Here is a 62,014-nt window from a genome sequence, read left to right as displayed (position 1 = left end):
CCATGAGAGCTATCCAATCAGGGTGGACCCTGCCCCAGGTGTGAAAAGTCCCGGCATCCTGTCAACAAAGTACAAAAACAGCTGGTTGCTCTGGGAGGGGGTCCCTCTCTCAACCTGGTGAGACTGCTGTGTCAGTACTCCAGGCAGAGTTGGGCCCTAGCTTAAGCTAGCAATAAAGCCTTTTTGCTTTTGCATCTCTGGCTCCGTGTGGTCTTTGGGAACCCCGGACAGAGTTGAGGTGCCAACTCCTAACAATAGATTAGAAAGACCAGAGCACTCAAAGACTTGTCCTTCCCATACATCAATCATGTAATGTTTTAGCAACAGAAGTTACATGAAGGTTTGAGAACATCCTCCTGAAAGGTGATAGTCAGGAGAGAGCAAGAGATAGAGCAGATGAGCCTCAGCTGTTTAAACAGCACAGTCTGCCAAGAGCGAGCCCGCAGAGCAGGCCCTGGGGCCACAGGAGGTGGCAAGTCTTTCCAGACCCTTGGTTCAAAATAGGGCAACATTGTCCACTGGAACATGCACTAAGGTTGACAAGAACATCACCGGGAGGCCCTTGAATGCAGTACAGCAAGAGGTGATTGCTTAGGAGTGGAGACCTCAGAGGGGCTGGCTAAAGCAGGGAGAATGTGATGGCAAACAAGGGTTTCTTGTCTGTAGCGAACGGAGTTCTGGTAATGATATGGGGGTGAGATGCCAGCTGCTAAACTAGCCATGTAATTATCTCAAATAACCCCCCTCCCTGGTTTATGTTTGAGTACTTATTAATATTTTCTATGTTCCCACTTCTGATGCTTTGGGTGGTATAAAAAAAAAATCACCTCCACCCAATGTTTGCTACCTCTAGACCTGATTTAAGAGCCTCATCTTTGGTTTCCAACGCATGTGACATGCAGATAACCAATTCACACCTTTCCTAAAACAGAGAATAGCCCACCACAGCCATGCTAGAGCCCCCTCTCCGGGGTCTTCCACACCCACCTGTGCTGCTGTAAAAGGCCAACCTAGTGGTGGTGTGGAACTCTTGAATGAGGAACTGGGAGAGGGAGATCCGCCCGTCTGCCTTTAAGGAGTCGTTGCCTTTTTTCCAGTACAGCATGAGGTCGTCCTCGGTATAGGCATCTGAAAAGATGGGCCGCAGTGTTGTTAGGAGAGTGGATGCTCATGGGTCTGTGTGTGTGCGCTGGTTGAAGAATAACAGCCGCCACACCAAATGTGACAGCAAGCAAATGTGGATTTATTGAAGCAAGAGGAAGGAACTCGTGACAGCAGGGGGCCCTAGGGAGGACACCCGTTTACTCCAGCCTGTCTATGACTATATCCTGTCAGACTTCCTGTTGCCCAATGTGCCAGACTATTGATTAGGCACTAGGTGGCCAAGAAGTTTCGTGGTGGTTGTTTTTCTGTCCCCCAATTATCCTGTAACTGGATCATACTCTAGGTGGGGGCTAGCTCAGCAACATTTCAGTAAAACACTTCTATTTTCCTGGGAGCTGTTTTATTCCTTCTGTTCTATATTGTTTAAAATCACTGTCCCATGTCTCAGCCTTTCCCAGTCCCCAAGTTCTCCTGGTGTCAGTTCCTCTCAGCATCAGTCATCCCGGGTGGGAAGGCAGGCCTCTGGTGGGGGATCTGTGGGAGTTTGCCTGCTCTTCCACACAAGCCATGAGATTGCAATATGATCATCTGAATAAACAAACTGCAGTCTAAACAAAGCAAGGCAAAATCCAAAAAGATGAAGTCAGTTCTCCCCAGTCTTCCAGAAGTCTTCAGAGCAAACCTCTCAAACCTAACTGCTCATAATTCTGGTGGAAGGGTTCAACCCACAATTTAATTTGCCATTTTTAGGTTCAACTGTAGGAAGCACTATTTTTAAATATCAGAAATAAATACCCACCATTGCAAATGGATGGAAGGGTGAGTAATCTAGCCCTTTTCTTCCTTCTTTCAAGTATAATTATGCATTCACTAATGTTTACCTTTAAACAGCCTCAGGCAAGAAGGGCTGCATACTAGCAATGAAGGGTCCTTACAAAGACAGAGCAGAACAGAACCTTTCTCTGCAGTCCTCCAGTTGTTCCTCTGGAGCAAAATCCAAAATCCAAGTGATTCCCCTTGAGAATCAATCCTCTAGGCTACCATCACCCCGCCCACTTTAGGGGCTCACACTTATTACCCCAATCTGGACAAAACCTACCTGTAAGTCCCGGACTGAACTGAGGTAAAACACAACGGAGCTGCAGGTCTAGGCTGATCATGTGTAAACATTTCTTTCCAGTGCTCTCTGATGCTGTTTTATTTCTGTTTTCTAACCTTTGACCTGTGTGAGATCAGTTGCATGTGTCCCCGGGGTTTGGCTGTAAAACCCAGGTATCCAGTGACCTACCAACCTACTGTTGCTGTGAAGATGCTCTTTAGAGGTGACACCTACAACTGTAACAGGGTGGTCCCCAGGAAAGGGGGAGGTTCCCTGCCCCACCCAAGGGAGGGTGGAGCTGAGCAGGAAGAGGAGAAGCTGAAGAAGAGACGGAGGAAGGAGCAGGATGGAGCCAGAAGGAGACCTGGAGGAGGCTCATGGAGCCTAGAGACACGTAAAGAAACTGTGCTTGTCTTTTGGTCGTGGACTGGGTGACACAGATGTGGGTGAGACCCGTGGGGAGGTGACAATGGCAGCTTTTATCTTGATGTTGATTTTGCTCTTTTCCTTCCGGGCTTGTCCGGTTGTTTGTGACCCTTTTCTGTGGGTCCCCACTGGAAGATGCTTTAGACTTGGGGCAGGCTTTGGGGTCTTGTTCTGGGCCAATCCCATATGGATGGACTTTTACCCACGAGGGGACGGGTAACTTTGGGTGCTTCATTTAGAAACTAGACTCTTTGCCTTACCTGTATTGTTTCCTAGTTTTATTAAAGTTCCTTCCCATTAAAGTCTCATGTGTTTTGTGTTGATGCGGCGGATGGCAGAACCCATTTAGAATAGGCAGGTTTGCGGGGTTTGGGCTGCCCCTCTCCCTGTCCTATAACACAACCAGTGCACTTTATTCAGTATAATCTGGGTGGACCTGATCCAATTAACTGAAGGGCTTTAAGAGCAGATCTGAGTTTCCCTGAGGAAGAAGAAATCCTGCCTGTAGACAGCAGGGTCAGTGCCCCAGCATGTTTCCCCCGAGCCTGCTCTGCAGATGTCAGACTAGCCATGCCAGCCAACCCTCAGCCCACTGTGAGCCATTCCCTTGTACTAAGTCTCCTACTGTGGCTGGCTGCGCCTGAGTGTCTCAACCACCACTCATGCTCACAATGGCGGTTTCCCTGTGCAATTGTTGCCAAATTTATTTTTTCCAAGAAAGCCTTTCCTCAGTGGAAATCTTACTCAGAAAAGCAATAAAATAGATCAAAACTGTGGTTGGCTTGAAAGGAGACCTGCCTTTGCTGACCCCTCTTTTACTGCCACCCAACACATACACAAAAGAGCTGTTGCCTAAGGGAACTGTGAAACGTGCATATTCCACAGACCAAAGTTTCAAACTATTGCCACGGGCCATTGAAAGAATCAATTATGGGAATAGAAGGTCTTCGTCCCAAATTGGTTCCTAATTTTAAAAAGTACGCTGGATTTTAGCTTTGATCTAAAAGATTACTTTTAAAGCACAGCCATGAAGAAGGAACATACGCCAATTCTGCTGCTGAATTCCACAGAATGACTTATGAGCTGTGACCTGATGTCTGTACAAGTCTACTCACAGCTTTCAATCTCCAGCGAGCACGTTTGTGTGTCCAGGGGAAATCGGCTGAAGTCCATGTTGCACATGGCAGTCACTGTAACCCTAGAAAGAAAAAGACAAAATCCAGGTTTTCAGGGGCTGCGGAACAGAAGTGTAAGAAAGACCTCCATTTCCTTCCAGTTAACTGCCTCCTCCCTATAATTCATAGTCAGTGGGCTGGGAATTAGGTAAATCATGGACTTACTCTTCAGTGTTTATGTCTGACCTCAGGATCAGTGTGAAGCAAAGAGAATGTGTTCACTAACTCCTATCACATTCAAGCATTTTAAAGGTCTCAACGATTTAAGAATGTGAAATAAAAACTCAAATGATGTGGTTTAACAGAAATCATTGGCACATATATTCTTTTATTTTAGATAAATACAAGTTGTTCTGTTCTTTTGTGATTTTACTGATAGTCAATATTTGTGCACAATGTTACATAAATAATATTAGCATCTTTTTTTTTTTACAATGTTAGTATTTGTATATTGTTAGTACTACTAGTGGGCATAGGTGTTTTTAGTGGATAATTCCATGCAATAATGGAAAAACACACTGGAAGATCTTATTGTACCAATGAGCAAGCACTTGCTGACATCTAATGGTTTTGTTTCAGGCTACTGCATCAGAGAATAAACAAATACAGATCATTAGTCATAGATGAAAGATCTTCCAACCAGTGGAAAATTCATTGCAGGGCACGATTAATGGTCATGGACTAGTACTGAACATACTTTTTCCCTTTCATTCACATAAATTGGTTCTGGAAATTCTCTGGATAATTCATGGCCCAAAAGGGAAACAAACATTTTTAATGTAAATGAAAATTTTAAGGAAAGGAACTTTTTTAAAACTAAGTTATCCAAATATTTGCCTTATTCCCTCCCCCCACATTCTATTTCAGTGAGGAATGCTTGTGTTCTCAGAGGATTGCTAGCAAATGGGTAGTTTCACCTCCCCTAGAAATCCTGACAAAGAGGGTGTGTTGGGTGGTGGGTTCAGAGTGGCAAATGACTTGAACACCTAATGGGTGGGCTTCCCTTTCCATGGGTGCATCACCAGCAAGAAAGAAAACATGAACCAAGGTTGGGAACTCTTGGAGCTAACTCTGGGGACATGACATGTCAAATGCAGGAAGTATTTGCTGCAAAAAAGGACTGAATAGCTCCTCTCTTTGTATCAGGTACAAGAACAGATGTTTTTTGAATCACCAACTCATGAGACTGGTTCTTTGCACTCAACTTGATGCTTTTCCACTTGTAACTCACACGTTGAACTAGCAGTCTGTGGTGTAGTCTAACCCAGCTTAGGACAGTGACTTAATATCATTCATCTTTATGCCCCAGACCTTAAGGTAGGACCTGGCAGAGTTTTTATTTGCACGTCTCTGGAGTCACCCTCACACCCTGAGAAGTCTTAATAGAAATCTGTTGAGTGAATCAATGAGTAAATGAGGTTAAATAATGATATATTTGAATGTATTTTAGGAGTTAACGTGTTGCTGACAGTATTGACAATACCCAACCACTCCATGTTTCCCCCCAAATAAACCTAAAATTGGTAGTCTTCAGTAATGTAAGCCTTTTTATTTCATTTAAATCAAACAAACTTATGATAATATTTGAAATGAAAAATTCAACATCTGTTTTTCACTACTGGGTGGTTCACTGACTTGATCCTGAACATACAGGGGGGTTTTCATTCTCTTGCTTTCTCTGTTCTGCCCCCTGTGTGTACATCCCATGGTATGCTGGAGTAGATGTTATTGGCTCATGAGAGCTGATTGCTAGATTGTCAGGAAGTTTGCAAACATAGTCATTATTAAAAATTAAATTAATAAACTTAAAATTGAATATGTTACATTAAACATAAGAAACATAAGAAATTCTCAAAATGCATCACCTCCTAAGTATTTAACTACTTTTTACTATTGTCTGCACTGAAGTTGGTAATACCATTGTGTTCACATGGAAATGCATGGCAGGACACCATTATGTAGAATTTTCAGCTCTGCTTTGGTGACATCAGTTTGGTAACTTCATCAGTCAGAACAGGAAAATTTACACTATAGAAATAGGAAAATGCTGCAAATCAGGGCTTGCTTTGTTGTTCTATTGAATGTCTAGATTTAAGAAAGTGATTGTCTAGACTTAAGAAAGCAGATGAACCATAAAATTGCATCATGTCTATCACCATTACATGTGAATAATACTAAACATTGAGGAAATATTCTTCTGACATTTGACAGCTATTACCCAATTCAGCAAAGAAGTTAATATAACTTTGATGAATAAGTGAAGTACCTACATAATTTTTCTTTATTTCACTTTTGTCTTATTAACATAAATAAAAAACTCAACCAACATTTATCAGATCTGCCCTCACTTGTCAGGTAAAGGAGCAAATGCTTATAAACATTTATGTATAATCTGATTTTTTAAAAAAATATATATATTTTTTAAAGATTGATTTATTTATTTATTTATTTATTTATTTATTTATTTATTTATTTATTTATTTATTTATTTATTTATTTATTTATACAAGCACTGGATATAGTCAGAAGAGCGGGAGGGTGAGAGAATTCACCAGAGCCAGAGCAGGGAGCAGAACAGGCAGAAGAACCGAAGTACACTGCTGAGGGGAGCAGCCGGCGGCAGGAGAGGTCTGCACGCCATGTGGGACCCTCACCCGGTGGCCTGGGATCGAACCAGAGCTGCGGAGGCTGCGGGCAGCTTCGCAGCCCAGCACTCAACCGCTGTGCCACCAGGGGAGGCCCTATAATCTGATTTTTGTAGCACTATTATGGGCAATAGAATTACAAAAAACGATAGCAGGATTTTATAAATAGAAAATCATCTTCTTTGGTACTGGCTGCAAAAGCAAGATGACAAAGGGAAGTCATTATTTGAAAAGCATAGTAGGACACACACACTATTAAAAGCCAGAAAGCAAAATTGTAGTGGAACCAATGATTTTCTTGTTTTAGTCAAATGATTTGCCTCTCTCCCCATGTTCCAGGTGTAAAGGATGCTGCAGGGAAAAGGCTCAGAAGGAGGGCGGAGAAGGGCCCTACCTGAGGCTGTAGAGCACTGTCCCATCGGGCTGGACCCGTAGCATGACATTGTCTGTGGTGGTGTCATGGATGAAGGAGCGCTTGGAGTGCACGAAAAACATGTCGGGGACCCAGATCTTCTTCACCAGCCGCCCGTCAAACGTCATGCTGAGGTTGTTGGTGCTGGGGAAAGACAACCTCTCGTCCTTCCAGTAGTGCCGCAGATAGAGGGTCATGGTGAAGTCCTGCAGGCAGAAGGGCAAGAGGGGAATCAGCAGGACATTCTGCACCCCTGTGGTGCCCTCATCTGTCTGGAAAGGAAAGTGAGCTGTGTGAGGTCTTACCTTGCAGTTCCTGGGGTTTACCTCAGTAGGAGGAAGAGAACTTTGCAGAGGAGGAACTTAGCCAGGGTCCTCTATAGGGGGTGTCCCTGCACCCCACCCAGTCCCCTAGCATTGGCCTCTACACTCAGAAGGCAGCTGCTGCCAGCACTGTGACCTCTGCCTAAAGGCCCTGGGCCCACAGGCGGCAAGCAGGCAGTGTCAGTGCATCAATACCTCTGGAAGCAACCCCCAACAGAGTGGAGCTGAGTCAGGGAGGGGGTGCTACATAAGCACCCCAACACCCTGGGCTCTCAGTTGAGATAGCCCTGAAGTTGGTAGTTGTTTTGTGCTTCCTTAACTTCCCTGTGTCACCACCCCACTCTCTTCTGTTTCCTGGGATCATCTCCCAAGTAAAATACTTGAGCTAGATGCTTGTCTTAGTTTGGGAACCCAAACTAAGATAAGGTCCTAGAAAGTCCTCTAAGGCAAGCAGTTGTAGAATTGTTCATTTTTTGTCTAAGCCCACGAAAAAAAATTTTAAGACACACTTTTTCTTCTTCTGCATTTGCACAACCAGACACAGAATCCACACTAGCAGATGTGTCTGGTTACTTGGCAGCGGAAACCTCAGATTCACTGTTTATGTTTGAGAGTCTCTGCCCAAAGAATGCATCCCTGTGGCAAGAGCCTGGGCACTAGATGGGGGAAGATCAAGGCAATCAGCTGGCTCGGTTTCATACCAGTTGGGTAGTTTTGGGCAAGTATTTTAACCTTTCTGAGTCATCTGTAAAATGGGGGTGGATGTCCACACTGCCTGGAGAGTAGTGAGACCCAGTGAATTCAGGCATGCCAGCTCTTGGCCCACATAGGTCCTGTGTGGATGCCTCTGGCCATGATCTCAGTCAGAGAAACACTTACCATGTCAACCTCTGAGATGCTGTCCAAGCTCTCTACCTGCACATCCACACCAACAGGAATAGCCGGGCCTGAGGACAGAGCATGGCAAGAGCATTTATTGCTTTTAGTTTTACTTTTACTATTGGAATAGATCAGTATAAAAGTTCCTCTGGAGCCTTCTTATCTTGTCAGATTTGAAGGTTTGGTGGTCCCACATGCCAAGCTGAAATAAAATAAAAGATAAAATGATGCAATCATGGGCTGGATCCCTGGAATATTCCAGTAAAGGTCAAAATAAAATTTTTTTAGTCTGAATCATCCAGGTGATCCTGGATGATTAATAGATAACATTCCTCCTTGGCTACACATTCTGATCTAAAGGTACAGTGAAGACATAAGTGAAAGCTGGGTCTGACCTGAGGAGCTAATCCTTATATGAGGCTACCCACTTTATGCTTCATATTTACCTCCTGATTTTGTGCCTTATTTCATCATGGAAGCCAATCTCTGGCACAAAAAAGAAACTGCTTGGTAAACATGCATCCAGAATCAAAGTCATACTCAGATCATTGAACAAACCTACACATCTGCATCTTCACCGCATGATGGAACAGCTTCTGGAGGGGACATGATGGACCAGGGTAGCCTTGGAAATATTAGATTTTTTTTTTGCATTTCTAGGCTATTCAAATTTAATATTCATAAAGAGTAAGAAAGCACTATAAAGGGAGTAGATTCCTGCTCATTTCCCTCCCTGAGTTCTGGCAGAGTGTAATCATGGAATATACTTGGATCATCAAGGAGTGAAGGGTGGGTTTGGGTATAACACTAGAGTATGGACTAGATAGAGACCCCTTCCAGAACCTGCTTGTTCTTTAGGCAAAGGTAGCTGGAAGAAATAAAAGACATGAGAATGAGTTCTAAAGTAAATATTTTTCCAGGAAAAAGAAACCCATAGAGGAAAAAAAAAATCCTATCTGACACTTAGGGTTGAGATGTGGCAGCTGCACCCTAAGCTTGCAAGGGCTTTGGTATCCTTCTGCAGTAAATCATTATTTTCTCAAGCTATTTTTATTTAATTAAACCCAGCAGACCACACTCTGACCTCAGATATGTACCCAGAGCTCTCTTTGCTAGCTCCCAGAAAGTAAATTTAGTTCAAGGTTATTTCAGACCATTTTCTGCAGGCAGCTGCAAAGGGAGGAGATTACTGTCCCTTTTCCTCCCCTCGCCTGGTCTTCCCCTTGCCCTTCCACAGACAGCTGCTGGGCTCCTGATCCTAAGCCATCCTTGTCAGGAGTGGTGGTTCGAGGACAACTCAGCTGGGCTAACCTGCCCCCGCCGAAACTATGCTCAGCAGAGCCCAGGAGAGACTGGGCAGGGCAGGTGCAGATTTGAACATTTGGTGGTCCCACATGCCAAGCTGAAATAAAATAAAAGATAAAATGACGCAATCATGGGCTGGATCCCTGGAATATTCCATGGCCTGAGACATCCACACAGGACACAGGGCAGACGCTGTGCTTTATGCCTTGTGCTTTATGAGGCAGGCCTGGTCAGGGAAGAGTGAAGTTCTTGGCTTGGTTTCTGCCAATGGACAGTTAGACCCCAAGAAAGAAGATGATGCCCAGAGGGCACAGCTCCTACCTCCAAAGCCAGGCCTCATGCTGAAGTCATGGTCATCTATCCTCAGAAGCTGCTCTGACTTTGTCAGTGGAGATTTGGTGATGTCAGGACTTCGTTTCAGAATTGGGCTGCCAAGGGAGAAAAATACAGATTGATCATGTATTACAAACAAGTCAGATTAAAAACAAAGAAACAAAAAGCCGTGTGCATTCAGACTCAATCCTGATAGGTTTGCTGGAATGTGTTATTTCCCTTTTTGAGTTATTGCATGTCCCTTTTTCCTTTTTCTGGGTTACTTGAGAAATGAACTGTCCCAGAAGGTCCAAGATAGTAGTTTAGGAGTGGTGAAGAGTTTTAAAAATACCAATGCCCAAGTCCCACATCCAAGATTCATATTTCAGCAGCCAAAGAATGAGGCCTAGAAATTGGTATTTTTAAAAAAGCTTCCCAGATAATTTTCATGTGTAACCAAGGCTGAGAAGTGCTGGTCCCACAAAGTGCCTTTGCCATTTGGGGAGGACTTGAATGGCAGGGCAGATGGGAAACCCATGAAAGCCTTTTGATGAGCATTTTCCTAGGTGAAGATGTTGGGATGAGCTAAGTCTGGAGAGAAGGCTGCTACCTGGGCGACAGGCCATCACAGTTAGTGGTCAGCAGGGCGGAATGAGGCCAGAGGCCACCAGGGGCAGCATCTTCTTCCTCTCCAGCACCTCACCCTGTGCTGACCCCCCAGGGACTCTCAAACATATCAGTTGACTGAAGGAAGAAATCAACCCCTTAGATGGGGACCTGAAAAAGGAGGTGGAGGGATCCAAATAGGACGCTGGAATGGAAATTGAGCCTGGCCCAGATTTACTTTGACTTTGGGTCAGCCTGAAACAGAACTAGTCCCACATAGCAGAAAGCTGGATTTCTTTTCAAATTAATAAACATTTCTAACTTCTCATCATTTTCACCAGGGATAAAGAAAACTGAAGTTCAGTTTAGACCTGTGGCTGATAAAGAACTAAGAGTGAAGCCCACTCTACTGCCTCTATTTCCTATCAGTAAAGAGAGAGTGCCGGATTAGCTTTTCTCCAAATGTCCTTTTTTATTGATGTGTGTCGGGCACACAGTGTGCAGGCATGCACTGACATTACCATGGGAGCTGCCTGGTGAGGCCAGTGGGGAAGAAACAGCCTGGTTCTATCTGAGCCCTCACTGGGCCCCCTGACTGATCCAGCCAGGGCAGCAGGGACTCCACCGGCAACCTGCAGGCTGCTGACATGCAGGCAGGTCCATCCCTGCACCCTCCGTATTTGCTAAAGGGGACAACCTAATGGTCTTCTAGCCAAACAGCTTGAAGAAAGATGCTTTGTTTTCTTTAAAAAGATTTTACAAGGGATCCACACATCTTGCAGAAATAATTAGAACAGAATCATTCTCACTAATTAGAGGTCCCATTGGTTATTTGAGAATTCACAATTTGTTCAACCTAGGATGCAGACATCAAATAATTGCCCTTTTTAAAATGTGCATACATTCTTTTTCAAAATCTGTCTTTCACCTAGGACAATTCATAAGAGATTTAAGAATGTGCATTGGTAGCACATTTTAAAAGAAAGCATAATTCCTATTTCCTAATAGGGGGAAACAAGAGAACAAAGGGAAAAGGAGAAAAAAAATCCACATAAAACACAGTATGATTCCAGAACAATACTACAAACTTACTTTGCACGCCCTCATCCCCTAAATCCTTTGTTCCTAAAAGTGCACTCACCTGCCTTTCTTTGACATCTCGTGTACTTCTCTTCCTGGCCAATGCACTCTGCTTCCAGTGGCCAAAACCCATCCCCACCACAAAAGGAAGATGCCAACTTTCATATTCTGGACAGCCAGTATGGGTTTCCAGACAGTTCTCTCAAGAAATAGCAAAAAGGAAAAGGGTGTTCTTTTTCTCTCTTATGACATTATTGGTGTGTTCATTATTAGAAGGATGTTTACTCATGCAAGGGGAAAAAAAAATCAATCCACAGTATGTAATCTGAAGAGCAGGAGAAAGCAATTTCCACTAAACCTATAAATCCTCCTACGTCAGATGTCAGGGATTTTCTGAACTGCGGTTAAAGTCCTGTGTCCCTGTCACACAATTATTTTGGCCAGTCTAAATTAGTTCATCGTTAGAAATAGTGAACCTGTTAGCGGAGGTCTATATTTTCTGGCCCGATAAATAGAAGGAAGTGAAAACAGATCAAAGAAATTTCCAAAGTGAGAAAGGCAGAGGGGCTGAAATGCTTATGTGCCAATGTTAATGAACTCCTCCCTGGATCTATTTTAAGCTTTCAGCCATTATTATTTGCTTCAGCTGAGGGCTGGATTTGGCCATCTCCTGCCCCCACTCCTTCCTGTGGCTGAATCCCTGGAATCTCAGGACACTACCTGGCAGGAATGTCCAGATGGCTGAAGTTGGAAAAGCAAGGGGACAAGAGGCTTCTTGTGTCTTTCTTTCGCACAAAAAGAACTCCATTTATCAGTTGTACTATTTGTATTATGAACTATATCGGAATTTTCACATTCTCAAAATACCAGTAATAAATTAGCAGTAACTATGAAGTCTGTGTTATGTATAAGCAGTTTCAGGGGGGTGTTTTATTTTGGTTTGGTGCAGTTCAAAGACTCTTTTATCAGCAAAGGCTAGAGTGTGTGTCTTCAACAAAGAAGAGCACTCTCAGGACCTTACAGGAGTATGCCGCAGGGTACTTCAAGCTTTGGACTCCTTAAAGCTCAGCTGACTGGGCTTGAATAACTTCCAGAGCATATTGGCGGACTGAGTCAGGATTTCCAGGACTCTCTATAGCCAAAAAAGCAGTCATTTGCATAAAACTGCTAACCCAAATTTCATCGGAAAAAGAATTAATTACAACGGCTATACAAATTGATGGGGGAATTTTTTCAAGGTTATTTGGACTCCTGTTGATTTGTTGTGATGTTCTATACCCTAGATATTAAGGAAGGTGTTATCCTATCTGCAATTCAAATACCTTTGTAAATTCTGCTATTGTAAGCTAAAATGAAGTATTATTAAAAATAGATCTTTATTTTATTTTTTAAAGATTTATTTATTTATGCATACAAGAGCTGGGGTACAGGCTAGTGGTGTGGGGGGGGTGAGAGGATTCACCAGAGACAGAGTGGGGAACAGAACAGGCAGATTCACTGAAGTACAGTGCGGAGGGGAGCAGCGGGCAAGTCAGGAGAGGTCTACTGTGCCATGTGGGTAGCTCCCTGGACGGCCAGGGGATCGAACTCATGGTACAGAGGCTGCAGACAGCTTCACAGGTTGCATCTTAACCCCTTGCGCCACCAGGGATGCCCCTAAAAATAGATATCTTTAAATATTAAAAGTAGATCTACCATATGATCCAGCAACTGCACTCCTGAGTTATCCATTTGAAAAATACAAAAGCACTAATGCGAGGGCATATATACATCTGAGGAAGTGTGAACTTGCAGCCCTAAATCACAGTGTTGTAAACCAGTACCTCAATAAAAAAATATATTATTTTATTTATTTTTTTAAGATTTATTTATTTATGCATACAAGAGCTGGAGTGTAGGCCAGAGGTGAGGGGTGGGGAGGAGGTGAGAGTATTCACCAGAGACAGAATGGGGAGCAGAACAAGCAGACCTACTGAAATATACCGCTGAGGGGAGCAGCAGGTGAGAGAAGAGAGGTCTGCTGTGCCATGTCGGTTAGCGGTTAGCGCCCTCGCCCAGGAAGGCTGCAGTGGCTGTTGATAGCTTGATAGCGCTGAGACTTTAACCCCTGAGCCACCAGGGAGGCCCCCCTTTTAAATAAAGTTTAGAATCAGTTGTTGATATCAGCAAAGTAATTTACTGGGATTTTGATTGGGACTGCATTGAAACTATATATCAAGTTGGGAAGAAGAACTGTATTGTAACAACTTTGAGTCCTCTTAGTCATGAATATGGAATCCCTCTCCATTTGTTATATCTTCTTGATTTCTTTCACTAGACCAATAAGTGAATTAAATAATACTGGGACTTCATGTTTGAAACTATTTCTAGAATGACAAGAACCTGAATCATACCATGGACATTTCTTGTTTTTAATATTTTCTTCACATGAATGATTAAAAAGGCAAATTAACATTTTTTGAGCAGCTACATCCAAGATAACTTGACTGAATACACTTCTCCAACTGCACTGCAACCACCTTAGTCCAGGTCTCAGCATCTCTTACCCAGACCAGGACAATAGCTTTCTGATCAGTCCCCAAGTCTATCTTTGCCTCTGTGCCAGTTATCAATTTATTGATCTCATCCTCAAGCTCACCTTTCTTTCCCCTACTTTGTGACATTTGAATTGATCTCTGCAACCCACATTTCTCCTTTGCCCTGTCATGATGCCAGGATCTGCCAGAAGAGGGTGCTAGATAGTCTACCAGGCTAAAGGAAGGAAAAGAAATTTTCTCCTGTTTTGTTTTTGAAGGTGGAGCAAGGAGCATCGTGTGCAACTGATCCCTGTAGTGTTTCTCAAAATGGGTAAAGTTCTCTTGGTTCCAATGAGCAACCCAAGCAAGCTTCTTCTTCCCTGAATGGCGGGCAGCCTGGCCCTGCAGCTGCCACACCTCCTTATTATAGTTTGAAACTCAGAACTTGCAGGACCACTTCCTAGTTTTCAGATTTCTTCTTGTTTACCTTCCCCCTCAGTCTGAGGGTCACTTGCTACAGTTGCTGCTTCTGTACACTCAGTCTTCTACCCTTCCATCTTGTGTCTGGTTAACAACTCCAGTTTACTGTTTGAATTACTGGTGTGGTTTTTGCCTCTTGACTGGATGCTGACTGAGACACTCCTCAACCAGTATGATGTTGTAGGGTAAGTGAAAAATTATCAGGCTTTTTCACCCTCCTGCCATTAGCATTAATGATGGATCCCTGTGGTTCTACATGTATGCCTGATGGCGGACACTTGGAGTAGGGTGCGGGCATGGATAGGTGGGCACACCTAGGCTGAAACTGGGCTTATAAGGGCGGTGTCCTGGGAACGCCAACAGAGAACGAAAAAGAACGAGAGAGAAAGAGAAGAAGAAGAGAGCAGAACCAATAGAGCAGCAAAGGAGAAGCAGATACCATGAGAGAACGCCAGAGAGCCCAGAAAAGAGTGAAGACTCGCCAGCCTCCTGGCCTCCTGCCCCCCCCCCCGCCTCACCCCCACCTTGTAAAAAGCTCAATAATAGCCTGAAAAAGCTACCGAGTGCTGCAGGACTCTCCTTTACACATCTGCCTGGTTCATTGAGAATCTGCTCTGTGCCTTCCTGCCACTTTAGATGTATTTTTAAAATTTGGATCCCACTGATTGTTGGTGGAAATAAAAATCGGAATAGAATACATTTAGGCCTGTAAGATAAATGGACCCTCCACCCCACTGATACCCTGCTGCAGTTTCCCACTGGACTTTAAGTAAAAGCTCAACTCCGTATTCTGTCCTAGAGACCCTGCCTAGGCCCCCAAGTTTATCTGGTTTCCTTGCTGCATCTCACTCCTCTCTGGACAGTGCATTAAAGATGATAGTTTCCTCCTGCGAGGGTCATTTTTATGTGTCATCTTGGCAAGGCCTGGGACATGGTTACTTAATCAAATACTAATATAGTCTTGCTGGGAAGATATTTAGTATAAGTAGTTCACATTATTAAGTAATGAAATTAGGCCCAAGACCCAGTAAGTCACTTAGGTTAGGCCAACTGGAACTAAGTCAGTTAAACTGGAAATTCCATGTAAGCAAACAGGAAATTAAGTTTCTATGTTTGGCTATCCCAGAAAAGGCGGGCCTGTCAACCAGTCAGCACTTGCTTGCTTAGCACAAGTTACCTGACCCAGTTCCAAGACTTTGTGCCACAGAAGGACATTAATTCTACTTTAACTAATCATCAAATACCCAGTGTAACTTTCTTGTTCCTACCCATTTTGGTCTGTTAAATATCTCACCATGTGTAGCTTTTTGGAGTCCTGTTCTATGTGCTAGGTCAGATGCCACCCATTCATGAATCATTAAATAAAAGCCAGTTAGATTAAAAATTTGTGTCTGTGAAATTTTCTTTTCACATATCTACATCAGGTAGTTTAAGTAAAGGAGATAATCTTTTTTTTCTTTTTTATTTTTTAAAGATTTATTTATTTATACATACAAGAACTGGTACAGGGCAGAGGTGTGGGGGTTGAAAGGATTCACCAGAGACAGAGTGGGGAACAGAACAGGCAGACTGACTGAAATATACTGCTGAGGGGAGCTGCAGGTGAGACAGGAGAGGTTTGCTGTGCCATTTGGGTAGCTCCCTGGCCGGCCAGGGATCGAACTCATGCTGCAAAGGCTATGGATAGATTCATAGTGCTGTGATTAATCCCTTGTGCCACCAGGGAGACCCTATTTAGTCTTTTTTAGTCAAGCTTAGAAAATTTTCAGAGAAGTAAATGCGAATATAATAATGGAAGAAATGATATATCCCCACAGATTTTCACAGTTCTTCCACAGAAGAAGCAAGGCTTGTGATATAGAAGTCTTTGGATATGCATGCACTTGGCCTTTACTTGGCTGGTTGTAGAATGTTTGTTAACATAACTTTGAACCATTGCCAAATCCTAACTCATAACATAACTTTGAACCATGGCTCTTGGGATAAATAAAATGCAAGCCCATTTTGGAACTATTTGGAAGCACGGTGGAATTCATAATGGCCATTAACCATGTATTTTCTCCACCAGGACATATTAAAATTATGACTACAATCATCTGATTGGAATGGTAAGAAGAAATACTTCTGTTGTAAACCTTTGAATTGCATTGCTGTTCCTGAGGGTGAGTCACGCAGCCCTGTCTCCCTCTGCTGGAATTACAGCAAAAGTGCTGAAGGCAGCATTTTATTCCTTTCCACGTTTGTTTTTAAATGAAACACAGGCTTCTGGGTTTAGGTATGATAACGTCACAAAAGATACCCTAGTTCTTTGTTAATGAAGTTCGATAATCTTTTCAGAGTTCAGGGGGAGTCACTGTGGTAGATAATGTGGGGAAGAGAGGAAATACTAGCTTAAAGCCAGTGACCACATGGGGCCCTTCATGGGGTCTGCTGGAATGGAAGTGGAGGTGGGGATGTGTGTCCCCTCAGCAGCATTAAGTGGTATGAGAGCTGAACACAACGCAGGATGAGGGCAACCTAACTGCTGCTGAATAATTGCAGGGCCCACTTGAGGGGTCCTTTGGCATTTACCAGCATTTTCACTCTCCGTGATCCCATTTGGCCCCAAGAACAAGTGCTGAAAAGGTTATACCTCCACTTCATCTACAAGGAAGCTGAGGCCCTGGATCATTTATTTGCTCCAGGGACATAAGGTTAATAAATAGGACAATTTGTGCTTTTGATCCCCAAGCCTGTACTTCTTCACTGGCTCTGTGTTCCTCCCCTTTACTGAAATGGCTGATGATAAAATGGTTTTGTCACGACATCTTCTTAGCATGTTACCCAAGGCATTTTGATGACAACACAGATCTTTTTGTTAATTAGTTCCAGATCAGTTCCTCCTTACTAATTGGAGGAACTGATTGATGTGAATAAAATAGAGGGTGTCTGGCAATGGTAAGAATGAATTCTTTGAATGAGAAGCCACATTTGGAATTGTTCAACTCTTCAAGAAGGGGAAGAGTGTAATTTAATTTTACCATAATATAAACAGGCTTGAACTGAACTCGTGAGTAAATGTATAAGAGACAAGGACATCGCAGTTGTGCAATTGAGTGTGTGACTAACTTTTTTCAGCTTGTGACTGTCTTTACTCAGATTAACTTTGGTAGCATGTAATTTCAAAACATCAGTTAACATAAATTCTACTCTTTTTGAATCTGCTCAAAAATAAAAACAAATAACAAACCTTAGTGGGTATTCATTTGTCTCCATTTTTTCCAGGTAAGTTGGTTCTTTACTTTAAAAAGAGAGACAAGGGCCTCCCCGGTGGCGCAGCGGTTGAGCGCTGGGTTGCGAAGCTGCCTGCAGCCTCTGTTGCGCTGGTTCGATCCCCGGCCACTGGGGAGGGTCCCACATGGCGCGCAGACCTCTCCTGCCGCCCGCTGCCCCCCTCAGCAGTGTCCTTCGATCCTTCTGCCTGTTCTGCTCCCTGCTCTGGCTCTGGTGAATTCTCTCACCCTCCCACGCTTCTGACTGTACCAGTGCTTGTATAAAAAATAAATAAATCTTTAAAAAAAAAAGAGAGAGCCAACACTGGGGGATTCACCAGGGGCAGAGTAGGGAGCAGAACAGGTAGATTTACTGAAATACACTAAGGTGAGCAGTGGGTGAGACAGGAGAGGTCTGCTGCACCAGGAGGCCTGAAACTGGAGATCTTTAAAAGTTAGTGAAACTAATGATTTTTGTAACTTCTAATAATTATAGAACATTCTGCCCTCTGAAGGTTAGCATTAAGTCTTTCCCCAAGACTTCTGTAATCACCCTGAATTTTTCTTCATTCCTACCACCCAACCAGGAGAACATCTAGGCAGTGAGATGAACATAAATCAGGTTCGTGGAATTGTTGCCTTGATTGTTGGTGGTTGAAGTTTGCCTTATACAACTTATAGAATCATGGCTATTCCTGCTGGAAGAGGTGTTGAGGTGCCCAGGTTAATCTACTTTGTTTGCTAACAGAAAATAGGTCCAGGTGGGTTATTTGGTTTGGATTGCCTTTTCCAACTGACTATAAAATGATCACAGGTTCTTTGTTTGCATTTTAGTACAACTGGTAATGTAACAGGGAACCTCCCCCTTTCCTGGGACCACCTTCCAAATGGGTTCTGCCATCCGCCGCATCAACATGAGACTTTAATGGGAAGGAACTTTAATAAAACTAGGAAACAATACAGGTAAGGCAAAGAGTCTAGTTTCTAAATGAAGCACCCAAAGTTACCCGTCCCCTCGTGGGTAAAAGTCCATCCATATGGGATTGGCCCAGAACAAGACCCCAAAGCCTGCCCCAAGTCTAAAGCATCTTCCAGTGGGGACCCACAGAAAAGGGTCACAAACAACCGGACAAGCCCGGAAGGAAAAGAGCAAAATCAACATCAAGATAAAAGCTGCCATTGTCACCTCCCCACGGGTCTCACCCACATCTGTGTCACCCAGTCCACGACCAAAAGACAAGCACAGTTTCTTTACGTGTCTCTAGGCTCCATGCGCCTCCTCCAGGTCTCCTTCTGGCTCCATCCTGCTCCTTCCTTCCTCAGTCTCCTCTTCAGCTTCTCCTCTTCCTGCTCAGCTCCACCCTCCCTTGGGTGGGGCAGGGAACCTCCCCCTTTCCTGGGACCACCCTGTTACAGTAATTTTCTACCTGTTTTAGTCAATGCTGGGAATAGACTAAATCTATATCGTCTAATCCCTGGTGATGTGGGTTTTGAGGCTATTTCCTGTAGAAAATGTTAAAGATAGAAGCACAGGTGGTTCTCACATTTGGTTTATGAATTGAATAGTCAATAGTTTCAGAAGTTGCTGAATAAGGTTTCACCTAGCTTTAGAATTTCCACAACTCACGCTCTGAAACCTCAGTGGTAGGGATATGTAATTTTTAGACATCGATGAATATTTTAGTTAAAAATTGTGCTCTAACTTCAGGTCAATGTACAGGTATTAACTAGCGGTCCATAGTAATCAATTTTCTATGAAAAGCAAAGGGAACGCTAAGCTATCCTTCTCTGCCTATCCCCACCCATTCTTGCAAGGTGCCTCTCCATCTCAGGACCAAAGCCTTTTAGACAGAAGGAGAGGGAGACCAAGGTGCCGGAACAGTCTGTAACAAACAAAGCCAAACTGTCCAGGTAGTGAGGACAAAGATATTTGCGTTAATGACCAAATGGCCCTGGCCCTAGAATGCTCCCTTCTCTGCATTCAGTGCCAGAGGGCGTTTCGCACCTCAGCAGGACATCAAGCTGTGTCCTGCCATGAAAGTCCCTGTGTGGGAGCTCACTGGATGTGACCTGTTCCATCAGGTTGATGATTCTATTGTCTCTTAAATACAAAGCTAGTACTAAAAATAAAGTAACCAGCAGACTCACTCTAAACCTCCAGAAAGACCAAAATGGAAAATCACTGAGGTTTTGGGCAAGCTTTCAACTTCTTGCTGTCACATCTAGTACATAACATGCCAAAGAATTTGAATATAGCAACTCTCCAGCAAAGTAATAGAGGCTGTGGGTGAAGACTGTAAATTGAGCTGTCAAGAGGAGATCTAATGATGGGTTCTTAGAAAAGCAGATGGCACAGTAGTAAGAGCTCAGACTCAAGCCAGATCTATCCAGGTTCAAATCCCACTTATGCTTTCACCTGCCCAGACCTGTAAAATGGGAATGACAGCAATCTTACTTATTTCATAGGTAGGTAGGTGAGTTGATAAACAAAAGTGTATGACATATGTAAAGTGTTTTACTAGTCTCCCAAGAGAAAATGGAGTGAATTTGTCTGGGACAACACCACCACCTGGCACTTACATGCAAGGGTCAGAGGTGCTTGTTATACGTTCTCTCCTTCACCACTCACAACCCTGTGAAGTAGGATTTAGTGCTTCCAATTCACACATAAGGAAACTAAGAGTCCACAAATTTCCCTTACTATAAATTGGAGCAATTAATAGACGATCAGGAGTGACGCATGGCTAAATTGTAAGCATGCGTTTTCAAAACAAATCTGTTTTCTTTATTTGATTTCTAGTGGAAGAAAACAACCTTTGAAAACTGCACCAATTGGTAATGTTTTGCTTCCACCTATCAACTTTTTTACAGATTCCTTGTTCACCCCTGCATCCATGCAAAGCAAGTTTCAGGTAGTCATTTTGCCACCTCTGAGCTTCAAAGAGTATCTGTCTTTGATGATAAAAAGTTTCCGTCCCCACACATTCTCTTCTTTCCTGTCCTCTGAGCTCCCACCTCCAGAAGAGATCCTGAAGCAGAACTACCAGAGAATTCCTTCAGTCTCGGGGAATACAGTTTTCAAATCATGCATACCATGTTGAGACAATACTCTCCCAGAGAAAGTTATTTCAGACTTTAGTACCAGCCTTTGAAAGAGAGTTATGTTATCAAATAGAAAAAGTCTGGAGCACAGTAAAATCAGAAACTTTGGGGCTGAGACTCAGACACCGAAATTTTTTTCAAAAACTCCTCAGGTGACTAACTTGTAGCCAGGACCAGGAACCACAGATTAAGAAGAATAATTACAATCTGAAGGCAAATACCTCAATATACAAATGCATAAAACACTAGAGGTAGTAAAAAATTCTGCTCTGGGAAAGGAGAAGATGTCAGGAAAAGTCACAAAGGGGAGATGACATGTAACTGTCACCTCAAATGTAATTGATGAGCAGGGGTCTGTAGGGATACTTGAATACTTGAATATGGTCTGTGGGGCAGTGGCAGTGATATTTGGGGCCGGGGTGGTTGGAGCATGCCTGTTAAGAATGTATTATCCTGGGAGCCAACCTAAACCTCCTGAATCAGAATCTGCATTTTAACAGGACCCTCTAGTTATCCTTAGTCACAGTAAAGTTTAAGATATCTGGGGCTAAATGGATGAGGTGGGAAGGGCTTTTACCTCCATAAACCTGACCAGTTTAGATTAACCAATGGTTATTACAAGTGAGGTTTATTTTTCAATTTCTCTTTTATAATAAATCCCAAACTTAATATTCTCAGTGACTGATCCAAATGTCATTTCATAATCCAAAGGTTTAAGGGTGAGGGTTGAGTGTTTTCTCCAATCTGCTAATGGGAAATGCTTTTATACTACAAGTGTGCACACACGCTAGTGGGGAATAGAAACCGCTGCCCTTCTCCACCCAACACGAGTTTCAGCTCTCTACGCTAATAGCCCCATGCGCCTGCCCTCAGACACATGTTGGGCACACAGCCTTCCTTGCGTCACATTTCCTAGTGATTTTGAGGAGGTTCAGAAGGCGTCAGCCATGTTAGTCCCCTTGGTCATGGCCCTTTGTTCTTTCTCAATGAAAGAGAAGACGTCTCCCATGGTGGTGCTGAATTCTGCTTGTGCATTCATTACATGAATAGTGCCGTTTAAAAGAGATAGAGAGGGCCTCCCCTGGTGGCGCAGCTGTTGAGCGCTGGGCTGCGAAGCTGCCCGCAGCCTTTGCAGTGCCGGGTTCAATCCCCGGCCACTGGCGAGGGGCCCACATGGCATGACAGACCTCTCCTGCCGCACCTGCCGCTCCCCTCAGCAGTGTATTTCGTCAGTCTGCCTGTTCTGTTCCCCACTCTGGCTCTGGTAAATTCTCTCACCCTCCCATGCTTCTGACTATACCCAGTGCTTGTATAAATAAATAAACAAACAAACAAATAAATAATTTTTAAAAAATAAAAGAGATAGTGAGGAGGCCTCCCTGGTGGCACAAGAGGTTAAGCACCGCACTATGAAGCAAGCCGCAGCCTCTGCAGCACAAGTTCGATCCCCCGCCGGCCAGGGAGCAACACACATGGCGCACCGGTCTCACCCACTGCTCCCCCCAGCAGAGTATTTCAGTCAGTCTGCCTGTTCTGTTCCCCACTCTCTCTCTGGTGAATCCCCTCACCCCCCCCCCATCCCTGGCCTGTACCCCAGCTCTTGTATGCATAAATAAATAAATATTTAAAAAAAATAAAAGAGATAGGAAGGTTTTGATTTTTACTTTATTATAATTAGTCTTTTTCCTGGTCCCTTATTTAGGCTTTCTAAATTCCTGCTATGAGTGACAGTCTGGTATTTTTCTTTTTCTTTCTGGCTTATTTCGCTGAGCATGATCCCTTCCAGCTTCATCATGTTGGTACAAATTGTATGAGTTTATCTTTTTTGTTTGCTGAGTAATATTCCATGGTGTATATGTGCCACATCTTCTTGATCCAGTCATCTAGGATCAAAACAATAAGGGGGGATTGTACGGGAACTACACCCAAGATGAAAATGCATACATTGTGCAAAAATGAAAAATGATGTAAAATATGTATAAAATTTAGAAAATAATAAGAAGAAAGAAAAAAAGAAAAAGATTAGTGTATAAACTGCTAAACTCTAAATAATATGTGGAAATTTTAAAAAAAGAGATTGGGAGGGAGGGAGGAGCACAGGGGACTGTGGTGATGGTGCATGGGTGAATTGGTAAAAGAAATTCTGTGGGGACTACCCTTGGGGGGGTAAAAAAAGCAAACATTGTTTTAAAATGAACAATGAGGGCCTCCCCGGTGGCACAGCGGTTGAGCGCTGGGTTTCGAAGCTGCCCACAGCCTCTGCAGCACCAGTTCCATCCCCGGCTGCTCCCCGGCCACCCCACAGCCACCCTACCGGAGGAGGGTCCCACATGGCGCGCAGACCTCTCCTGCCGCCCGCTGCTCCCCTCAGCAGTGTACTTCCGTCCTTCTGCCTGCTCTGCTCCCCGCTCTGGCTCTGGTGAATTCTCTCACCCTCCTGCGCTTCTGACTGTACCCAGTGCGTGCATAAATAAATAAATAAATAAATCTTAAAAAAAAAAAAGTACAATGATGTAAAATATATATAAATAAAAAATAAAAGAGATAGGATTCAGGACACACGATCCCAAAATATGAAAGATTGGCTTATTAAATATTTCATGCTGAAGGAATCTGCAAAAAAGGCTGGTAGAGGAAGGACTTTCTGACCTTTCCCTAAGCAGGTCATAAAACTGTCATGTGCAAGGTGCCCTCCCTAGACCAGGAAGGATGGAGCATGTTTATCTCTGAAGATAAAGAAACACAGGGAGAAACCAGCACAAACAGGACCTGCTAAGCGTCCCCCAGTTTACTACACTTACCTCCCAGCATTTTTATATCATATCTTTCCACTCTTCATCAAGCCAAGCATAAAGCACTGAGGTTTAATAGTGTCTTCATTTCTTTATGAAGTCTCCTATGTCACGTAAAACTTAGATTTAATAAGAGCATATGCTTTTTGACTATCAATCTGCCTTTGTCAGTTGCCTTTTCAGACCCAGGAAGGGCCCTAAGAAGACAGAGGAAAACATTTTCCTCTCCTGCAACAGCGTGGGTAATGAAAACCCATAAATCTTCTGCCCTGGCCTCCCCGTATAGCTGCACACCCCACAGACCAGCCTCCAGCCTCGGGGAACTAGTGACTTGTCCTAGTTCAGTTCCACGTTTCCGCCTGGATATAGAGATAATTCCATGCTGACGTGTTTCAGCACAACCCAGACCAGTTTGGGTTGTCTTTCCTCTCTTTCCAACTCCTTCTCTGCTCACTTTAAAGAATAAATCACCTTTTCCTTGAAAATACTATGAGACATGAATGATTTCTTGTAAAATCTACCTACTCTGCCATGCATAAAGTCATGGATGGCAGCACAGATGAAAGGGATGACAGGAAGTCCTTCCTTCCTCCTAGGGTTTAGTCAAGAACTGAACCGGGAGCCACACTTCCCACCATAATCAGGTGCTGTGCACAAAGAACACTCAGCGCTTGGCCTTTTATACCATGTGTTTGCTTTAATGTTTCTTCTCTTATTTTCTATGAAGGCTGTGGCAGTGGCCTCACTGTATCATGATGGTGTACATCCTGTGTGGGACGAGGATGGCACAAGTCCTCAAGATAGTTGCTTCCCAAGCTCTGTCCATGCTGGTGGTCAGGTTATAACATTATTCCTGCATCACACCCCCAAATTTCAACATTATAGTTTGGGAAACCAACCGTTGAAACCACAACCTTCCTCCAGGTTAGGTATGCCGTATTATTTTTAACTACCCCCCTCCAAAAAAAAAAAAAAACCAGAAAAAACAAGTCTGTAATAGCCTTTCCATAATAAATATTAATTTTCTGATAATGTTCCCTTCTACCTATTTAAATTACCTGTGGTGACTGAGGGCTCCAAGAGGAGTCATCAACCTGGGTAACATCTCCCACTTGTGTTGGGAGCCTGCTGCCCTGAAGGGAGCTGAAGTTTTTGGAGAACACCTGTTTACTCTGCATACTGAGTTCCAGGATGTTAGAAGTTTTGCAAACAGAACTTCTTCCCAGAATTGACTCCTGTATACTGAGGACTTGCTGTCTTGTGCGCATGTTCCCTACTAACTAGGAAAACTTGTTTTCAGCAGTAATTTATTAATCTGTATAAGCAAAAACACAATTCCATGCTATTTTCTTTTTCCTTTGGTCATAATCTTTACTAAAAGCTTGGGTTGGGAGAGTGAAAGGCAGAGCTGCTCTTGATGGCACTCTCCCCAGCCTCTCCCCATTGCAACTTCATTTAGACTCCGAGTCTTTGTTAATGGCAGAGAAATTCATTAGCTGTCCTGTCCACAGCACACCTGAACTCAGCCTCCATCTTGTCACTCTGTTGTCTATCTTCACCCTTCTCGATTTTTGAGATTATTTGCCCCTAGCCCCACCCTTCTCCTCTTGCCAGCCCCTCCTCCTGGTTTCTATGACACAACTGTCTTCTGTTTCTTATTTCTCTGACCAGCACTTCTTTTTCCACTTATATATACATCCCAACCTCTTGTCTGCAGACCTTCCTTCTCACTTTCATCCCCTTTGATTGCTTCATTGAGCACATCCAGAAGGGTAAACCCAAACCTTAAACATCTCTCTCCAGACTCAGGCCAGTGTTTATAACTTTTGTTAGACATCCACCTGCTTATAGAAGCCAGACTCCTTATCCTCCACATGTTCTAGCCCTTTCCCCTGGCTTCCCAGTGTCTGATGCTATACCATCAGTATACACTCTTATACAGAATGGAGCTTAACATGAAATTTCTCCTCTATAATTATGACTTTCCTGCCTTATCATTATCCTCAAACTAAGCAACTTTCATTTTTCAAATTCATGGTCTCCTTTCTGCAGATGTTTACAAGAAGACTTAACCAAATCAATGTTCTTAAAAGGTTTGCTAAAAAAACAAAATTCACAAATATAGAGACCTTATTGGCTTTATTAAGTGATTCATGAAGTGGGCAGCATCCCATCCAGATAATGCAAGGTGTTACACAAAATGGAGGGTATTTATAGATAGAAAGCAGATGGGACAAAGTAATTAGCAAAAGATTATTTCAGGTAAAGTCACTTTCCCTCAGGGCAAGGCAGGTGGCCTTATCATGAAAATTACTATTGCTGATTAAGAAATTCCAGATTGATTGATTTAGTTTTATACTTTTGGAAAAAGTTGAAACTACAATAGTTTTAAAATCTGGGTGGGAATCCTAAATGAAGGACTCCAATCTTGGACCTGTTTTTCTTTCTTCTATTTTTAACAGCTTCTGGCTTTCTAAACTTACCTACAGCTCAGAGCTTTGAGCTTTGACCTACATGGTTCAGATCAGATCAGTCAAATTCCTTTCCCAAGTTTACTGTAAGTAGATTCAACCTAGACATACCCTTGATCTAGAAGAGTGAGGGCCTGATACTGGCTTGGCTGTCCTCTACCCATATCCAGGTCAGCAGAAATAACTTTTCTGCAATAGGCGAGAATGTCACTCCCTCAGAGTGACAGAGGGAGGAATACTCCCGGAGAGAGGTATTGAGTCCTGATTTCAAACCCTAATTCCTCAAAGCTTCCTTGCTTTTTGTGAATTCTCTTTCATTCTATGAACATTTATAGGATCTTTCCAATCAATCCCCTTTTTCACCTGCACCACTTTTACTTGTATTTCTGTCACTGACAACCAAAAGGGTTTGAAGAAATAGCATCTTACATTCTGTTGGCAAGTGTAGGGTAAAGAAAATGTCAGGCTTTTCTGCCCTTCTGCCATCAGGATAGATGATGGATCCTTGTCCTGAATGCATGCCTGATGGCGGGCACCTGGAACAGGGTGTGGGCATAGGTAGATGGGATTCAACTGAGCTAAGACTGTGCTTTTTAAGGGCGGCGTCACGGGGGGGGGGGGGGGGGGACGCCAGCAGCACCAGTAGCAGCAGCCGCAGTAGCAGCAGTAGAAGCCGAAGCAGAAGCCGAGAAGCAGCAGAACGAACGCCAGAGAGTCCAGATAGAGTGAAGACTTGCTGGGGGCTGGGAGGCCTGCCAACCTCCCAGCCCCCCAGCCAGCACCCCTGCCTGCCATATGCCTGGTGAACCCCAAATAAAAAACCTGCAAAACTACTGAGGACTCTGACTCCTCCTTTACCCGGTCTGCATGGGATCAGAAAACCTGCACTGTGCCCAGTCCTGCCCTTACAGCAAGTAAATCAGTTTTCCAAAGATTATCACTTCCCTGTTCAGAATCCTTCTTGGTCCAACGCACTTTTCCAATCTCATCTCTTTTGTACATTTGGTGGGGTGCCTGTCCATGGTCCCCTAATATACCTTAGTTTTTCTCTTGCTATGTTCCTCTTCCCTCCTTTCCTACTAGTTGAATTATATCTATGCTTGAAATTTACCACAAACAACACTAACTCCTCACATTCTGTGATCTTCCCCTTCTTTGAGCCATGCCACTATGCTGAAAGCTAACTAATGAACTGAAAGGTGTTTCCCATTCTTTTCTTTATCAGCCACTACCCCACCCTCTACCTTTGCACAAGACCTTGATGACAAGTGGGTAATAAATGCAGTTTCCTTGGAATCAAAGAAGTATGGTTGATCACTAGTTTTTATATAATACCATTTTTTTGGTAACTTTTTCAAATTTTAATATTGATGAAATTAGTATTTATCCTATAATCATTGACATTGTAATTTACTAGCAGTTATTTTTCTTTCTTTATGGTACATAAACTACAGGTACAACTTACATTTGATGGTATCTTAAATTCAGTGAAATAAAGCATATTTGAGCATCCCTGATAATAATTGTTTACTCCTCTGTCTTCCTGCCTCTAGGGTGAATTGATCCATGTCCTCACATTTTCTTCATTCCTGTTTTCCATTTCTACAGTTATCTCCACTTTACCTCCTTTAATTTTCTATTTTTCTCAAGTAGAGTCAGACTGTTACACTGTGTAAGGCAGTGGGAAATGCAGTGGTGTCATTGTATCATGGTCTCACATGATAAAAGGCTGTTTATGATTCTAAACATGGTTGTTATAGAATTAACTCCAGTTAATATATAAGTTATATCTTTATTATAATTTTAAATGTGACCAGGCTACCATGTTTTTTGAGTCTCAATTTATGAAGATAATATCAGAAGCAGAGAAGTATTGGAATTAAATAAGACAATCAAAGCAATATGATATATTTAACAACAAAAATAAATTTCATTCTCTAAGCAGCATTGTCACCTAGGGGAGTCTCTAGAGAGTAAGGTTTTCTAAGCAAGTCCAGATGCCAATCATTCTTGTTTACACACTGTTTACACACATTGATTCATTCTTTATTTGTCTGTGAGGCCAGGAATCCAGTGGTCTTGGGCCAGGCAACTTCATGGAGGGGAAACTGTCCTCATTATATGGAATGGGGGGACCTGCCATGACCCCTAGTATGATCACCTTCTCTACTTACAGCCTAGGATCCAGCTTTACAGGTGACATATCCCATAAGCCCTATGCTTTGCAACGCCTAACTTTCTTGTCTTCCATGCCTTCACTCAGGATCACCCCCATCTCTACAGCAGCATTGTCTAGCAGGGCTTCCTGTGGTTATGAAAATGTTCTATAGATCTGCATTGCCCTATTCATTAGTTCCTAGTTACTGGCTATTGAGCAGAGCACTTGAAATATGGCTAGTACAACATGGCAGGAACTGAGTCTAGTCCTCAATATGGGCAATGTGTGGTGAAGCAAGTGTCTGGAGCCAGGATCATGCAAGGAGTGGTTAGGATAGTGAGAGGATCAGATAGCTACAGGCTCCTAGTTGAAAGTTCTCCTGAGTTGAAAGTTCTAGAGGATCCAGTTTCCAGAAGCGCCAGTATCCATGTGTTTTCTAATCTTCAGAAACTTAAGAATCCCTGCCCTAGGAGTCATGAGCTACAGAGCAGACTCCACAGGCCAGCGCTGACTTGTTTGGGGGTAGGGTAATTCTCTCTTTTGATGTATCATTTGTCTACTCTTGATCAAAGAACCAGATACTCAGCCCCTAAACAGCAAAGCAGTAGGGACATGGGGAAAGAACAGAACAACAGCCTCTAGTGAGCAAGAATCTGATATGCGCATTCCTTCCCTATTCCCCAGCAACAGCTTTCTGATTCCAAGTGATATAATTTAAAGACTCCTTTCACAAAGGCTTGTCCTCTATACCTCCAGAAATTCTACTAATCAGATTTACTTGAGTAAACTAGCAAACACCTGAAGCAAAGTTCTTAGACATAGTCTTTCACAACTTACTGTGGATTCAACAAATCAGACTGCTTTCCTAACTGACCTTAGCTGCATTAGAGGAAAGCATTCTCAGCTTGCAGAAGCAAGGAAGAAATCAGTCTAGAGTGTGGGGAACTTCTGGTTAGCATAGGTGGGGTCCTTGGGGATGGAGGCAGGGCATAGACACAGGGATTCTTGAGGGTACTGCCCGCTGGGGGAGTCTATAAAGGGAGGAAGGCTGTATCTGAAGCAGATTTCCACAAGCAGAATCATGCCTCCATCCCCCCCCAAGACTAAGTTCCACTATCACTAACTCAGTTATCTTTGTTTTTCACCCCAGCCCTAGGTTCATCCCTCATGGGGTCTCCAAGAATAGGTTTCATGAGGGCCTCATAGGACACTGGGAAAGCTTTTCTAGACAGACCTAGGAATAAAAGCACCAGCAAACAGAATGGTCTGTGTGGGAAGTGGAGGTTGAGGGAAGAAAAAGGACAGAAGTGCTTTCTGCCATATGTAGAATGAACACAGGCTAGAGAAATCCTCTAAGAAACTTCCACGCTATTTCCAAAGTACCTGGTACAGTGTGGGCACTCAATATTAGATGAATGGTTGAATGGATGGATGAGGTCCTCTAATATTGCAAAATCATGCCAGTTGCCAGACACACATAGGTCAAATTATTTCCTGTTTGGGGTCTGAGCTTTTTTCTTCGCAGATAGACACTTATCCCAGCTGCATGAGCTTACAGATATTTTACTTCTAATTTGGTTCATAATTTTGTGTCTTCTACTTAGAATGCCCCCAAGATTACCTTTCATTTCCTCTTCTCCTTTACAACTGGATTCTAGGCTTCATAAGTGTGTCAGAACATCTGAAAGGCATTGGAGTTTTTGTTTTGTTTACAGGAGGGAGGCTCTTGTGAGCCTGTTCACACACAAGAACAGAAGAAGACAATCCCAGCAAGGCATGATGTGGGACACAACACAGCATGAACCAAGAGAAATCCCACCAGGTCTGGGGAAGGGCAGCTGGAGGGCTCCCGGGCTCTTCAGAGAGGGGGCGCTGTTCATGGTGGCCTGGGATCTGTGTGGTGACTGTGGGTGGCTGGTCAGGCCCCATAGAGAGCTATGCCCTTTCCCGTACACAGCTTCAGAGCCCCTAGGAAAACACCAGCCAATAAATTAAGTTGAAAAATATGTAGGAGGCAGGGAATATCAACCTGGAGTATTTGTCAATGGCATGGGTGTTCTGGAAGATACGAAGACCCATCTGGCCTTTCAGAAGCCCCTTCTTTCTGGAGGAATTGGAATCGTTGCTCAGAGCCAGGTGGGCCACTATTTTCTCTTGCCGTTCTTCTTCCGTCAGAATATGGCTTCTTGGGTATCCGGCCAGGCTGTTGGCCTCCGACTCACTGCAGCTCCCATCCAACATCATGGTTCTTGAGTGAAGCATTCCACATAAGCATGGGAACTGCAGGCAGCAAACACAAGGGGAGGCATTAGGCATGTTTATGAGATGGGCGGGGGAGTAGTCTGGGCCGAAAGCAAGGCCCCCAGTGCTACTCAGAACCACCGAGGGATAGCTAGAAGGCTCTCCAGAGATCACTTAGTCCAGTGATTCTCCAGCCTGGCTGCATATTAGAATCACCTGGGAGGCTCTTTAAAATGGCCATGCCGGGCGCTCCATGCCAGACTAATTTAAAACTCTCAGGCGATTCTACTGTGCAGCCAGAGCTGGGAACCGTTGGTTTAGTACAAATGCCCTCGGTTGCAAAGCGAAAAACTAAGAGCCAGAGAGACTGTATATTTCTCCTGTGATCACACAGCATGTGAGAGTCAGGACTTTAAACCAACACATTCTGATTCCAGATGTAGGACTCCAGCTATTTGTGCATGAATCAAAAGATGATTAAGTAGGAGAGTGTCCTTTTTCTATAAAGAGTTGCTTTCAAGGATAAAGGTTCAGGGTGCCTGCCATGTATTGTTAAATGGCTTACTGTACCAATAAAAATCTGTTTATGTGGCGAAAGAGCTCACACAAAGGTGGCAAAAATGTGAACAATGTTGAATGTAGGTGTAGGTATATGGATGTACACTATCCTGTTTTTTCAACTGTGTCTGCAAGTATGAAAATGTCTATAAGGAATTGAGTTGGAGGGAAGGACATGGCTTCCCTTATCTTCACCCCACAATTTGAGTCAGCAATGACAGCTTCCAGCTGGCACCTAGCTAGTATTGGCCAGAGGCCTGGAGCCTGCTAGATACAGCCAGCTGGCCTTGGCTTCATTCTTCTAAACCTATTTGCTTTGAAATGCTTCTTTTCCTGCAGTGCCTCTTTTCCCATGTGAGAAAGTGAAATGACACTTCACAACCTGCCTGCTATTGTTAAGGAGCTTGAAATATTCAGATGGATACCATGAAACTTTAGAAAGCAAAAACAGATGAATGATTCTATGCAAAATCAGAACTACTCGAAGTATTCTCATACTTGAAATCTTTTGTGGTCTGGGTTTTTGTTGTTGTTTTTTAAAATCAGGCTTGGTTGTTTCATTATTATTCCTATTCTCTCCCCATCAGCAACAATTATTAAATAGCACATAAATACACTTCTAGAACACTGACTCTTAAATTTTAGCGATAGAAGGTTGGTGAGAGGTCATCATTCCTTTACAAATGATCGTGCTCAAACTTTGATAAAATTGTGAGATACTCTCACTGTGGACTTTTTCTGAAAGGCAGAGGAATCAATTTCTTTTTCTTTTTTAATGCTTCTTTAGCTACATGTTTCTTCTTTTTTTAAGATTCATTTATTTATGCATACAAGAACTGGAGTACAGGCCAGAGATGCAGGGGGTGAGAAGATTCACCACAGACAGAGTGGGGAGCAGAACAGTAGCATACTGAAATATGTTGCTGAGTTGAGCAGTGGGCAAGGCAGGTAAGGTCTGCTGCGCCATGTGGGCAGCTCCCTGGCAGGCCGGGAGATCGAACTCATGCTACAGAGGCTGACCAATAGCTTCATAGTGCTGTGCTTAACCCCCTGCACCAACAGAGAGGCCAATTTCTTTTTCTTACAATTCTTTCTGCTAAAATGAAGGCAGACTTTTCCCTAAGATTTTGAGTTAGAATCAGGATGCCAAAATTGATAATAAATCCTCATTTCCCATATCAGCTTGTTTCTAAAAAAGATTAAGTGGCTTCTGGAATGTTGGACAGGTCAAAGAATTTGAGCCCACCTTGGGGGAGGCAGACCCTGTGCTCTGACTCTGTCTGCTGGCTTCAACCCAAAGCAGCATGGATCCCCAATTTGAACTGGGGTGAACCTATCAAGCTTCAGTTAGCTTTGCCCTTTGTGTGGTTGAAGCCAAACTTCAGGGAGCATCGTAATCATGTGGGAGTTTGGTACCAATACTAATTTCAGAGTGCCATCCATCCCTGGAGAATCTGAATTCGTAGGTCCGTGGTGCAGCACCAGAATCTCCAGTTCTAACAGGCTCAGGTGACCCCAGGCCAGGTGCTCTTTGGATCCCACCTTGGGAACCTCAGCTCCAACAAAGACATTTTTAATGTTCGTGAATAATAGCTTCTTCATGTCAGCAGCAGGAGAGAGATATTGCATCTTGCCACCATCGTCCTCCAGCATCTATAGTTCTTCTCAGTCTTTAAACCAGACGTGTGATGACAGTGCTGGTCTCAGACAGGGAATTGGACTTGGCACCCAACGGCCTTTCCACATATGAAACCCTCGCTGCTCTTCAGACAGTGTTCTATCGTCACTGACAAAGACCAGACCCCATTATACGGTAATAGGGTCATGAACTGTCTCAACAAAGTCACTGGTTTCTGAGCCCATACTTGTCAGGTGAAACTTTGCTATTTTCTAAACAGCCTTACATAGGAAAGTCTAATGAATTGTAATTTCAAAATGTTGACATAAGATCCAAAGATATTTGATAATGATCAATATACAAATTATTGAAAATCTGAAAGAATTTCAAATACCAAAGTTTGCTGTATTCTTTGTCTTTTCTTTGTTGCATACTACTTGTATTAAAATTCCTTTCCATTAAAGACCTTATACGTTTTGTCTTGATGTGGTGGATGGCAGAATGGGCAGGTTTGGGGGTTTAGGAGTGACCCTCTCCCTGTCCTGTAACACTTTTACAGACATTACCTCATGTCACCCTTGCAATCACTCTCAGAGCAATTCGAGAGAATGGGTTCATTATGTCCTTTTTACAGATGAGGAAAAAGAGGCTGCGCATAGGTGGCAGAGTTGGGCCTAAAAATCCAAATCTTCCTATTCCTAACCTTTACCCAACGACTTTCTGCTGTTTGGGAATCCTTTGTGGTAGCAGTGAGCACCTATTCTAAAATGGATCCTCCTTCTTTTGCATAAACAGCCCCCGTTTTCACATACCTCCCTGCCCCCAATTCTCAACCAACCAGGAGTGTGGGCCTCTGCAAGGAAGCGAGCACATCCTCTCACCTTCTCCCGCAGCTTGCGTTCCTTCCGCTCCTGCGCAGTGGTCAGGTAGTTGACGGCTGCGTACTCCAGCACCGAGAGGAACACGAACACAAAGCTGACCCAGAGGTAGATGTCCACGGCCTTGACGTAGGAGACGCGGGGCATGGAGGCGTTCACGCCCGTGATGATGGTGGACATGGTCAGCACCGTGGTGATGCCTGCCACATCCAATCTTAGTTCAGAGGCAGACCAGGGTACAGAACGCACCCCACTCCCACCCGGTGTCACCAAAGCATCATTTTACATTCTGCTGCTGTGAAATCTATTGAGAAATCCCCCTCTCCGGGGCAAGTGTCGGCCCCACAAGTCTCTGGCCTTCTCCTCCCAGCCAGCTGGCCTCTTGCCCCTTTCACTTTAAGTACCTTGGGAGACTGGTTTCTGGTGCTTTGAAAAGAACCTATTCGGATGCGGAATTTAAACAGTGACTAAAGGGCATCTCTAAAGGAATCAAACCTTAAGGAAGGAACACATTGTTCCTTGTCTCAGTCACACTGATTACACCCATGAAGACTGGAAAATCCTGGATGCCTGCCATGCTATGCCTTGCTGGTTAAAGCCTCACGTTTCTCAGGACCCAACCTGATTCTGTCCAAATTGACAACAGCGAGTTTATTTTAAATAATCTCTCTGGTATTTGTGTCTGTGAAGGACTAAAACTACAACTCCAGGGAGTAGAGCCCTCTCCTTCCCAGAAATTATACCGTATGGGTGTTTTGCCTCTGAACTCTCGTCTATCCAAACAAGGCCAGCAAACAAAGCTTTGCACTTACGGAATTATTTGTGACATTTGTAGAATGGTCTTATTTATTGAAGTACAGAGCTTTAAAACTGACAGGTGGATGTCTATACTCCAAATAAACTGTATCTTTCTGAAATGATTTGTGCAGAGTTGATAAAAGTGTTAGATCCCTGGGCCTTGCATAATGTAGTCTAGGAAACAGAGGGCAGTATGTGAGTGGTGCAGTAAGAAGCAGGAGGAAACTCTGTCCCTTTGGAGGCTGGCAATCCCTTAGTTAAGAACTCTGAATGATAATTATATTTTTTCTTCATATAGTAATCATTTGGGGAAAGAAAGAACTACTGTATCACCCCTTATCAAATGCTTTTACCCAGTGAAACTCTGGCAGGCACAGCTCCGCGGTCGATCCAGAAGGATACCCAGGACAGCATGACCATCAGGGTGGCAGGGAAATAGGTTTGGAGCAAGAAGAAGAAGATGTGGCGACGCAACGTGAAGTTAATGTACAGACGGTTGTACCAGCCTGGGGGACACAGAGAAGTTAGTGAGGCTCAACCTACGATACAAACAAACTCCTGATGTCCCTAGTGGTGCAGGGGGTAAATCCTCAGCACGATCAAGCTATCGCCAGCCACTGCGGCCTGAATTCCATCCTCCGCCAGGGAGGTGAGCCACATGGTGCAGCAGACCTCTCCTGCCTCACCTGCTGCTCCTCTCAGCAGTGTGTTTCAGTAGATTCACCTGTTCTGTTCCCCACTCTGTCTCTGGTGAATCCTCTCACCCCCCGCATCTCTGGACTACATAAATAAAATAAATAAATCTAAATAAAACACCCTCCTTTCCTGAGAACGCTTCTTTCCCTGACATTGCCCTCATTTTTCAGCGGAAAGTCAAAAGTTAATAATCAAAGTTGGCTTACAATAATACATTTCCTTTCCCAAATCTCTTGTAAATAAATACCTTGCCAGTATCTAGTATATTCACTGCTTTATTTGGTATTTAACCTCCATTCACAGCATTTTGGGAAACTATAGCAGTAAATAGAAATAGAGGTTTAGTTCTTTGTGTGGTGTTTGGTATTTGTTATTTGCAAACCCACAACCATGCTTCCTGAGAGACCCAATGGTCAGGAGGGTAAGAAGTTGGAGTGGTTCTTGTTTTATTGAGGTCAGTACCACTAAGGGAGGAACCAGGAAAACTAGGTTCTTGTCACTGTCCCCTTTATTGGTACTTTATGAGCTCAGTTAATCTCCGCATCCATCACAAGAAGAAATAGGCCAATCACAGGATTGTAAACTCCCGTCAGTTCCACCCTGCCTCGCCATCTGCCTCGTGGGAGCCTCTCCATCTGTCTTGTGCAAGTTGTTCACCATGTGATTATTTCACAGGAAGAAAATGGGAATGCATTTCACTATTTCACTACAGCAGCTGAAACTGCCTGTACACCTCTACTCCACTCCCACCTCAGCCCGGTCTTATCAAAGAACTCAGAGATGACCCAGCTCTGTCTCCCAAAGTGTGGGGTACACTCAATGGTAGTATACCCCACGAGACTATTTCAGGGATTACAAGGCAGGTAGTTTGTGGGTTTTTTTGGTTTGTACTCATTACATTCATAATTAAAGTCATCTTCTGTTTATGGCCAGTGATACTAGTTTCCCATTGATAATAATCATGTAAAAGTCCTTTACAAATTTAAGTACAAGAAGGGACTTCACTTAAAGAAAAAAATAAGTCGATGGCAGTATAGGAGGTTATATGTAAGATAAACATTGAAATGGTGGTGAGTAACTGAGGTCATGTACTTAAATCCAAATTGAATCTAACTCTATTATTTGGAGGCTGTTCTAATATCTCAGCCTAAGTTGTGGACAAGGCTTGGAGAGTGTGGATCTCTAATGCCCAGACCAGGACTCCTCTCACCCAGTGTCCTTCTGTTGGGCAGGGTCATTGAGGACCTTCACATGTGATTGTTGTGGTAAGACCTGGTGGGGGGTGGGAACAGAGAAACATCTCATCCTTGATTCCTGCTTACAAGAATTTTCAAGGAACTGAATGCAAGTCCCACAATTAGAAGTGTTTGAGTTATAGAACAGTATATATCTCAGTAATAAATGGCTGAGACCCCTCCCGCCTCCAGGAGCTTTGCTACTCTCCAAATCCCTGTCCTATCTCAAAGAAATTCTGGTTTAATCAGCCTGGGTAAGACTTAAGACTGAGTATTTTAAAAATTCTCCAAGTTCACAGCAGCACCATTCACAATCACCAAACTCACCTGTCCAGCAGCAGATGAATAGATTGAAAATGTGGTATATCCATATAGTGGAATATTATTCAGCCTTTAAAAAAGAGTGAAACTCAGGCACATGCCACAAGTGGATGAACCCTGAAACCATTATTGTGAAATAGGGCATCACAAAAGTCCATATGCGATGTGGTTCCACTAGTTAGTCAAATTCAGAGGAGAAAGTAGGTTCCCAGGGGGTTGAAAGAGAGGTAAAACAGGGAGTTATTGTTTAGTGGGTAAAAATTTCCACTTGAGATAATGCACAAGTTCTGGAAATGGATAGTGTTGATGGTTACACAACATGTATATGTACTGAATGCTGAATTGTACATTTGAAAATGGCTAAAATGATAAGTTTATTTTATGTACCACAATGAAAAAAAGTACTAGTTAACAGCAACAAAAACAGTTCCCAGGTAATCTAATGTGCTACCAGAATCTAGAAACACTGACTTAGCACAGTGTTTCTCAGCGTGGGTGTCCCCCGTCAGTAACAAGGACATCAAAGGGACTGTGTTAGAATTCTCAGGCCACACACAGATCTTACTGATAAAAAACTGTGAGACATGAAACCCAGCAATCTTTGTAGACTATCCCTGAAAGACTTGTTAAAACACAGATAGCTGGCCTCTGCCCCGAGTTACCAGTGATGGCAATGCTGCTGGCCTGAAACACAATACTTTGAGAACTACATTGGCTAAACACATTTGTCTTTGAACTTTGATATGCATAAAATTTACTTGTTAAACATGCTGGGCTCCACCATCTGAGATTCTCACTCATTAGCTTCCAGGGGGGCCCCAAAAACTTGTCCATTCCCTGGTCATTCAGATGCAGGTGAACCTTAGTCTGCACAGAGAGAAACATGGCTGAGAGGACAGAGGTCATTTGGCAGAGTGGAAAGTTAACACTGAGTCAGGTAAGAGAAGGGTTGGGTCAATAGGGAAAGGTTGAAACAACAAGGTGAGTCCAGGCAGGCTTACACATGGTTACCATGTTGGCTGCTGGCTTGTTAGAAAGGGAGGTGCTTTTAGTGGAGTGAATAAATAGTGTTCTTCAAATACAACGGAAACCACGAATCATTTATTCATCCATAGCCTTTGTCCAACCAGGTCAATTTCATTTTCCCTACACAAATTAGCATCCATGAAGGAAATCACATTGTTCTTAGGTTTGTACCAGGTCTTTCTAGAAGAGCTGAGAGCTGCTTATATGCTATGAAGAACTATTATGTTCTTTCCATCTGTCTATGAAAACCAGGGAGAGTTGCCTTGAAACATTAGGAGGGAACCAGGAGCTCTGAAAATGGAACTGTGTGTCCCCAACACCAGATCTGTCTTAGTCAAGATTCCAGAAAGGCTGGAATGGGAGACAAAACAAAGACACATGCCATTCTAATGAACAAACATCTAAGAGGAGTAGAGTAGTGACTGAGGCAGATTGCCTGGCCACTTACCAACTGTGCAACTTCAATAAACAAAGTAATTCCTTTGAGTCTCAGTTTTTTCATCTGTAAACTGGGGATAATAATACCTCTGTCATGGGCTTACTACTGTTGGGTTACTAATAAGTTAATTCATCTAAGTATTCAAAACAGTGACACATAATAAAAAGTTTATAAGAAATTCTTAAATGTTTTTTAGAAAAAGAATTGATTTGAACCTGCCAAGAATAGCTGAGGGGAAAAAAGTTGTGAAAGAGGAGCGAGGGATAGGGCTGAGCCCCATGGGCATAAACCGAAGTAAGCTGGGGATATCTCAACACCAACACAACTCCGGTTGCGGCTAGCTCTTTTCCACTGTTGTTGTTGATATTGTGGTAGGGGAGAGGAGGGACGGGGGTGGTTAGGGCAGGTGAACAGGGAGATAGTGGCCATGCAGGGACAGACAGTAGCATAAACGTTTCCCATGGAAGGACCTGAGCGTCTCAGCACTGGGACCAAGAGCAATGACTGAAAAGTCCTCTCGGTCCCCCAGCCTCTGAAGCGGTATTGAGGAATGTGACATTTAGAAATAGAGCCTTTGCAGATGTAAGCAAGATAAGTTGAGGTCATATTGGATTAGGGTGGACCACGATCCAATGACCAGTGTCCTCTAAGAAGAGGGAAAATTGAACATAGGCACACAGTGAGAAGAATACCATGTGAAGACACAGAGATGTGGGGAGATGCCATGAGACGACGGAGGCAAAGTCTGGAGTGAAGCAGCAGCCACCAGAAGCTAGTAAGAGGTAAGGAAGGATTCCTCCCTAAAGCCTCCAGAAAGACCATAGCCCTCAGAAAGACTTCTAGCCTCCAGAACTGTGAGCAAATAAATTGCTGTTGTTTCAAGCACGCAGTTCGTGGAATTTTGCTATGACAGCCCTTGGAAGCAAATACAAGAGTTGATGGTAAGATCAGAGGAGAGTTGACAAATGGATCCTCTCGAAATTTCGAAACATAGCCCGGGGTCCAAGAAGAGCTTATGCTAAGCAATAAAAATGACTCTATAGATCTAAATACATATAATAAATTCATATTTCCTCAGAATGCTATCCATCTGTATTGTTAAATCTAACAAGTCAGGTTACAGAGTAGCATGTCAAATACGACCCCACTTTTTGTAAAAGTACATAATTAAAGCAAGATGTGTGCAAGGATGTTTGCTAAACAGTGAGGAATAATTCCTCCTGGCTGTGAGTGGTGGCAACTCTTTCACTCTCTGCTTTTAAGTGCTGTTTACATTTTATGGGACTATGCATTATTTTAATTAAAAAATTGTTTTCATTGGAAAGGGAAAAGGTTAAAGCTGAGGAAGAATTCAAATGTGCTTTCTTCCATATTTGAATCAGACAGTGACAGAGGTTAGCTACCAGTGCTGCTGTAGAAGGCCAGTCTGGAAGTGGTGTGAAATTTCTGAATCAGAAACTGAGAAAGAGAGATCTTCTCATCCGTTTTCAGGGACTCATCCCCATTCTTCCAGTACAGCATCAGGTCTTCATCTGTGTATGCATCTTGGGGAGAGGAAAATAAGTTAATTTGACTCCTTTGCGTTTGATGCAGAGTGAAGCATCAGGGAATCCCACACTATCCTAGCAGCAAGCAGGTCTTCACAGTAGGGCAGTACTCAGCCTCAGGCTTACTTTTATGGCCTAAAGATCTGTGAGGGAATAAGACAAAGATTCGTCATGAGGCACACTGGTACTCACAGCTTTCCAGCTCCAAAGAACAGGTCTGGGAGTCCAGGGGAAAGTGGCTGAAGTCCATGTTGCACATGGCAGTGACTGTGATCCTAGACAAAACAGCAGGCATGTTGACTCCGGGAGGGAGTAGCTGGTTCATACTCCTGTCCGGAGTAAGAACACAGAACCGACCCACAGCAGCTGCCTCCTCGCCTCTACTTCAGGCTCAAAAATCCCAGTGTCTAAATTACAGGACATTCACTTTTCAAGCTTTACCTTCTATAGATGTTGGTGCTCTGCCCGAATCCCAGCTACTGAAGGTGTTGGCTGCTAATGGCTCACATCTGCACCCTTCTCTGGGTTCTCAGCCTGCTGGCTGCCACCCCCGGAGATGCTCCCTCCCCAAGCCCCAGCCAAGGTTATTAGCACCTAATTCTGGCAAACTGTAAAGCTAGGCCAGGAAGATGTGGAACAAGACTGTGTGATCACTCAGGTCAGCCTAGAAGCTAATCTGCAACAGCACCCAATAAATAGTAGCTATTGTTATTTTTTAAAATCTCTATTACCAATAAACTAGAATCACCGGCAGTGTGAATTATCAGAAAGTATATAGAAAGTCATTGTTTCCCTTAATTCACTCAAGGCTCAGTCTCCTAACCCAAGCTTGAGATTTCCCCATGGCAGAGAAGTCACCACCCACTAGGGTGGTCATTTCATCTTTCAATTTCTAACTGTTATCAGGTTTTTACAGTCCCGCAGAGCCTGTAAACCCAGCCACAGTGACAAACTCTTCAGGGCCAAGGGGAATGGCTGTACACATTAGAGTGGCACTGGACCAAGAAGCATGACCCCCTGGGGCAGTCACCTCATGCTGTACAGCACGTGCCCATCTGGAAACACCCTCAGCATGATGTTGTCTGTGGTGGTGTCGTGAATGAATGACCTTTTGGAATGAACAAAGAAGACATCGGGCACCCAGATCTTCTTTACTAGCCGACCATCGAAGGTCATGCTCTTGTTGCTGGAGCTGTGGAAGGCCAGCCTCTCGTCCTTCCAGTAATGCCGCAGGTACAGGGTCATGGTGAAATCCTGTAGGCGCCAGGGATGCAACCAGATAGAAAAGGCTTAGAAAGCTTCCTAATCATCAGCCCCTCATCCACCTTGGTAAGGGACACCGGAGCCTCAGCCTCCAGAGTCAGAAGTGACAGTTCTTATGGGGGTAGGGAGACCTGGAGGAGAGAAGTGTCAGTTCTGCAGCCCCAAGGGACAATGACCAAGACAATGGTGCTGCAGCAATAGAAAAAAGACCAGCTCTTTTTCTGCCTCACAAGGTTGGAGCCCAGGAGACAGAACAGCTGACCCTGCGAAATTTACAAGTGAAAACTGCATGGCCTGACCTGGGGTTCAACAGGGTGGATTTCCCCAAAGCCCTGTTCTTGCTCACCTAGACCTTTGTACACATGGCTCCTTATGTCCTAGCTGACCATTCCATTTCAGCTTAATGAACACTTCCTGAAACTGGGACAGAACCTCAGAAGCCAAACTGCACCAGCACTCAATAGATAGTACTTGTTACTTTTTTCCATCTTTATTACCAATAAACTAGAATTATAGGTTCTCAGAGGTAGAAGGTACATAGATGGTCATTGTCTCCCTCAACTTATTCAGGCTCAACTAGTCCCCCCAAGCTTAAGATCCCGCTGACAGGCAAGTGCTCCCAATGTGAAGGAAGAGAGCATTCCTTCATTCTCTGGTTCTGGTTCGCCTGAGATATTAAAATGGCCCAGGCTCTGAGTCTTGAGTGGTACTGCCCCCCACGGAAGGTGCCCTGTACAAAACCCATTCTCCATTTGCCCCTTGCTCCCTTTTGCCAAAGTACCAAGTTAAATTTGCAAGACTTTTGGGCCTCCCCGGTGGCGCAGTGGTTGAGCGCTGGGTTGCGAAGCTGCCTGCAGCCTCTGCAGCGCCAGTTCGATCCCTGGCGAGGGTCCCACATGGCACGCAGACCTCTCCTGCCACCCGCTGCTCCCCTCAGCAGTGTATTTCATCACTCTGCCTGATCTGTTCCCCACTCTGGCTCTGGTGAATTCTCTCACCCTCCCGCGTTTCTGACTGTACCCAGTGCTTGTATAAATAAATCAATCAATCTTTAAAAAAAAAATTTGCAAGACTTCTGAAGGTAGAAGTGTGTTCTGCCCACTGTTGGAGTCCCAGGCCCTCGTTCAAGGCCTGGCGAGGTTCATAGCAGGTGCTCAGTAAATATTTGCAGGATGAAAAAATGAAGAGAAGAATGGATATGGGGATGGGCAGCTGCATGTTACTATAATTGCAGCCTGAAAACTGATCCTATTAAAAAGTATCTCCTGGCCTGCATAGTTGATGCTTTAAACCCAGGCTGGCCCCTTTATCACCAACGGAGTTAAGACACAAGGGCAAAGAATAAATAACTGCCCAAAAGATCCTCTTCTGGGAGCAAGTGGAAGGATGAAAAGAGGCATGCATGGTGGTGATGGACTCAGAGCACAGTGCCTGCTCTGACCCACACACCCGCTGGTGTCCTGAGGGGACTCACCCCTCCCCCCCCCCACCCATCCACCTCTGTGGCCATCTCTTTCCCACTTTGTGTTGTGCTCTTTAGCTTGCAAACTTGCTGTTTACTCTGCCTCGGGGGCCTCAGATAGCTGTGCTCCCTGCAGCTGTCTCCTGATCCTTCAGGTGTCGACTGAACTGCTGTTTGGAATAGCCTTGCCTCACTACCTGATCCTGGTGGACACTGCCTAGGAGTGGTCAGGGGTGCCATAATCTCAGCAGGTACTGGACATCAAAGAACTGCAGGATTCAATCTGAAAATGTTTGCCTCCTGTGCTCCTGCAAGTGCGGTTGTCTGTCCACTCATGTTACTTGAGGAGTGTGTTCAAAATGTAAAGTGCTAAATTGGGAGGCCTGGGATGGAGCCCAGGAATCTGCATTTAACCAACTCTCCAAGTATTTTTGCCTATGAAACTTGAGAACCCTGCTCCAGACTTTGCGGCTCCTGAACCAATGTCCAAATGCCCTCCAGCTTGGGCTCTGCCCGCCAGACATGGGTTCAAGCAGAATCTTTGCCATGCAGCCCCACCCTGGCAGCTGCCCAACCAAGGAAGCTGCATACCATGTCCACCTCTGAGATGCTGTCCAGACTCTCCACTTGTACATCCACGCCCACTGGGATAGCAGGGCCTGCAGAAGAGCGAAGACAGTTGGTTAAGGCACATTTCTTTTCTCGCATAGACTGGGAGGTGGCCCTAACCCCTTCCTGACTGGAGCAGGGTGAAGCAATGGCTCGAGTTCTGTGAAGGTTTTCTTCCTACTTCTTGACTTGGTGGGTGCCTGAACTTTCTCCATAGAGACAGGGACTGTGTCTGCCTTTTGGACTTTTCTTGGGCCAAGATGGATATTTGATCTGTGCTTGTTGGATGGGCTAATAAGCAGGATTACTGCTTTCTACACCCCACCTTTGTAGGGTAGAGGTGATAGCATTGCTCTGGTGCTTAGAGGACACCCTGGTCATTTTGTTACAGGGCAACCCCGATATAAATGGGTTGCCTGAGTATGGATCCTCACCTGCGTGCTTAAAGAGGACTTATTAATGCTAAACTGCAGACATACACAAACAGTTGATAAAAGGTTTATTTACAAGAGAAGGGGAAATGAGGAAATGTACAACTCAGGGAGAAGAGAGGGAGATAAATTCTTAAATGCGTCCTACCCATTCTGCCGACCCGGAATCCCATTGGCACGCTGAGAGCTGGCTAAGAGCCAAGAGCCAGGAGGCCAAGAGAATGACCCAAGGCCCACATGTCTGGCTTAATACCAAACTTAGCTGCTTAACCCCGCCCTCAGGTCCCAGCAACCCTCCCTTTGCTGATGATGGGATTTGTCATTTCCAGTGTCATCATGGCTTTGGTCTGGAGTGGAGGTAGAGTCCACAAAACCTGTGTGGAGTTTGCTCAGGACATCCTTTCCTCCCAACAATTTGTCCCCCTGTGACATCTAAAAAGGACAGAATGACACCTAAGACCTCTGGCTGTAACTGGAGCACTTGCATGCCCAGGGCTGGATTCATTTATCATTCAAACTGCATCTACAGAGCACGGAAAAAAATAGCAGGGGTTCTGCCCTCTGAAGTCTCTAACCTGGTGTGAGAAAAGATCTCTGCAGCGAGATAGCAGTTAAAGACAACACCATGCAGGATTTGGACAGCCTTTCAGGACGTATCAGATCAGAATTATGAGAACAAATAGCACAGAAATTTGGCACCCGATTTCATCTGGCTGCTGGAAAGATTTCTAAAACCATGTCTACCTGTGACTTCCTGTTCCATTTCTTTGAGCTGGGCAATAGTTACATTGGTAAACTCAATCTAGTCAGGTCTTTTGGTGACCTCAGCACTTTTAATTTGTGCATTGTGTGTGTGTGTGTGTGTGTGTGAGATGCTTCCATAAATGTTTAAAATTGTTTTAATGTTACAAGAAAAGAAACCCCAGAGTGAGGAAAACCAAAAACCTCTCTGTCAAGCATATTAATGAAACCCTTTACTCTCACAAACAATGCCTGTGAGAGAGTTGAGGGGCAGCTGGTTGGGCCTTCTAAGGAGAGGGCAGTGTCAGGGGGCCAGCCCCACTGCACCTGGCCAGGAAGTGCAGGGCCAGCACATGCTGAACCATGGTGGCCTGGGCCCAGAGAAACTTTGGCAGGAGAGCCGGGTCATAGGGTAAAAGAAGGATTGAAAGGAACTGGAACTTTGGCAGTGGCAGAAGGCGCAATTCTCAGTTTCAGCCTAAATTCTCAGTTCCAGTGGTTCTTCAAGAAGGTAGCCCAGGGCATTGGGTAGACTCACCAACTCCCCTCAAACATGCCCTGTAAACTTACTTGCAGTCTCACTATTAGGGATTTGAGGTTTTGGGTATTTGTTTTTTTTTTTTTTCTATTTTGACTGGGTCCAATAGAATGGAAGCATTTTGTTTGTTACTAGTGGGATTCACTCAAAATTTTCTGTTTTCTTAAATGTGAAAGTAAATGAATTTGATGATTTACATTTAATTTTTCCCCCTATCAGATAAAACAGGGTAAAAGTTGATCTTTTTATTTTTCTATGTTCCTCAGATGATGGTTTAGATTAGGGCCCAAGGAAAATCCCTGCACTAACAGCCCGCCACATTCTCCTCTTATTCCAGGCCCCAGGAGTGTGAGAGGAGGTTCTCTCCTCAGGGTTAACTTGCCTATATTTCTCTTCCTAGCCCTTGCAACACAAGAGAGGGTCCACCTGCAGCCTGGCCAGGCCCTCTCCCGGTCCCCAGGCCCCTGGATGGTCTACATGCTCCCAACATTACCAAGGGGAAGCAGGCTGGTGAATTTCCCTGTCCTCTGGACCTCTTTAGCCTGAGGTGTTAAAACAGTGCGGTATCTGTGGGCGGGCCCTCCGGGAGAGTGTGCTGAGCTCAACCCACTGTCCTCCCCCTCCCCCACCCCCACCCGTCTCTAAAGCGCCAAGTAACTGCTAGACACACTCATTCCAGGAGACTAGGGGAGAAGGATACTGTCACCGCCCTCTTTGGCGCCACTTCCCAGTGGCCTGGTTTTCAGATAATGTGCACAGTGTTTGAACAGTAGCTGGCTCTGGTGAAGGTCAGTTTCCAGATAAAATATATATATCAGCTTGCTGGGTATCTGTTACTGTGTCTGTTCTCAGGTGCTGTCTTGTTCGGTGCAGCTCCAGCCGCCCTTCTAGGAGAAATTTGATAACGCGCATGAGGTTGGCGTCAGTGTTCTGGAGACTTGCCCACCTGGGAGTGTAGCTCATGTTCTCAGGGGGCCTGGGTTGTTGGAAGTAAACAATCTGTGTGTTCAGGAGGCTTCCGGAGCTGCAGTCAGGGGAGCTCACAACTCTGCTCCCCTGGGTCTGAGAGCAAGGGGGTTGACCTTTGCCTTTGACCTGTCTCATTGGAAGGCTCTAGTTTGTGATCCTTTCCAACTGGTTTTGGGAGAAATTCATCTAAATGACTGGTCTCACACTTTCTTCCACGAATGATTTTATGTATTCAGTGCTGCTGAATCCTATAGAAGAAATATAGTGTGATTAGACTAGGGGGTTGTGCGCAGTGGGCAGAGGGGATGAATTTGTGTTAAGTGGTACTGGAACTTTGGTGGTGGGTTTAGTCTGGTATATACATATATTAAGGTGTGAAGCTATACTCCTGAAATTTATGTAGTATTGTAAGTCAATGGTAAATTGACAAAATCAGTGTTGTAGGTTTTTCTGCTTCAAGACCCCTAGGGATCTAGCAAAGGGGAGAGGGGTGTCTAATGGAGGATTACTGGGGCTTTGGTGGTGGGTGTGGTGAAATAAAGGACAACTGTGGCAGTGTAAACCTATGTCCCATGGCATACACTTTGATGCAAATCAACGTTACCTCAATAAATATAACTTAAACAAATAATTGTGTTAAGTCACCAGGCCATGGTATTTTGTTAAAACAGACCTAACAAAGACAGCGCCCTTCACCCTGCCTCTGCAAGGTTGGAAAACTGATCTTAGTTTTCCAGACATGGAGCCCCTGTGGCAGCTGGACTTCTCCCCTGGTGATGGCCCTGGCTCACCAGATAGGCCTGGGTGTTGCTGGAACAGGGGAATCTTCATTACTGCAGGTAAGATGGCATGACTGCATTTCCTCCAGGGCCCTTTTCTTCCCTTGAGGGCTTGTTGCAAAATCTGAGTTAATTTGAAATATTGGTTGAGACTCTTCCCGTTGTTGGTAGGTGCAATCAAACTTCTCAGTTTCAATATCAGCGTGACTTCTCATGGTGAGTGCCACCTGCTAAACAAGCAGCGAGGGCCACATGGCAGGCATTAACCACCAGGGTGGGGTGGCCAAGCTGGCCTAAATCAGGGCTCACCCTCCGTGGCAGCATGAGCAGCACCACCTCTTGTCAGAGGTGCGATTCTGAGGCCCACCCAGGCCTCCTGAACCAGACTCCAGGGAGTGGCCTGGGAGTCTGCATTTTCATAGGCCCTGTAACCATGCCAATCCACATCCAAGCTTGAGAACCACTGGTTGACTGACATTGAAGGAAAGTGCCAGATTGAGATTTTATAATGCCCCATGTGCTGGAGGCCACTTTCCTGTTGCTGTCCAACTCCTGCTCTCTCCACTTCCTAGCTATCTGCCCCCCTTTGCGCACTGCACTTGCTGAGACAAGGAGACTTTCCCTGGGCCTCGACCTCCCTGACTGCTCTCTGGCGGCCATCTCTCCCTCTGCGGTCTATGTGCCATGGCTCATCCCTGACCATTCCTGTCCTCCTCGGGTCCCTTCTCCTTTCTGCAGACACTCACCCCTCCTACAACCTGCCCAGATCTCTCTTTTTTTTTTTTTAAGTTTTTTTTTTTTTAAAGATTTATTTATTTATTTATACATGCACTGGGTACAGTCAGAAACGCGGGAGGGTGAGAGAATTCACCAGAGCCAGAGCGGGGAGCAGAGCAGGCAGAAGGACCGAAGTACACTGCTGAGGGGAGCAGCGGGCAGCAGGAGAGGTCTGCGCACCATGTGGGACCTTCCTCTGGTGGCCGGGGAGCAGCCGGGGATCGAACCGGCGCCGCAGAGGCCGCGGGCAGATTTGCAACCCAGCGCTCAACCGCTGCGCCACCGGGGAGGCCCCCAGATCTCTCTTTAAGGCTGACCATGATTCTCATGATTCAGGCCCAAATTCTGACTCAAATTTTAGTTTCCTAATTGTCCTTAAAGTTGAAAAGAGGTCTCCACGGGATAGCTAACCAATTTCTCAATATATTATCCCAGCGACTTGTTTAACTGGAGCCAACCTGTACTTCTGCCCAGCACCCTGTCCTCCGGGAGGGTGACCTCATTGGTCACTGTGCTCAGATGGGATCAGGTGAAGGAAGGAGTGAGATTGCCCTGGGGATTGCAGGGTTTGAGATGGAGGCCAAGAAGAGAAGATTTATTTTAGGGGTAGAGCAGAGCAGGGTGGTGGTGGCAAATGTGGCTTGTGCTCCAGAAAGGATGGGCCAAGGGTGCTGAGGAAGGGTCAGAGGGGTCTTCTCTGGGGGCAATAGCTCCTGGGAGGAAGGCCCCAGGATCCCCAAGAGGGCCAGCTGTCTCCTTAGATTTGGCTCCCTTGAGACATTCATTTCTCCAAATAAATCATGGAGGAACCCTGAGCCTCTTGAGGTTCATCCTTTCATAGGCAAATGCCCAGCTAAACAGGGTCAGTTAGAAGCAAGTTGGACGAAGCCCAAAAATCTGTCACAATTCTATTGCATCTTCTTGTGAGAAACCATAGGAAAGAGTTCTGAAGCAGCTCCCAGAAAGCTGAGACCAAAGGAGCAAAATCAAAGTACAAATCAAGATAATGGCTGCCATTGCCAGCCTCCTGATGTGTCTCTCACACACGTGAGAGATGTCTCTCCTCCATGTGTCTCCTCCAAGTTCCCTGAGTCCCTGACGCAAGTCCAAAGCTGAGACGTAAGGTAACCCTTCTTCTCCATGAGTTTCCCCTACTCTCCAGCCCACTGCATATGTAACTTCACCTACCGCTCAGCTCCGCCCATCATTAAGTGGGTCAGGAACATGGTACCTCCCCAACACGTGCATTGAGGGACATGTATGGAGTGTGACAAGAAAGAGACCTGGCTAGCCGGGAGGACCTAACACAGTAGTAGTGGCTGGGTCAGTCAATTCACCTCACTGTGCCTCAGTTTCCCCATTTGGGGATAATAATAGTATCTACCTCACAGTTGTGAGAACTAAAACCACATATGGAGTACCTTGATTACAGTGGTACCTGTCAAAGAGAAATCACTATAAAAGCATTAATTGCCATTAACACTTGTAGGGTCAGGATGGGCCACTGTGCAGGTTTTCTAAGATCCCATGCAGACCGGGGTAAAGGAGGAGAGAGTCCTGGAGCCCTCAGTGGCTTTTGCAGTTTTTTTATTTAGATTTACCAGGCACATGGCAGGTAGGGGTGCCTGGGGGCCGGAATTCCGGCCCCCAGCAAGTCTTCACTCTACCTGGGCTCTCCAGCCTTCTCTTGTGTTCTCTCTGCTTCTCTGCTCTCCTGCTTCTGTTCGTTCTTGGCTTCTGCTGGCTTCCACGTGATGCCGCCCTTATAAACTCAGTCTCTCAGCCCAGGTGTACCCACTTCAGGTGCCCGCCATCAGGCATGCATTCAGGACCACAGGGTTCCCTCATCTATCCTAATGGCGGGAGGGCAGAAAAGCCTGATACTTTTTCCTTACCCTACAATACTCTTGTCGGTTATTTCTATTCTAGTTGCTTCGCTAACTCCATGTGTCTTGACTGTTAGTCTACACTAAAAGGCAAGGTGGAACATCCTGTCTGCTTGCACCTCTAGTACAGACAGACACAGCTATTTTATAGCTGCTTATTCAGGAAGAATTTATTTTGATAAAAATTCCTTACCAGAATGACCTATAACAAGCCCCCAAGGGAACCAGAACTCCCAAAGACACAGGTGCCTGATCCTGGCTGCTTCGCAGGACTGTAATCTGCTGCTTACTTTTCTCCCTATACTCAGCAGGTGTCAGTGCTCAGGGAATCTAATGGAAGGCTTTGCATTTTTCAAATGCAAAGGCTTCTGAAATAAATCAATGTCTTAATCCCATAAGAGTCACAGAGGAAGGACTGACAGCTGGGTTTTTCTAAGGGGAACCAGTAAGTGCCAGGGGCTTTGCATGCATTAATCTCATTTAATCCTGACAGCCCCAGGAGGGAGGGCATCCCCATTTTACAAACCAGCAAGCAGAGGCTTAGAGAGGGTTAGTCAATTTCTTGCAGGTCATCCCTACTCCTTTCTGGTGCCAGGAGGATGCTGGGACCTAAAAAAGGATCCTGAGCAGAGAAACAATGAGAAAGGGCAGCCAACTCACCAGTCTGTCTAGGCTAGGGTCCACAGGCTGAAAAGCTCCAAGCCCATTTCCCCTTAAGTGGTGCATTGACCTCATGCATTCTATTTTCTCATCTCATCCCCTGCCTGGTTGGTGCAAACAGTTGGCTCCCTTCCCGGCTCTCCTGTGGCATTTCTCCATTTGCTGCAAGAGACACCCTTAGTCCTCACCATCCTTCCCTGACCCGAAGCAAAGTTCCTTTGGGGTCAAGTCTGTGGGTGAGCTTTGTAAACGGCTCAATTGCTGTGGTGGCATTGGAAAGGCCCTTCAGATTTAAACTTCCCAGCTAGGTCTGAGGCTCTCTCGGCCGGCTCTTTTATTTATTTGTTTGTTTGTTTGTTTGTTTGTTTGTTTGTTTATTTATTTATCTATCTATCTATCTATTTATTTATTTAAGCTCTGGGTACAGTCAGAAGTGCAGGAGGTTGAGAAAATTCACCAGAGCCAGAGCAGGGAACAGAACAGGCAGACTGACGAAATACACTGCTGAGGGGAGCAGCAGGCTGCAGGAGAGGTCTGCGTGCCATGTGGGACCCTTGCCGGTGGCCTGGGATCGAACCAGCGCTGCAGAGGCTGCGGGCAGCTGGGCAGCTTTGCAGCCCAGCAACTGCTGCGCCACCAGGGGAGGCCCAGCTCTTTTCTTTTTTCTTTTTTTTTTTTTTTTAGGGAAGTTGGCAGGTCTTCTTTGTGAATATAAACAACTTAATCACTATCTTCAGTCACAGCCCTCCCCAGTCATTTCCTTCCAGCTCTATTCTCCTCCCAGAAAATTAGTGACTCTGGAAGAGAAGCAGAGTTGGGTTTATCTGAGTGAAGGAGGCTGTGCCAAAGGGAACTGACAGAGCAGCAGCAGGCTGCCCTGGGGACAAGGCCCCACCCTGGAGGGCGAGTCACACTCCTACCTCCAAAGGCAGGCCTCATGGTGAAGTCATGGTCATCCACTCTGAGAAGAGGCTGAGGTTTTCCTTTTCCGATTTTTGTCACATCGAAGTTCTTACATAGGTGACTGCAAAGACAAGCAAGAGATATTTGTCCACGAGCTGGAGTGAGATTTTGGGAAATTATTCCCTTTAGGCTGTACCTGTTAGGCATCTCTCAAGCTTGCCATCTCTTCCCCAACAAGGTGAAATCTAGTACTGAGGTCCACCTCTCCCCTACCACTCCAGGCCCTCACAGGCAGACCAAGAGGAGGACCAGGCTCTTCTAGGGTCTTGCTAAGGCAGATCCCTCCTGGGTGGGACAGCACATTATCAAGACAAGCTCTTAATGGTCTTGCCAAAAGTCTCAAGTGAAATTGTTTTCATATCTGTAATTTACTTTAAAATACTTTAGTAAAAGTAAAGCAACAATGAAAGAAGTATGGGAAAATGTTCACTATTATTAAAATATTGGTGATGTCTATGGGGTGTTCATTGTATTATTTTTCCAGTCTTAGTTTGCTTGCAATCTTTCACTTAAAGGAAAGTCTTTGAAAAATGTAAAGAATTGTATCTTAATTCAAAAGCCATGGAAAACACTGTAGGGTTTTAGGCAATTTGAGGAAAATGTCAAAATCAGATTTATTTTCAGGCAAGCTCAGTGGAGCTGCATATCCAAGGGGGAAAGTCTGGTGACTTCTTTGCCTTGGCTGGAATAGGGGACCTAGGTCAAGTGCCCTGTTGTCATGTCTCGCTTGTCCAAGGAGTTCCACTCTCTCCAGGCTCTTCCCCAAGCCTGGTTTCAGAAGCCCAGAGGGATCATCCCAGCTCTCTGCGCAGTGACTGCTCGAGGGCCATGTTCAGACACCCCAGGGAAGACCCCCCAGGAATGCAGGGGAAGAGCTCGGCCTAAGTTCTTAATGGATGCCAGACATTAGATTTTGAGCTCAGCCAGCTCTTTGTCCCTCTGCCGCATAGGGAGGAGCAAATCCCTGCTGGTCAGCACAGTTTCCACATCCACTTAGTGGGGAGATTAGGGGAGTAGAAGTCCCAAATGCCAGCACCTGGCAAGAAAGAGGAGATTGAAATCCCAGTGCCGTTCATGAGGGCCCAGAATTTATTTTTAAAGGACCAATTATTTGGTTGCTAGGCCACTAATCCAGAGCTGTGTGTTAGCTGAGTGAGCTGGATACTCTTATTTCTTCCTTCCTCATCAATGCCTTGGCCCTCTGACTCAGACTCAGGGTCCAGATTCTGAGTCCAAACCCCTCAAAGGGTTGGCTAGCACCTTCACAGGATCCCAAAACAGGGGTGGGGTCGGGGGGGGGGTGGCGGGATGAGAGAAGAAAGTTGTGTTTGCTAGTCTTTTATTTTTTTTTAAAGATTTATTTATTTATGCATATAAGAGCTGGGGTACAGGCCAGAGGTATGGGGGTTGAGAGGATTCACCAGAGACAGAGTGGGGAGCAGAACAGGCAGACAGACTGAAATCCACTGCTGAGGGAAGCAGCTGGCGAGACAGGAGAGGTCTGCTGGGTCATGTGGGTAGCTCCCTGGTTGGGGATCGAACTCGTGCTTCAGTGACTGTGGATAGCTTCATAGGCTATATCTTAACCCCTTGTGCCACCAGGGAGGCCCCTGTTTGCTAGTCTTTTAGAAGCGGGCTACTGCCATCACACGGAAGTATATTTAGCACAGTATTATTAATAGCAATGACCATGCCCTTGTGAGCACCCCTCTTCACTGCAGTCACCCCATCAGCACACTGGAGAGGGTCTTATTGACCCTTTTCAATTGGAGAAACAAGGTTTGGAAAGATCAGGAAAACTGAGCCCTATGGCAGGCAGCCACAGAAGCAGGTCCTGAACCTCCCCTGACTTCCGACTTTATTTCCTCTCAGTTCCCAGTCCTCTCTGGGGAGAATGAGGGCCTCAGGGGTCCCAGGGAAGGGCGAGGAAGCTGGCACAGGGTGGAGCACAACAAGCCATGATGCAGACCAGGAGAAGGATGGCCAAGGGCAGGTGGCACTAAGGGAGCAGCACATGGGAAGGAAGGATAAAGGGAGGAGCAGAGTCCAAGGCCAGGAGGGGCCAGAGCCCAGACACCCAGGCCCAAAGCTCAGTTCGCCTTTCAAATCACAAGGGAAAAGCAGCTAGAGTGGGGGGGCAGTTAGGGAAATCTGGGAGGCTGAGAGTGTAACAGGGTGGTCCCCAGGAAAGGGAGAGGTTCCCTGCCCCTCCCAAGGGAGGGTGGAGCTGAGCAGGGAGAGGAGAAGCTGCAGAAGGGACTGAGGAAGGAAGGAAGCAGGATGGAGCCAGGAGACCTGGAGGAGGCGCATGGAGCCTAGGGACACGTGAAGAAACTGAGCTTGTCTTTTGGTCGTGGAGTGGGTGACACAGATGTGGGTGAGACCCATGGGGAGGTGACAATAGCAGCTTTTATCTTGATGTTGATTTTGCTCTCTTCCTTCCGGGCTTGTCTGGTTGTTTCTGACCCTTTTCTGTGGGTCCCCACTGGAAGATGCCTTAGACTTGTGGCAGGCTTTGGGGCCTTGCTCTGGGCCAATCCCATTTGGATGGACTTTTACCCACGAGGGGATGGGTAACTTTGGGTGCTTGATTTAAAAACTAGACTCTTTGCCTTACCTGTATTGTTTCCTAGTTTTATTAAAGTTCCTTCCCATTAAAGTCTCATATGTTTTGTGTTAATGCGGCGGATGGCAGAACCCATTTAAAATAGGCAATAGGCAGGTTTGAGGGGTTTGGGTTGCCCCTCTCCCTGTCCTATAACAAGAGGAGGAAGAAGTAAAACAAGTAAGAGGAAACAGGCTCACTCTTCAGGCGGCATCCAGCAGACAGGGACATGACGGATCAGAGCCGGAAGCCATCTTTGTCAAAGCAGCCACTAGTCAAAATAACTGTTTTGCTGGGATGCCTTTGCAAGGGTGATTCAGGGAAAGACTTCCAGGTTAGAAGAGTCCTAATAGTGTGTGTGAGTGTGGGTGTGTGCACGTGCATGCACGTGTGTGATTGCGTGTAGTAGGTGTGTGTGACCATGGATATGTGTGTGACTGTGTGAAAGCGTGTATGTGGTGTGTGACTGTGTGAACATGATTGTGTGACCTGTGCACTGTGTGTGTGTGACAGTGTGGAACCCTACGTGTTCCGTATGACTGTTTGGGCGCGTGTGTCTGTGTGAACAGGACCTCTACGAAAAGGAGATGCCCTGCAGAGACGTGGTCCTCTAAAACTCAAGGATAAAGGGTCAGGTCATTTTACACTTACGTATTAACGTAGCTTATCCCTATGTGTCAACAAGGAAAGTGATTTTTAAAAAGTCGATGCAGGCCTCCTTGGTGGCACAAGGGCTTAAATCTCAGCATATGAAGGTATCAGCAGCCATTGCAGCATGAGTTCAAGCCCTGGTCAGAGAGCTACCCACACGGCGCAGCAGACCTCTCCTGTCTTGCCTGCTGCTCCCCTGTTCTGCTCCCCACTCTGTCTCTGGTAACTCCTCTCACCCCTCACATCTCTGGCCTGTACCCCAGCTCTTGTATGCATAAATAAATAAATCTTTAAAAAAAAAAGTCATGCTTGCCTGAAGTTTCTCACAGAGCTCTGTGAGTGGCTGACCATGCAGCATGCTTTAGTGAATGCAAAAAGGCCTAGAACCACATTCCCTGATGCAAAATTTTCACTATCTTTTCCCCAGCCTCTGTTCAATAATTGTTTTATATTCTTTTTTTTTTTAAACATTTTTTTTGAGGCATGTTTTATTTATTTATCTATTGGTTTGTTTGTTTGTTTTCTTTACACATGCACTGGGCACAGTCAGAATCACGGGAGGGCGAGAGAATTCACCAGAGCCAGAGCAGGGAGCAGAGCAGGCAGAAGGACCGAAGTACACTGCTGAGGGGAGCAGCGGGCGGCAGGAGAGGTCTGCACGCCATGTGGGACCCTCCTCCGGTGGCCGGGGAGCAGCCGGGGATCGAACCGGCGCCGCAGAGACCGCGGGCAGCTTCGCAACCCAGCGCTCAACCGCTGCGCCACCGGGGAGGCCCTATTGTTTTATATTCTTTGAAGGTATGTATTCATTTTTTCATCTACTCTGACTTCTCATGGGGATGAATTTCAAGAAATTCCCCTCATCCCTAAGGGTCCAACTCAGCAGGCCCCCAAGTGCATGCAATTGCCTGAAAATGAGACTATAGGTCCTCTGAGTGATAGAGATGTTATGACAGTTTCATACAACATTCTTCCCCCAGGTTGGGTATGTCAGGAAACTACTACTAGTTGTGTTAAGCCACTAGCAAGCTGTGTCAATTACTCAGGCTTTTAAGCCAACATTTTGGTGTCTAAAATGAGACAGTGTTTTCTAATGTGTACCTGTGGAATATGAACCCCACACGATAGTCCATGGGTTGTTTGTTTTGTGAAATACTGTATACATAATCCCCTGTATACATTAGCCCCCTCTTCAAGACTCACAAGGCTACTCAGAAGGCTACATTAATAAAGGTTCCAGAAGTTCTTCTAAAAAGATATCTATTTAAAGTGGTATAAACCCTTACCTGTAGAATACAAAAAAACATACTGGCAAGCACAGCAAAAAAATTCTTAGACTTTGTGAAAAATATACTGGTTGCCAGAATATACTGGAAGGAGGGGGCAAGGGAAGGAATGGGTAGGACATTGGCACGGGAGGTCTGGTGAAAGGTGAGGAAGCATGTGCATATGGAGGAGTTAAAAAGTGACCCCAAAGTTATACAGACATGTAAATGACTAACAAATTAATATATAAAATAAAATGGTGTAGACTAGGGTGTCCCAAGCTTATTTGACCCTTTTCCCCTCTTTTCACACAAGACCATTCACATTTTACAGAATTAGAATTCAGGAGAATTGCTGGACCAGATGACCTCTGTGATTCCTTCCAATTCAACAGCCTATAATTCTGGCAACAGAAGCAGGATGTGTTTTCCAGATACGTCTTTCTATTATCCTGGATGAGTTTTGTGTCTGCTTTCTGAGTATGATTAGGCCCCACAGAGAATTAACTTATCATAGAGAGGCAGTCTCCCCAAAGCAGGTACATATAACTGGGGTGTTCAAGGTCGACCATGGGAATACAGAAAGTAGAGATTACAACTTTTACTTAAGATTTTTTATCTAAAAACAAGGAAGCGATCAAGCTTCAATATATTTATAACAGTACGTACATGCTATTCAGAGGTACAGTTTCAAAATATTGTTGCTGATATTAGTGCATGATTAAAAATGGAGACCAGAGACCTATAAAACGGGCTTCAGATATTAGATTATATTTAATATCAATAGTTCGCTGGATGCTTGGTAGAATGCAGAATAACACTTAACATTTCACACATGTTGTTTCTATCTAGCTGCATATCATACTTTGCACATCAGTTCAAAACAAACTTATTAAGGAATTTGGATTTGTAATGTAATGATTATGAATGCCAATTTTGGGCCTAACCGTTATTTCTTAGAATTGTTTCCATTGGGCATCCCCTCGTGACACAAGCAACCGTGCTGTGAAGCTGTCCGCAGCTTCTGCAGCGCCGGTTCGATCCCCGCCAGCCGGCGAGGGTCCCACATGGCACAGCAGACCTCTCCTGTCTCGCCTGCTGCTCCCCTCAGCAGTGTATTTTGTCAGTCTGCCTTTTAAATTATGTGATGGTGGGGAGTGAATTTACAATGGTATAGAGTTTCATCTTATTGTTTCAAATCTTAGAAAAGGTATTTGAAATTTGCTACATTATCAGAAATATTCTGTTCTGTTTTCCACTCTGTCTCTAGTGAATTCTCTCACCCTCCGACGCCTCTGGCTTGTACCCCAGTTCTTGTATAAAATAAATAAATAAATCTTAAAAAAAAAAGAAAGAAAAAAGAATTGTTTCCATTACATCATGAAATGGCACTCACTATTGTCCTTACCTATATTTCTGATAATGTAGCAAATTTCAAACACCTTTTCTAAGATTTGAAACAATAAGATGAAAATCTATACCACTGTAAATTCACTCCCCACCATCACATAATTTAAAGATGTAACTCTAGGTTACATTTTATCTTAATCATTCAGGCTAAATTCCTATTTACAGTTCCTCCCAAAATCTTGAGTGTAAATACTTAGCAGCTCACCTATGCCATCTTGACAAGGCACCACAGTTGAGAAGTACAAGGATGCTTTACCCACTAAGACTTCAACTCTCTACCTTACATCAAAATTCTTTTTTTTTTAAAGGATAGATTTATTTTTTTTGAAGATTTATTTATTTATTTATACAAGCACTGGGAACAGTCAGAAGCGCGGCGTTGGGTGAGGGGGTGAGAGAATTCACCAGAGCAAGAGCGGGGAACAGAACAAGCAGACCGATGAAATAACACTGGTGAGGGGAGCAGCGGGGGCGCGGCAGGAGAGGTCTGTGCGCCATGTGGGACCCTCGCCGTTGGTCAGGGATGGAACCGGCGCTGCAGAGGCTGCGGGCAGTTTCACAGCCCAGCGCTCAACCGCTGCACCACCAGTGAGGCCCTACATCAAAATTCTTTGTCCAAACACAGACTAAAATCAAAACAAAGATTCAGCCCTATCTTGCTTTGCTCTTATGCCTTGTGACATGATAGAGAACCTGTGCCCAATAAGAGGTGATTTTCAGTGAGGTGCAGGCCCCTTCTACCTCCAGCTAGAAAGCAGATTTCGATAGGATAGAGCCCCTGGCCCTCCTGGGAGTTTTCTGGCTGTGCAAGGATGCTGCTACCACCACTGACCTTCCTCCCACCATGATTTTACCTGGGCTTGGGCATTTCCAGCTGCCCTGTCCATCTCCTCGTCTTGGGCTTTCTGCTTTCCACGAGAACAGTCAGGCAAAATAAGAACAAAATGAGTCTTGTAAAATAAAGCATTTTGTGAAAGTCTATGATGCCACAAGCTGCTTTCCAGTAACCTGCAGCTGGGCAAATCCTCCAGGGCTTAACCATAGATTCAATCTGCTACCTCGTGATGCTGCTCCCCAGATGGGTTGTAAGGGCATGGCTGGCATGGCTGACAGGCTGATTTGCCCTATTTAATATTTGCTACTGAGGTTTGTCCCAACCACTGCCCACCACACTCTCCCACACACACACCCGCCCCCCACCCCCACCATGACATGAACATCAAGGCTTTGCCCTCCCTGCTGCTTAATGATCTGGCCATCAGTCAATAAGTTTTTCCTGTGAAACTCTGCTTCTGCTGAGTTCTAGAACAGCTTTTGCTAAAACTGTTTTATGTATTTTTATATATATTTTTATATATGTAAAATCTCTTGAACATGCCAGGTTTTTGCTGAAATCATTAATCTGCCTCTTTGCATAAAACCAATCTATCACATCCACCAGGAAGTCAGCTTGGATACTGAGTGATTTGCAGGGAAGCTTGGTGGACATAGAGACAAATGCGTAAAGTGCTCAGGAAATGCTGAGTAAACACAAACACCCATTTTCATAGGGTTGCTTTACGAGAGTATGCTTGACTACAGCCAAAGATGCTTGTTTTCCCCCCCAAATGCTCATCAGTTGTAGTGAAAACACATCAGAGCATAAAGCACATTTTGATTTTGAACAAAAGTGTAAAGAATTTGTGATTATGTAAACTCTTTTGATGAGCATTAGATTAACTTTGGTTTTAATCCTAAAGTGTGTAATGTCAAATATTATACATTATTTTTGATTTCCATCCTATGATACGGGATTATGAACATTTGGAGTGTGAAGATGTGGTTATGTTTAATCAATAGGATGTTTAAAAGCAACTTATTGCTTGCCTACTATACCTAGAAATAGTTTAGTACAGACACAGAGGATGGAGGTCAGGAAGGGGGATAGGCAGAAGTAAAAAAGAACTGGGGGTTTATTACGTAACAGAGAAAGAATCAAAGTTATGACAGGATCCACTTTATTTTTTTAAGGCATTCCTAATTGGGATCAGGACCATGAGATCCTGTCCAAAGGGCAAGGGAGAGGGATAGGATAAGGAAGACAGAAAGAGATAGCCAAGTCATTTCTGCAAAATACCCCTGGTGACAATAGAGGAGGAAGTGAGAGAAGTTAACAGGGATATGTAGAATACTAGTTTGGAGGCAGGTCTGGTGGTTGATACCTCCATTCACCAACAGGCATTGGAAGTGGACAAGTTTGATGAGATTAATTTTGACTTGTGGAGTGTGAAGTGCCATGAGACCTTCAGATGCCCAACAGGCAGCTGGAATATGACTATGGAGCTCAGGAAAAAGGTCTGGGTTGAAGAAATAGATTTGGAGCTGTCAGTCTATGGTGGTAGTTCAACCACAGAAAAGGGTGAGAACTTCCAGGCAAACAGAGGTCCAAGTCCCAGCACAGAATTCTGGAGAATCTATACTATTAAAAGATGGATCAGCAGTCAGAATAAAAGCACAAAAGAACTAGCAGAAAGATTGACCATGAAAAGCAAAGGAGAGTTTCAAGGAGGAGGGTAATCAACACGCATTGCTCTGAAGTGAGGGCAGAAAAGAGATTAGTGGGTCTGGCAACCAGAAAGTTTTTCAATTTCAGTTCATCGTAATCATAGCAGGAAGCCAAATTGCACTAGAATAGGAACTTGGGAGTGGGAATAATTCAGTACAGGGACCGATTCAGTAATTCTCAAATCTGGTCACTCAAAATTATCAGGCAATTTGTTTAAAAATACACTCCTGCTGAAGGTTTAGTGGGGAAGACCTTTTTTCCAAATATTTTTTCAAAAGATCTCCTTTCATTTGGGACAGGTTGTAAAAGACTGACTGGAACCTTACAACTGTGCCTAGATGTTGGTTTTCAAGAAATAATTGTTTTGTGGCATTCTAGATGCAACGTTAGGTCCTACCAATTTTTTTAACTCTTATTTTCAGTAGCCCAGTAATTATGCTTACAGTAGGGAAGAAACCAGTTGATGATAATTTTTTAAAGTAACATCTTTATTGAAATATTCACATACTATGATGTTATTCCCTTCTAGTGTGGTTTTTAGTATATTCAGAGTTGTACAACTATCACCACTATTTCATGTTACAACATTTTCATCTCCCCCAAAAGAAACCTCAAACCCACTAGTCTTCACTCCACACTCCCCCTTCCTGCCAATCCTGGCAATCAATCTATTTTCTATCTCTGTGGATTTATCTAGTTTGGATTATTTCATTTAAATAGTCATACAATATGTAGCTGTTTGTGTCTGATAGTGTTTCCAAAAGTCATCCATGTTGTAGCATGTCATAACTTCATTTCTTTTCATTGCCAAATGATATTGCATTGCATACACTTTTTTTAAATCCATTCATCAGCTGATGGGCATTTGTGTTTTTTATGTTGTTATTAATCGTAATGCTATGAATATTCACATACAAGTTTGTGTGACATGTTTTCATTTTTCCGGGATATATATCTGGAATTGGAATTGCTGGGTCATGTGGTTAACGCTGTTAACTTTTTGAAGAATTACCAAATAACTTTTCAAAATGGCAGCACCCTTTTGCATTCCCACAGCCACATATGAGGGTTCCAATTTCTCCACATCCGTATCAACACTTACCTTTTTAATTCTAACCATCATAGTGGGTGCAAAGTATATTTCATGTTTATTAACTGCTTGTGTATCTTCTTGGTACAAATGTCTACACAAATTCTTTGCATTTTTCATTGAGTTATGAGTACTTAAGATATTCTGGATCCAAGTCCCTTATTAGACATATGATCTGCAAATATTTCCTCCCATTCTGTGTTGTCTTTATTACTTTAAAAAAGTATGTTTTCATGAAACATATCTACTTTTTCTTTTGTTGCTTATGCTTTTGATCTCATATCTAAGAAATGACTTTTCTAATAAAAATTTTATAGAATTTTTGCTCTAGCTTATCGTTTTAGATACATATGAGTTAGTTTTTGTATGTGGTATGAGGCAGTGGCTGTGTAACTTTAACATTTGTTCTTTTCTCTCAGCACAAGGATTGGCCCCAGTGACTCAAGGTTAAAGCTGTGGAAAGGCCTCTGAGAAGAATTTACTGAGGTCAGATTAGACCAATGAGCTAGGTGGATCTCTGGCCACATACAGCTTTGTATCCTATATTAAGGGTTTGGCTCTATCTTAAGATGGGACCAGATTTGTGTGTTGAAGAAGACTTGGGCTGCAGTATTAGGAATGGGACAAGACAGGAGACCCGTTAGAGTTTATTACACTAATTCAGAGATAAAGCTAATTAGAGTACTGACAGTGAGCATGAAGAGAAGTAGAAAGACGTGAGAGAACATGCAAGGAGGTAGAATGGACAGATCAAACCGATGGTATAAAGAATACAACCTTCAATCAAACAAGGTATGAACAAAGTCACTGGTTTTATTGAGCAGCTCAAACTAGGTCTGAAGGCAACTGTTAAAAGAGGCATTCCAAATGGTGTTTGAGCAAAGTATATCCTCCCAAAGAGGCTTTGATAGTACACATTAATGTGCATATTATTCTTTGTTAAAAGTCAGATTCATTAAATGCATTACCTTTCATATACTTACTTGCAAGTAATAAGACAATATAGGCTTTTCACTACATCAGTCTAAGTTTCTGCTCAAGTATTTGGACTAAATGTGTGAGGTTTGCTTGTTTACGGATTCTGGTCTATAAAAATGGGAGGTCTTAAGATACCAGAAAGTTTAATCGTAGCCAAAAATAACAAAAAGATTTCTTATTCTCCTGAAACAGGAAATTTTACATTTCCATACTCAAAAATAATAAACTATTTTAAATGTTTCTTAAAAAATTAAGTTGAGAATTTTGATGAAATCCATTTATTTCAGTAGAATAAAACAATAAGCAGCATGAAAATGTAAAGTGCTACATAAAAGCCTCACAAAACATAAAATTTTAAAAGTTTCATAGGCTTAAACAGTTACAGGTGAAACAGACATTATGTTTTTCCAAGCATGCTGTTGTAACTACCTTGATGGGCAGTCATTTGCAATGTTGGTCACAGTTGCCTAAACACCACGAGTTACATAAAGCTGAGGATTATGGAAAAAAGTTCTAAAATTTTATCTTTCCGATAATACATCCAGTTTTGGCCTTATGCTATAATTAAGGGCTTAACATTGGGGCTTTAAAGAATAAGTTTTCTGAAGAGGCCCTTCCTAGTTGGATTTGAGTAAGAATGGACCCAAAGATCAATTTTGCTCACTAACTTCCACAATGGAAGTTGTATTGACAACTTAAGCATTTTTAGGTAGCACACCTGAGGTGAAAGGGAAGAAGCAAAATATGGCACTTTCAGATAACATGTATCAATTGCTAAAATATCCTGATACAAGAAGGTGTCCTGTACACTGATGGGTAAGGGAGGAGAGGCAAATTAGACAGAGAAGGATCTGTACAATGCAAAATCTTAATTTTAAAGTATAGGTACAACTCATGGA

The 62,014-nt window shown here is 44.2% G+C and overlaps 2 protein-coding genes across 2 annotated transcripts in view; both read right to left on the bottom strand.

Annotated features, from left to right (window-relative positions):
- Positions 1-11,531, bottom strand: part of LOC311187263 (gamma-aminobutyric acid receptor subunit rho-1-like) — a gene marked incomplete at both ends in the record, with an annotated part of 12,160 nt that extends 629 nt beyond the window's left edge. Inside the window, 6 exons of the mRNA XM_084258573.1 lie at positions 988-1,128; positions 3,745-3,827; positions 6,844-7,067; positions 8,064-8,131; positions 9,690-9,796; positions 11,428-11,531. Coding sequence (XP_084114699.1) covers positions 988-1,128; positions 3,745-3,827; positions 6,844-7,067; positions 8,064-8,131; positions 9,690-9,796; positions 11,428-11,531 — 727 coding nt within the window. The remainder of the gene's footprint in view (positions 1-987; positions 1,129-3,744; positions 3,828-6,843; positions 7,068-8,063; positions 8,132-9,689; positions 9,797-11,427) is intronic.
- An 18,573-nt stretch (positions 11,532-30,104) lies between these two features.
- On the bottom strand, positions 30,105-57,544 carry GABRR2 (gamma-aminobutyric acid type A receptor subunit rho2; the record flags this gene model as incomplete). The annotated part of the gene is made up of 9 exons (XM_084256448.1): positions 30,105-30,416; positions 33,435-33,631; positions 34,583-34,735; positions 39,350-39,490; positions 39,686-39,768; positions 40,524-40,747; positions 42,810-42,877; positions 50,529-50,632; positions 57,357-57,544. The coding sequence occupies 9 exons, from the start codon at positions 57,542-57,544 to the stop codon at positions 30,105-30,107; spliced, it is 1,470 nt and encodes a 489-aa protein (XP_084112574.1).
- Between the last annotated feature and the right edge of the window lie 4,470 nt (positions 57,545-62,014).

The sequence above is a fragment of the Talpa europaea genome, assembly GCF_964194135.1.
Source record: "Talpa europaea genome assembly, chromosome: 2".
Lineage (NCBI taxonomy): Eukaryota > Metazoa > Chordata > Mammalia > Eulipotyphla > Talpidae > Talpa > Talpa europaea.
The sequence above is the reverse complement of the archived record's forward strand: the minus strand, read 5'-3'. Positions and strand labels throughout refer to the sequence as shown.